Here is a 72089-nt window from a genome sequence, read left to right on the forward strand (position 1 = left end):
TTAGCAAGATGTAGGTGAGAATGAGCTGAACTAAATGATATTATCTTAAGGTATAAACTTTAGAGTAAAAGATATAGGAAAGATGCCCAGGGACCCCTGACAGAGTTGTAGGGATTATTTGCTATCAACTAACCAGTTGTGCATGCCATAAAAGTGGTCCAAGATGACAAAATATATCCGAGATTTAGAGACCTGATGCACTTAGGAGAGCCAATTCATCTAGTTTGTTAAAGAAACTCTTTTCCACTCGTATTGGTAATCCCAGTGGACTGAGCTAGCACAGGCAAATCTGGTTGTGTGTTCAGACTTTCAGCGAGAACTTTTTATTCACTGAGAATATCATCATAGATTAACGGTCAAGAAAGGGCCATCCATTATGTTTTTCAAATAAATGCTTCCTGTTTACAGTTATTAACGTATCAAAATATTACTAGGTTTTCATCACTATCTGTCTACAGCTTTGCAAATTGACTACGCTGCTGTGTCATTTGCCCCATGATGGTATTTGCAAACAGAGCAGCCATTCACTCCTGAAAAATCCAATCTCTACTGCCCACAACCTATATTTCTCCTAAAACATTTTACGATTCTGGAAAACAATTTCTATCATGAGAATTTCATAAAATAGCAGGGAAAATTGAGAGTATAAATCTATATAAATACCTAACTGTAACAACCTCTGGCACTTTAATTCAACATAGTTTAGTTTCCTCCTCATAAAAATGCTTTCATTTCACAAAAGGTACATTTTAACATAAACATTACTATAGTTTGAATAATCTGAATGACATTCCTGATTAATTCTTTTTTCTGATCACTTTTAGTAACAAAAAATGAACAGGAGGGAAGGTCACTGTGACCAACAGTGTTCTCCGAATCCAGCTGGAGACTGCTAGCAGTAGCTATTTACAGTTTTAGTAGACAAATCCACAAGCCCCAAATATTTTTCAAGTGCTAAATCAATTAGTCAATATTTAAAGGCCATATATGATGAAATTCTTCATTCAGTTGCCCCTGCAAACGTTATTGCTGTTATCTCACATGTACAGGGCACAGCAGCAACTTGCAGGATCCACTACCTGGTGCCTCACTCTGAGTCAAAGACACCCAGAACAATGGTCCTTGACCCAAAGGCCTGCAGTTTAAATGGCAAGTCTCCCCAAAAGGATGACATAAATAAGGGGTTATATGAGAGGGCATAATAAAAATAGGTTGTGCATTCTAGTGGATACTATTGCAGTGCATATAGTTCCTTTTCAGAACAGTATCTCTGAATCTTCACCCAACTAATGAGGTGTGCTGTTTTAGTTTGCTTTTATTTCATGTAGGCCATGTACTAATTCATATCATACAGCTTGAAGCCTTCATGCTTGATGGAGTGGCAAGCAGAGGAGGAAAAACAAATGGCAGTCTCCTCAGAGAGCATGCCAGTATTTCTCTCTCCAAAGTCTGCTGCTTCTCCTTTTCCTTCTTCTCCCAAAATGCAGATGTTTGACGTGCATGAAGTCTGGCCATGGTGGCAGAGCACAAACTCCAGCTCATGGGGCCAACACATGCTGGTCGAGGAAGTGAGCTGTCACTCTGAAAGAGAACAACAGATACAAAACCCAAGGTGATGGTTCAAGCATACCAGTTCTGACATGGAGGGATCTGTTGTATGAACACTAGTTTTCATTCACCATGGGGTATGCCCTTAGCATCTACTCACACATAAAAGAGGAAGACATAGGTGTCAGGTAAACTGCTGGCCTGCCATTGATTTCAAAGAGCTTTCAGGCCATTTTCAAATCCTTACATCACTTTATTGAGAGAAAAACATGGTCAAATGCCAGGAACGTGGGCAGTCATTCAAAATGAAGGGTCAGCTAAAACCGGCTAAGGCTTCAAAGCCCGAGGCCAGTGCTCCACAGAAATCAGAGCAGAGCTTCCTAGTAGCCCCCAGGCTATCACCAGAGGGCTGTGCCTGCCAGAAACAGGTGCCGGAGGGTCCTGCCTCATTTTTACATTTTAGCAACACTTGTGTTGGGTTTTGTCCTGCTAATAATATCCAGTTGAATCCAACTGAAATTACAGTCTCTGCCTAGCACATTCACTGCTCAGGACTACTGGGGACAAAAGGGCATACTGGAGTGCGAGGGTGTTTTACTAAGAGATCCAGCAGCGAGTTGCATGGGACCATTTCATTGCTATTTCTCTGGAGTTAAGCAATACCTAAAAAACACATCGCAGAGCTCTATGCAACCCCAGGCGCAGCCTCTCGGCAGTGCGGTACATCCAACTGCAACAACAAATTCCAAAGCGAATGTAAGGACTCCACACATTTACAATAACCTCCTTCCCATCTCACTCCACAGAAAAGATTTATTTAGGCAAAGAGGAGGATGAGGGTATCAGAAAACAGATCTCTGAAAAAGCAGCATCAAAACCAAATGCTGTACATAGTGCCTGACTTTTTTAATGAGGAAGCGATTTGTTAATTCATTTTTCTGTTTTAATAAATACAGCCTATAAAGTAAGGGAACATACTGTATTCACACAAGTCTGTAACCACACCAAAGGAAAGATGTTAGTTAAAAATATCCAAACAGATTACTGATTAGAAATAATTATTTGTCTTTGGTTACATCTTTTAATTTCCTCAGTGGCCAGGAACCACAAGATAACACCCCGCAGGAAGACCACAGTGTAGATTTATGTGACAAACCACTACCTGAAGATGAAATGTAAGTGTTATGGGATGGTAGGTACCAAGTGTATCCTGCACCACAGCATTTGCTTAGCCCTGATCACCTGAATCCCTGAAAGCATCATTCTTAGCCCACATAAAGCAACTGACTGATTTCACTTGTCTGTTTTCAGACTGCTGAGCATGCAAAATGAATACAAATTATTACCTGGCTCTTTTCAAGGTTCAAAACAGAATAGAAAACTCAAACATAGGCTGCAAAGATAACTAACTATTTGCATATTTACAAGAGTAACTTACGTACTTTTAATGTAAGTAGAGATATCATTTGTCTACATTTATTTATAGTTCTATTACACAACATAAACTATATGTAAAAATGATTTTTCTGTAAATTTATGTGGACCAAGGTAGAGGCTCATTTATTGGAACACTCCTGAAAAATCATTCAGATGCATCACATATGGAAATATATTAATCCACATATGGATCAATACTGCTTTGCAGCTATGAGTCTCTGTGCCTCAACTTCAGGAAACCCTCAACAACATTTAGGGCCTTCTGGTCATGATGCTCTGCTAGCAAGTGTAGTTCCCATGGAAGCTCTCTCCCCTCCAGCAAGTCTTCTCATAAACAAGATGTCCCCTAACAGCATGTCCTGCTTGAAACCCTGCTCAAGGGCTTATAATCAGTAGCACTGTAAGCAGCAAGACAAGACCTCTGACATCTCTCTTTTCTGTGGATTCTCTGATGTTTAATAAAGGGTGAGCCTTTCTTTCCATGGATGACTTCTCATCTACGTGAATGTCCATCTTCATGAAATATGCAGGAGCTTAATAGCTCTTCAGTCTCTATCCCATCACATTCAGATTTAGACAAAATTGCCCAATGTTTGATACTTAGAGGCCAGGATACTGACCTCAGGAGACTGACATAAGCAGACACACAAACAGCGAGTGCAACACCATCATTACAGCCAAGAAGGAAATAGACTGCCTTGCTGTTCTGGCTTGTCTGTTGAACAGTGACAACAACGGTGTTATTAACTGTGAATTATCACTTATTGGCAGCCCTATTACAGGTGAGTAAGGTGTTGAAAGAGAGGCTCCCGAGGTGCAAGGAAGGTACATCTGCATACATACAGTAACATCAGAGAAGACCTACTCTTCTTGATTCCTGTACCCTGTGCCATGCGAATGTGTAACCTCACTTCTCACTTGATCTTCAAAATATGATTAATGCAAAGCACTCCAATTGTCATGTTCAGCAACGTGCCAAATACACAGTGAAACTACAGTTTTAATTATTGTCATGAACAAAAGTCTTTAAACCATCCACATACCGTCTCTGCTCAGAAAGTCTTCATGAAACTAGCACTTGAGATGGCTCATTCAGCCGTCCTCCACTGACTGGCCTGGGCACCAGGAATATAATCACTCACTTCAGGATTCTACCAATGTAATACTAGTAGTAATATTATGCAGAAAACCTACAGTGGAGTCATGGCTCATAATAGGGTTTCAGAGCTGTTGTCAGTATTATATCATTAAAAGAGTTTTTCTTTATTTAGCCAAAGGAATTGCTCTAGAAAGTGGCTAGGCTGAAGGGTGGTCCAGCAAATAATTCCTCCTTTAACAGTGAAACATCTAATTTCTTCAGTAATTACATATTTGTCTGCACCTGACAGGTATAGAGACTTGCTGTCTGTGACTCCAGAAATAACACTTTCTGTAATTACTTATGTGCTCAGTCTGACCCACCAGATGACAGCCAAGCAGAATAGTGGACAGTCTTGCAGTTAACACAGTATGGAACCTGGGCCATCATAAACACATCAACAATCCTCTTGATGATTGCAAAAATATTTATCTAGGTGAAGAGATGAAAAAGAAATTATCCGTCCCCAAATGCTGGTTAAGCAGCAGAGCATACAGGCAAGGAGCATTTAGATTTTAAATGAACCTGTCTTCTCATACACAGAATACAAATAGCTGAGATACCACTTAGAGGTTATGACCCAGCCACTCAGCTCATCAAAGTGTGAAGATATGCAAGTGAAGTCGATATTAACCGAAGAATTTATGCCGGATGCAACTCCCTGATGAACAGGTGCCTTGCTTTGACTTAGCGGCAATGAATTTTACTCAAACCCTCACTACAGCACCTAGTATGTGCTTGGTCTATCTGAAGATCATTTTCTGTTGTTTCCAAATAGGGTAATTAATTACATATGAGGAAGTAAGAAGATGAATGCAAAAGCAGGTAAATCTCTAGTCTCCTCTTGTCTTTCCTACACAGCAATTCATTGCACACATGAACCAATAATGTCAACTTTCATGTAATTCTTCCCATAGATTACCCTGGATATGCCAGTGGGAAAATGTTCAGTGGTAAAGTCAACATATGTTTTAAAACGGTTGTATGCTGCTTTGGTTAGGGGAAGCTTTAAAGTCACTCCACTGCTCAATACAGTTAGCATGGCTGAAACAGTTATGGTTCATCAACTGTAAAAGGTACTTTCATTGCTAGAGAGTAATACTGTCTGGAAAAAAAAAAAAAAAAAAAGAGGTAAGCAGCAGCCATTTCCTAAGTCTGCAGCTCTAAAAAAACCTCACATTCAAGTTCTGAAAACATACAGTAACTGCAAATACACTCCTCAGGTTCAAAACTACGTATACAAACCATATATTGGGGGATGTGGAGTGATCTGATGCTTATGGACGAATCACCTAAGGAAGATAAGACACAGCAAGTTATTCTGAGGCTCCACACTTTGTATGTCAGCCACTCTGACACTATTAAGCAGACAGAGATATAATGCCTTAACGGATGACCATAGCACAAGGAATTGAACCTAGGAGCCAGTCACTGCTCAATGACCAACAGCAAGATTAATTAGGATTCAGATTTGGATTCTAGTTTGCGATTGATCACTGTCACCATCCGAAGTTCAAGGCTCTCTTTAGTTTTCCTAGGAGTACTGCTGAAGATGATATCCTCCACTGTTTCTTCAGTCACTTTGAACCACAGACAAGTTTCCCATTACTGCATTTTGTCTTCACCACTCCTTTTGTTTTTAAGGGCAATTTTCTGAAGCAATTTGCCAATTTTTTTGTCTGATTTCTGTCTAGCACTGTTTTCCCTGTTTATCTACTGTTTTATTACATTCTGTCTATACCTTACGCCACCCCTACCATTTCTAATCCTATGCCTTTTCTAGCTCTGATTTACTCAACTTCCATTTCCTGTTTTCCTTTCTTTTTTAATTTGCTCATTTAGAAATCATATTTCATAATCCTTTTTGGCAGCAAGATGCAGGTGTCATGTACTTGCTGGTGTGCAGATGCCTTCCTCATAAGTCGAACATCTTTTTCATCCAGTCACTAAAAGAAGTTGATTCTAAAGTCAGATTTAGTGGTAGGTACATGGTTATGTACTATCTAGTTAAAGCAAAGATATGCTTTACTTAGAGAACTTTAAAATAAATTGAGACTGAAGGTATACTCTCCTGTTTGATTAGTCAATCATCTACTGCATCCGTACTTTTTGAATCTCCAATTCCAGCTAGCTAGTTAGTCTATTTCTTAAACTCCTAGCAGTGGAAGTTTAAAAAAGAGCCATAAATGAAAAGGAATAAAACAATACGAGCCTAACACAGGAATTTCCCCGTGGAACCTTAAAACTGATTAGTGCCACTTTCTGTAAGGTTCAGATCAGATGTGATCATCTGGAAAGTCGGTCTTCCAGAATAAATGTCAAGCAGCATGATTACCAAAATAAAGGCAAATGGTAGAGATGACTTTCAAGCTCTGCAAAGCTCAGTGTGAGAGGTCCATATCCCTCCTATGATTATCCTTTGACAGAAACTGAAGGAGCACAAAATGTGCCAGAGGGAAACACTGATTCCACACAATCAATAATTTTGATTTTCATGCTGTCACAATTCAGTAGTAAATTAGGAATCAGAGGATCTACCAAGAAATGCCAGATGGTTCATTATGAAATACACCAGCTGTCCTTTTTCCTCTAACGTCTCATTTAAACTGGTGGAAAATGAAGTTACTTTAATCCACCCTGTACAGCCCTATAATAAAAACAGGCACCAAAATAAAGGTTGAAATATCCAGCTACTCACTGGATTCACCTAGTCTACTATCACAATGCCATGTAGTGTAATTACTCAGCTACTTCACAAAACAGATCACCTATTTCCACTGCTCACAATACCGTACTGGCCCTTGTCTAACAGAGTTCATAGTGTCAGGGCAGACGAGCAGACAAACAGCTGTAAGCATAAACTGGATCAACCACCTATACAGCTGAGCTACCAAGGACACGAGTTGAATGCATACACTGTACCTCAAGCCTAACAAGGGCAGTTAGCACAATTCTCATTAGATGTCATGTCAAAGGTGCATTAAGTGCCTGGGAATGGAAAGCAAAAGCAGTTGTAGAGGGATATACATGAATGGCTTGAGACAAAACTCCTTAGTTCAACAGATTAGCGATACACCTATTTCCAATACACCCATGTATTTGAACGGAAGGCAAGGGGTAAAGAAGTTACTTAAAAATCATATCTGTGTTTACTATATTTGGGTGCTACCTTTGCAAAACCAATAGCTCAGAACTGTTAATAAATAAATCCTTGGGGTTATAAAAGGATATTTTCTTAGACATACTGGACTAAAGCTCTTCCCTGTTGCATTTTAGTTGTATTACTTAAGGGATTAATTTGGTGCATTTTAAGAATGTAACAGACTAAGTGTATTCTTCAGAGCTTAGTCTCAGTTATTACTGCACAGCCAAACTCTTTCCACTGAGGTTTGCTAGAGATAACAAATCTATCCCACAGCCAAGCATGAAGATGTAAGCAGTGCAAAAAGAAGTGGTCCGGGGGGACATTTTTCACATTGCCTCACAAAAAACCCAATTAATTTTCAAGTTAATTCTTTTCATTTCCCTAGCTAAAAAAGAAGACTTAATTCCTGTTGCTAGGTGAGTGCATTAGCAAAGTCTAAAATACAGCCCAGTGAAAAATGTGTATGATTTGCTCACCTACATAGCTGGTTTAAGTGTTTATAAATGTCAATCCTTCAAAACTTTTGGAAGTTACTGAAATGTATCATTGATAGATCTGCAGCAACAATTTCCCCACACTAGTAATGCAAAGTACATTAGTTGGGGGGCTAAGTGCACATGCTTACTCCTCTGAGAGAAGAAAGCAATAATAATTTCATGGGTTTTACATAAATGTAGTCACACAAGTTCCTTTTTCCCTCCTGGAAACTGCCAGACATCCCTGAGTGTACTGGTTATTCTGGAAAAAAATGTTTTTAGGCACCAAGATTCCCTTTTTACTTTCAGACACTCGGTACCTCATATTTCTATTACTGTGTTTAAGTGTCTAGGATGAACAAGAAACCAGTGAAACAAAACGATCAGCAAAAGTTGAATTAGTTCTAAAATTTGGATATGGCATTGAGATACAGGACTTACAAAACTCAAAAAGAAACAAGCATTTATCTTTATTTCCAAACAAGATATAATTTTAAAATAAAGTTTAAACATTTCCTTCTAGTATTACTAATTCAAATGTTGTTGGAATGTGAAAATAACTCATTTTTCTCCCCTTAAGCTGTTTATAATTTTTAAAAGTTATTTCCACTTCAATAACCTACAGTTTTAACACTTGACAGGATTTCTTGCCATAATATATCTATGTATTAAAATTCTTCTTTCAAGCATTTTTAAAAGATGGTTAAATTGATCCACTTTGCAAGACAATGTTTATACTACCTCTTTTAGCAGTAAACTGAATGTAATCTGTTTTTTAACATAATCCACAGCTGCTTCAGAATGTGCTTTCTGAGGTTCTAGCCCTTTTTCCAAAGGACTTTCATGAAAAATGTCTCTAATACTCATTTCAAGTGCATTTTTTATTTATTTCATAAAAATCTGGTCTGAGTAGATTTCTCATCATTTTAAATAACTAAATACTCAAATCTTAAAAATTATACTGGAGAGCAGTAAGATCATTCATACGCCACTCTTGCAGATTTCCTTTACTACTGCTTTTCAGCCCATTTTCTTCTTTCTTGTCTTGCTATCAAACTTAAAAGACTATGTTACACACTGGAGAAGGTTATATTTGAACTGGAGAAGGTTAAATTTTGCCAGAGCTGAATGTTTTATGTAACACTAGCCTTGCAGAACACTGACAATGACAAATGCTGTGCAGTTAACTCCCTTTTATTGGGTCCTTTCTCTCACAAGGACCTGAATCAGAATACTGAGCCAGGGGAGAAACTGCCTAGGAAATTTGTATTTTCTGCTTTGATTAGCTTTAGTTAGCCACTCACTGGCTTTTCTGTTGTACTTCAGCACATCTGAGCAACCTAAGAAGATGATAAGCAAAAGAAAGTTAATGGCTTCCCAACCTGCCCGTTCTTCCCTCATCTGTGGAGAGCTTCTGCCGAAAATCCAGTGTTCTCTGTCTTGATTTGGACAGCGATGTATTATCTCTACCTATAGATGGAGAAACAGATATAAAGTAAATAACATGAGCTGAAGTCACATAGTGAGCTAACATCAGTTGGTAAAATGTGTCTTTACTCTTCAACAACTCTTTTACATCCACAGTACTGCACTTCTAGAAAGTAGTGACACAAAAAGCTGTATTTCTCTGCACAGGTCTCAAACTAGGACACATGAAATGTGAACACCACCAAGCACTAAGGGTGAAATGAATTTGAATTAAAGCACCTCAAACCTCGGAAACCACCTGTGAACAGAAAGAGATCACTTGTAGGACACAGTCATTTATCAATCACAATGTGATTTTGCTGATCACATTGTTGGAATTAAAGTATCACCTTACTAGGTTTAATCATTTATGATTTTCTTAGCACTTGCCATTTAGATTCACTCTTTGTACAACATTGTTTTTGTAAGGTAATTTCTGTATGTTCACATTGTTGTGCAGTGGAGGTTCAGAAGTTCTGGTGTCCTCCATTTGTGTTGAAACTATCACATCTGAAGTCCAAACACTGACTTTGGCTGTTTTCTGACCATATAGTCTAACTATTTGAGCTTTTTTTATTTCCTAACTCTGGTCCTGAGAAACTGTGTTATTTCAAATATAGAGTTTACGCAAGCTATGGTTATGGAAATAAGCGTATCGCCCCTCAATTTTGGAGAGCTTCTGAAGTGCTGTGGCCGATGGAGGTACTGCTGCTTCACTAAGGTGGATCAAACACCTGAAGAAACTGGCGAGCTGGGCAGTCTGGGGTTTTTTCTGCCTGACTCAGCTCAGGGCGAGTTGAACATTTACCGCGATTTGTCGCTTCGCAAGGTTTGGCAGTTCCACATAAGGCCCCACTACTTTGGGCCGTCCCCAGCCTGCCGCTGCGGCCGCGGCCGCCGGACCCTCCCTCACGCCGCCGCCCTCAACCACCGCCGGCCCTGCGCCTGCGCCGCCCGCGCCGCCATTACCCCCCACGGCGGGCGCCCGCCTTCCCCTACGAGCGGTGCGTTGCGGGGAGGCGGCGCTGGCGAGGCTTACACGAGGCGTCGAGGGGACGGATCGGTGGACGACAGATAGGGCGAGGGGAGAGGGAGGGAGGGAGGGTGGTGCAGGGGGCCTTGGGCGGCCGTTGTGCCCGCGGGAGGTGGTGGGCAGCGTGGCATAGGCGGCGCGGCCCTTGAGGCGGGGAAGGTGTGGGGCTGCTTCCTCCTCCCCTCGCCGTGCTGAGGGGCTGCTCCGGGCTCGGGGCGGTGGTGGTGGACTCGGTGGTGGCCTGGGCTTTCCCTCGGTCAGGCTGTGCTCCCCCGGGGTGACCCCTAGGCGGTAGCCAGGGGGAGGCTGTGTCCGCCGTGGGTGCCGGGCTAGCTGGGGTGCTGTTAAAGGCGCACTGGTGCGTGGGGTTTGTTGCTGTCTCTAAGCTGTTACGATGCCCCAGTTAAGGTCAGGGAAAGTGGTAACTGCAAGAGGGGTGAAGCCACCTGACAGGATGGTGACCAGGCCGAGCTGTTGGGGGGTGGGTGTAGGACGTGAGCCAGGAAAAAAGTTGGTAGTAGAGCAGAATCCTCACCTGGCACCAAACAGAAAACCGGAGCAGCCCTTATCAGCCTGTCTGCAACCTGCCGTGCTCTCCAGTGTTTCCTGTGAGCAATTTGCTTCTCTTGTGACCATGCAGAAGAGGCAAGGTGAGAGTAGCCTGAGACTCCCAGGTAAAAAAAACAAGGGGATACTACACAGGAGGGCTGCCAGAAGCAACAAGTGTGTAGCTCTGCCAGTTTCAGACACTGCTGTGGGTGAAGTTTGGCAGGCAGGGACTGTGGCTGCAGCAATGTGCAGGGAAGAAACTGTAAGGAGAGGGATGGGACAAGGTCAACAGCTATTTTTCTCAGGAGCTACTTTACAAAATAAATTCTCAACAGGGATTGAAAGGAAAGAACATAGCTCAGGAGGACTGAATCTCTCAGGTTTCCCGGAGAGTTCAGGGAGCTCAGGAAGAAAAGGCAAATATTCCTTTATGGAAATAAAATTACAAATCCCATCGTCAGAGGAGGAAATTGAGAGCAGAGAGAGACATGCCATTTCCTATTTGCCAAAACCAGAGGTGCTGCAAGCCAGAGAGGGCATGTGTAGTACTGAAATGAAAAGCACTGATTCCATAATGATACTGAAGATGCAAATCCCAGATCTTAAGAAGAATTTGGGGACTCGGGAATCCTTGTCTGAACCAGAACTTCAGGAAGAGGTAGATACGCCAGAGGAGTTGGATGGATGTTCTTTCATTGGGTCAGGAAAGCCAGGGACACAAGAGAAAGGAAAATGGTGCTTGAGCAAGATAGATGGGACATCTCTGATGAAACCAGATCTCCAAGGTGCCAGAGAGAGGTGTAGATCTGATTTACTGGAACTGAATACACAGCATCCAGAGTCCAAGAAAGGAGCTGTGAGTCTGAGGAAGAGGGATAGAAATGCACTGGTGTCACAGTGCCTGCAGGGTCTAAGTGGCCAAGAACAATCAACAACCAGAGGAAATACACACAAGCGTTGTATGGAAGAAGAGCAGCAGAGCTCAAGCCCTCAGAAAGCAGCAGACAGCCTGGGGGAAAGTAGTAAGTACTTGTGCCCCATTGTAGAAGTACAGATACAGAATTTGGGTTCCCAGAACAAGGGGCTGGTGCTGCAGTAAGACCCTATTAAAAAGTGAAAAAACAGGAGATAAGAGCTAGTGTCAGCTTTACAGTACTGTGAATACCAGACTTAGAAGAAAACAGATTTTTAGAAAGAGGAAAGGGTTTTCTTGAAGGAGAAGCGTGATTCTTTGGCTTAAAGGATAAAAGCAGTTCTTTGGCCGGAAGGAGAAGAGACTTATCTATGCTTCTGGGGGTGGGGGGAGGAAGGGGTATTGGCAGCAACAGACCCCAAGTAAGGAATTTTGTAATATTTTTTTTTCCTTCAAAAGCAGTCGGTTCATTTATGAGTAGAAGATCAGGTGCAAGCAGGAGAGGAGGCAGTAGTTTCAGCAAAGCCAAAATAAAAGGTAGTCAAGCCTTCATTCATCTGTATATTATTTGATTATTTTTTAAGATGTATCATGTCTTGTTTTAGTGCTCGCCCTTATAGGATGCTGGTTTTTGTTTTCAGAACTTTTTGCTTTTTAGTTGCTATTCTCTGCAAAATCCTAAAAGATGTAGAAACAAAGATTGCATTTTGCTGTTTTAAGAGAGCATTGTATCAGACTGGAACAATTTTGAAAGAGGAGTTTTAAAAGCCTTATTTTTTGCAGGACAATTGCCTAAAAGACATTTCACTTTCAAAGTGGGTACATTCAAATTACAAATATTTGCTGTAAGTTACTATTAATAAAGATTTTATCTAGAAACTGAGGTATTAAAATTGTATCTTTGAAAACTAAGATCTACTAAAACCAATATTCTACTCGTACATTCTTGAGTCCATTCTCCAGATGAAATTTTCAGATGTACATTTTTTTATGTAATCTGTACCTGCTTTGAAATAAAAAGTATTACTTTATAAAAATCCAAGTCCTGCAGTTTTCCTGGATCTTCGTGAAGTCTGGTACATTCGGTTGGACTATATATCTGAAACAAATTATATTCTCATGAACAAGCTTTCCTATTACAGAGAATCTACTGTGTAAAAAAAGATACTAAGGCTGAGTGTGCAAACAGCATCTGCATTTCCTTGACAGACTTGCTCTAATTTGGTTTCCACCTATGTTTTAAATACACAACTTCTAATGTCCTTATGCCACCTTAAGGTTCTGTTCATCTTCGCATTTGTTTCTGAAGATAAAACATCATCTGTTACTGTAAATCTGCTAATAGTGGTAAAACTTTAGAGAAATGTTTTAGCCTTATACAGTGTCATGTTCTGTAGTAGCCTTGAATGTTTTCTGTTCTCTTTATAAAATATTCCATTAGGGTAGTCTTTTTTTCCTTGGTGTATTCTTTAATGGCACTTCTTTGTTTTTTAATCAGCAAAGGAAAAATGGAAAGCAATTGAGGAAGACACCGGTACACCAGCAGTGAAGAAGCTTAAGACAAATCGAAACATATCAGAAGATTCCAAGGAAAAGGAACCTTACTACTCTGAATCTCCTACAGTTGCTACTTTAGGTGGGACTCAAAGCAAGAGCTTTCTAGGCCATTCTGTAACAAAAAAGTCTGGTGTGCAGTATAAGAAAAGGAAACCCAGAAAGGACCAAATCAGGTGCTTGCATAGTTTTAGTGTGACTACAGCTGAAAAAGTGAGAAATGTATCTGAAAAATGTGATGCTGAACGTTGCAGAAATGCCCTAACCCATAGTAACGGCTTGCTCTGTGCAGCAGACAAGAATCCATTTGTGAGATTAGAGGCCTGTAGTTACATCAATACATTTGTGAAGTCTTCAGCTAGTGGAGCTACCAACAGTTATAAATTAAGTGGATTCTTCCATGTAGCCCGGGATAAGAGAAAGCATGTTTTTCCTGATGGTACTGTAGAACAGAGTGATATGAATTGCAGCACTAGTGGAATGCAAAATGAGGGATTACCCATGAAAGGTGACTTACTGTTTAATAAAGAAGAAACTCAGAACAGAGAAGGGTGTTTCTCATGCTGTCAGAGTGAAAACAGTAAGTGTTCAAGGGGAAAAAAGTGGAATATTGGTAGAAAACCTGGAAAAAATATTAAAATCACTGAGAAATCAGCAGTGAAGAATATTTTCACAGACGTGGCTAATGAATGCAGTGAGTGTGAGTTACAAACAGAAGCAGCAGTTGCCGTGTCAAGCTCCTTTACAGTTTTAGGGCTAAATCATAAAGGAACTACTCTGTCAGTTTCATGTGACCATACATCAAATCTGCATATAGGAAAAAGTACTCATGAAGCACAAAATATATCAGACCGGAGAAAGAATTGTACCAAATTACTTGCATTTGAAAATGGCTGTAAGAAGACATCTGAGCTCTCTGTAATAGCAAAAGGAGAAAATTCAAACAGCGTGGCACATCATTCTGCTTCCTCAGGTAACCTGAGAGTGCTAGCTCCAGTCCATGACGTTTTTAATTGTCACAAAAGCAAGACAGATAAAAAATTGAACAAAGTTAATAAGAAATTGCAGTGGCTTACCTGTCAAAGAACAGTACCTATGACTGGTAAAAAGGTTTGGCCCGTTGAATCTTGTGCCAGGACTTCTGAATGGTTTGGTAAAAATCATGAGTCCATCTCAGAAGGAAAAAGACTTTTGAGGGCTGTCTTTGAGGAATCCTCTGATAAAAGCAGTGTTAAAGCTGTAGGAAGCAGTGCTGTGATTGGGAATTTGGGACTGTTGGATTTGCATATGCCATCAGCAGAAATTAACAAAGAGTCTACACATAAAATAATGGATCTAAATACTGAATGTCTGACTTCGCTTGCAACACCAGAATCCTCTTCCATGGATATTTATGAGACTTCGAGAATGAGCAGTGGAAATGCAGAATCACCAGTTCATATGGATAGAAATGCTATGGCTTTTAACCAGGATGATGTGCAAGAGGTTAAAGCAACCTTGAATTTTACGACAAAACAAAAAGATAAAAATAAAGGAGCTGTAACAAAAAGAAACCTGTCTGTGACAGCCCAGAATGGTACATCTACAGGTAACACAAACAGGATAAACTTGAGCCATAAAGCATCAGTAGTGAACAAGACATTTTCTGACTTAAAGCTAATGAAAACACTAAACACTGAAAACCTGACAGAATTCAAAATTCCTTTACGCAGAAACAAAGCTGAATCCAGGAAATTGGAATCTGTCCATTCATTTGAAACAAAAACCTGTAGTCCTCTAGAGCTTCTTGACAGCACTAGTGTTTCAAGAAGTCAGACTTCTGTTCAGAAGTCAGAAGAGACTTTTTTGGTAAATTCTGAGCAGCAGCCTCTTCCTGGTACGAGTGATGCTACATCTACAGCTCTCATGAAGAAAAAAGTGAGAGAGAGTAATCAGCATGATGGCTCTGAAAACCTCTCAAATGAGATGTCTGTGCTCCCTGAACATTCTTCTTTATATCCACATCCTTTTCTTGACAGACAACTAGAATCATCAGTGCCTGATTTCTGTGGTACTGAATGTGTACTAAAATCTAATTTTCCTGATCATTCTTGGAATGCTGTTGACCACCCTGTTGCATTAGAAAGAAACGATGATAGCAAATCAAGAGGGATTGCAAATCAATCTGCAAATCAAAATTTTGCAGATACTCTTGAAGCTTATGAAGAAGATGTTCTTATCATTGATGTGATTCAGGATGACCCTGAGCTTTTTGGAACCAATAATGAAGAAGAGCTTGCACTTGCAGACTCTGAAAATTGTCCTGGGAAGGCATCCTGTGCTAGCATCTGCATTAAAGATGAAAAGCAGGTTCTTAAGTCTGAGAGTGCTGTTATCTCAGAAAGTAGAGATTCAGTAGATGATAATTTTAGGTATGCATATTATTCTTTCTATTACAGTAATCCTAAGTACTTTGTTCTCATATCAGTGTACTTTGGTTGTAGTGGTCAGGCTTCTTTTCAGAATTACACCAATTTCTGTGTTGATTTTAAGTGTCAAAATTTGATTGAGGTATGACAGTATTCTGAATGCAAACTAATTATTTTTCATGAGAACTAGGATAAACTCTGAATCAAAGGAAAACATAGTGTAAAGAATTAGTTTAGACCAAGTGAAGTGAAATATGAAAGTATGAAAGCTAATTAAGAGTAGTATTCTTAATAAATAACATTTTAAAATATCAAACTTGATTTGAGATAGCAGATACGCCTTTGAGGGTAGTTTTTTAGTTGTAAAGTGGTATGATACTTAGAAATATTTTCCACTTTCTAGGTGTGGCATATTCTTTTGCTGGATCTGTATGAGTAAATGGTTGTCTCTACAGTAGTATACCATTTTGCCATTCTCCTTCCCTGCTTTTCTCCTGTCCCCCAGAGATGTGAATAGTTTTCAAATCTGTAATTTGGCTAACAATTTATAGATGTTCATGATTGTGCATCTTCATTCAGCAAGTTCCTGGTGTAAATTATTAGGCTTTAAATGTTTTTCTGGGTTCTGAGATGATAATAAAAGTCACTGAAGGGGGAAGAGAAGTTTAAAGTAGAAACAAACTTTTGTAAAAGAGGTAGCAGTCCTTTGTGGGGTAGATGAACTTACCAACTGTCTAGTCTGTTTCCTCTCCAAGCTTTGATACTTGTGTTTTATAAATGAGTTTTGAGATTAAATTTTTCATGTTATGAAGAAAAACATAAAGCTTAGATAGACATAGTGTAAGATTTTTCTTGGAAGATTAGTTTTTTTATTGGGAGGGGTGTTTTAATTTTCTTCCTCTGCTCTTTCTGGGTGGCTTTGTTATCCTTATTTTAAATAATATTTTAATTATTTTCAACTTTGTACCATCTTATAACTGCATTCATTTTTTTTTACTTTTTGCTCTCCTTATCCTTTCCCATCAGTAAACCTGTATGCAGAAGAGGGAAGGAATCTTCTTTGAGCTGCTGAACAGTTTTTTAGGCATGAGAATATAAAACTTTCAGATGTTAATAGAATAAAACTTCTGCCAAATCAAGCCTTTGAAGAACAGGGCAAGTCTTTAGTAGGGGCATCCAACTTCTTAAGAAGCAGCTAGGCTGTATCGTAGTAAATTTATTAGAATGAGTGTTCATTTTGTGTGCAGTGCATATTATATACACTGTATAACAGAATGAGTATTCGCTGTATATTACCCCAGGGTAATAGTGGCTGTTCCAAGATGGTTTCCAACTGACTGTCCAGACAGCTGTTGCACAGAATGAAAGACCAGAAGTTCTGACCCCTTTACACTCATGTATTGGTTATGGTAGTAAAGTTTGCTATCTATATAAATACTAACTGAAAGTTTTACTGGATCTTGCAAGTACTTTGTAGGAAGGACAAATACTCCCTTTAATTAGTAATGACATTGAATTAGAGTAACATTATCACAACCATTAGACGAAAACCAAACTTGTTTGAAGTCATATTTCAACTTTTTTCCTGGTACCTGCTGAATTTGCTTGCCATCAGCCAAGGAAAGTGAAAATGTATGGTTCTTATTTCTTAGAATTTCCCCTTAATTTGCTAAAGAAGCAGGCAAAATTGTCTGGTTTTGCTTTTTACCTTCCATAATTTGATGCAGAGATCATTAGATGGTGACTAATTATAGTTGGTAAGAGTCAGGAACATATTAGTGAACTGAATATGAGAATATTAAAATAAGGCAATAGATCTTACCACAGTTTTATCAGGTAGCTTATGATATCACCAGATAATACCAGATAATGGCCAGTTCATACTGTTGGTTTTTATTTTGTTAGTATTTGCCAGATATAACTGGGACTTCAACTTTGTTTGGCCAACCAAAAAAAGTGATTATGCTGGTAGAATTATGCTCACATCATACTACATATTTTAAACCTAAATACTACTTCTGTTAAAGTCCTTTTTTTTTTTCTTTAGAGATATTCTAGAGTACTGTCTCTGTTTTCCTCAGTTTTGCTTCGTTGCAATATTAGTTTGTAGCGCCACTTCAATCTGTCGACATAGAATAGCGAGTCAGAACTGCGCTATTGTAAACCATCTCTTAACATCTGTGAATACTAGTTTATATGCATGTTTTGTTTAACATTTGGTTAATGTTAGCCATTGCGCCCTAGATGAATGCAATCTAGGTGAGTGTAGGTAGAAGAGCCATGCGGGCACTTAACGGCTGCGCATGGTGGGTGCTGCTGAATGTTTTCTTTCACTGTATCAATACTTAGCTTTTTTTATGATTTCCCTTCAGAATGATAATAGCAGGCAGATGATGATAGAAAGAATCTGGATCTTTGCTAAAACTGTTTCAGTGCATGTATGCGTGGGGATGGACTTCAGTATGTTACTTCTTGTGTACTGGTATTTTAGTCTGGCATTGGTACAGAGCAGCAAGAACTGTATTTCTGCTAGCAGCAAGTTATTCTGAAAGTATAGCTGGGTTGTTAAAAAGCTTTTTAAAATGCACTGAGTGTTACTTATGAGCTTAATAGAATTTAAATTGTAGTTGTAAAAAAAACAATTGGTGCTTTAATTTGTGGTGTTCTTCCAACTACAAAAATCTGAGATCTAGCAGCTTGTCAAAATGACAGTTGCTATAATGAACTAATACTTTTTATTGAAGTTTCATTGTGAAACCAAAGCACTGAAACTGTTTGAAGGATGTACCAGGTTGATTCAGTAACCTGCAAGTGTTCAGTGGCAACTATTAGCCATTGTAGACGTGTAACTATTAGTATGGATCCATTTTATTTGAGTTTTGAATTTAAGCACGAAGATGTGTTTAGCCAGTGACACTTCTGATCTTTGACTGTCTGTGACCTTAAAAGCCGGAGAGGTATTTTTAGTTACGAAAATTCAAGGATAATAATTTTTGGCTTCCGTATTTCAGATGTGTCCTTCAAAAGCAGAACATACTGGTCACAACAGTAATTGAGGTCCAAAATTCAAATAAGGCTCGTTTCTTTTACTAAGCAAATTAACAAAGCACCCACAACCAAAGAGGCACCTAAGGTTGTTGCACATCTCTGGCTTAAAGTTTTCTAACTACTGTAATTGTGCTTGTGCGTGTGCGGAACGGAAGTCTCTGAACAAGTAGTTTTCAGTAGGACAAGCAAGTCCTGTCTCTTAATCCAGGAAGAATCAGAAAAGGCTCTGTGTGATGTCCTGAGTGGTTTGATTCAGTTAGCATGCTCTGACCGTGAGGATAAGTAGGATTGGTTATTCCTCTGGTAGTTGCATTTTAAGAAGAGTGGAGTGAGTGCTGGTCACTCCCAGGCAGTAGTTGCCAGTCATCAGGAAAGGATTCAAGACCTGCAGTCTGAATGGGGAAACTCAGTGAAACTCAGTTTTCTCATATACCTCTGTGCCATTTTCTATTGTTTACCCCTAAGTGACTCCCAACAATCAATCAGCAGAGGTATTTCTTACCTCTTATGTAGGGATTCTAGATATTTCACTCGCAGTGGCATCCAGTATGCCTTTTCATCCCAACAGAATTAGTAAATTCAACGGATACCTTTGGAAGTGCACCAGCAGCCATTCTTAGGAGACTTCTGCATTTTACTGTTTTCCTTTTGAATAAAAAGCCTAAACTTGAATCCATTTTTCATATGCAAAATAGCAAACTCAACACGGTGGTTTGTGTAATTTGTGCTGTAAAGAGAGATTTGTTTAAACTTAGCAGCAGCATGCAAGAGCATCCCACATTCTGACATGGTCTAGTCTGTCTCCATTTCTAGATTGCTAAAATGTGTTGACTACTTCTGGTTTTGTCACTGCTCCTAGATTTGTCAGGCTGGTGAGCAAATGCCAAGTACTTTAAGAAATGTAGTTTTTTCTATGTGTTTTAGCAACCTTCTTTACAAGAACTTATAAAGTGCTTCTTTAACTATTTCACACTACACAATTAGCAGAATCTAGTAAAGATTTGGAAGTGGCTTTTGACCTGCACATGAAGATTTCAGTTTCTTCATGATGTTAAATATTTTCAGTTATAAGCAATGTTTATGAAGATGACAGCTTCCTGGAACTGTCTGCACTGCAATTTTACAAAGAGAAGTCAATTGTTGCGAAATCTCTCAAACCCTGCGTTTCACCTAAAATGTGGGGGAGAGAGGAAATAAGCCTACAGAGAGCCTGCCTCTAATAAAAATCCCTCTCGTCTCTGCAAACTTGCTGTAACTTGTTAAACTCTGCTTCTTAATGTATCTCGTGTATATACATAGATACCTGTGCCTGAATGTATAGTTTCAAGTTATGAATACTGGGGAACTTTTTCATTTCCACTAGGTTGTTGCAAACTTTCATTGTTCCATTTTACTAGGCAACTTGCTGTCACTATACTTGATGTCATTTACCAGGTACGAGCTTCCAAAATCTGTGATGACGGCATTGTTTTATATATTTGATATATAATATTTTAATATGTATTTTTACCTTCTGAGCTTTTCTAAGGAGAAATACTTACTTTTTTCTCAACTTATCTTTAAAATAGGTGAAGTAAGTATCTTTCTATGAACAAATGTTTTTGTTAATCTCTTCGAGATTCTTTGTTATGCAAATTGTCTTGAATATAAAATTACTATAAATCACATTTTGTAGAAACTGATGAATTGGCTCATTAGCACAGTTATTTCCATAATTTGCTATACAGAGATTTCCCTTCACAGTATTTTAGGCAAGGGTGAAATGAGATAATGAGCTTTTACTGACAAATTTTGGGATTTGAAATGTTTGGGGATTAGTTAACGTGTTTAGGTGTATATCTATAGGAATGGACGTAAGAAAACCAAAAGAGAGAGTTAAGAACAGTCTTACAACAGAGTGTTGTGCATAAGGATTCTGTCCATAGCTAAAATTATTACTGAAAACTTTAATTTTACGTAAGTAGATTAATTCTGCTTTTGTGCAAGATGGAAATCTTAAATACACTTTTTGTTCAAAACAGACACGTTACCATACAAGAATCTGAAACGTCCAATGATACTGAAAATTCCTGTGATTGGGTGCTAAAAGGTAAGAGTCTTTGGAGATTTTTTTGAATGTGTAATCAAGAGAAGAAAGTAACCACAAAGATGTTCAGTGGCAAATGCTAGGCTTTCTACTTTCCACATAAAATGAGAACTTGTCAGTTCAGTAATATCTTTTTATTGTAACAGCGGCTTGTTTCCTAATGCATATAAAATGGATGTCTTTTGAAATGGTACAAACCTGAGCCTTGCAGGGAACATCTCTTCTCTGTAGTACTTATCTATTGGTTAGTACTGGGGGGTTTTTTGGGCCTTTGCTTGTGAGTTTTTTTGACACCTCTCTGATCCTTTGGGTAAGGAATTCTGTTAGTTGATGACATGCTAGTAAGACACTTGAGTACTATGGCACTGCTGTGGACTCTGACTCATAATCTCATTTGGTTGTTCTCTTGTGTTCATCAGCAGACAGAATTTTATAATAGTTTTTTTCCCAAGTTGTATTTTGTTTTTTGTGGATGCTATGCCCATGCCTCTGAAACTGTTTTGTTTTTAAGGATGCTTTTTTTTAGAGAAGGATACTTTAGACTTAATGGGTTTTTTTTCCTATTTTAAGCAGAACAGTCCAACTAGGCAGCATCTAAATGTGATTTGTTTTGTTTTCTATAGCTTGCATACAGACCTACTATGCAAGGTATGTCTGATGTGGAAGTTTCTCTTAGATAGGTTGAAGGAACAGGATTTTGCCTTTGAACAGAAGCCCATTACTGACACACTGGAGAAGGCACAGAGTGCTGAGACTGGTTTTGAAGGTTCTTGGTGTTTCCCTTTCTGGTGTCAGTTTGTCAGCTTGCTGTTAATCTGGCACTGCCATTATGTATTGATTTTGCTGCAGGCTTGAAAAGTGTCTGTGACAGTATCTCTTTTGCTGTTTTTTCATATTAATGTGTTATGTTCGTGTAGGAAGAGTGAGTGGTTTGGGCAGATGTACCTTGCTGGAGAAAAAGGAGTGAATAGTGACTATTTGGGCAAGAGAGAGTTTCGGGCTTCAGTGATTAGGAGGCAAAATAAAAGGTAATGAGAGTTTAAGAGCTCAGACACCAAAAAATAGGCACAAGTTCACTGAGGAGGAGTAGAGAGGAGGTACACAGTTAGGCCTCTGGTGATGTAAAGAGCCAGAGGGGCCTGTGCCATGGCATCTGCAGTAGTGAGGTGATTGAACCAAACCTGGGAGCAAGTCCTGTACTATTTAGTGACTTCTGCATTTTCTTAGACTGTTTGTTATTTGACTTCATGTTCTACCAAAGTTTGAGGCTAAAAGTCTTTTTGTGGTGCTTGAAATAAAGAAAAAGGTTTAAGTAGGTCCTTCTTCCAGATCTGAGAAACTTAAGATCACATCACACTCTTAGATTAATATGCATACAGTAACTTATGTTTGATGCATGTCTTCTTAAAAAGACCTGTACAGAACAAAAGAAAGGTTCCTGGTTTTGGTAATTACTGACAATTTGTGTATTTATTGAGAAATATATATTACTGCTTTGGTGTCTTGTGTTAAATAGTGAGGCCATGGCTGCTCCTCTCAGTGGCTTCACAATCTAAAAAGGGCAACACATACTACAGTTAAGGTATTCTGGATGATATCAATGCTCTTCATATTTGAAGTGGAAATCTTACGTACATTGTCTTTAAGCAGATGTGTCTTGTACTGATAATCATACAGAGACCAGTGAATATAAGATAAAAGCCTTTCCAATAATAATCTGACTCTTTCTTCCTGTATCTGAAGCACGCAGTGCAGTTGAAATTCATTCATGTGATCTAATGAAATTGTGACTTTCTTTTCTATGCAGAGCTCTTCTATGGTACATAAACAGCTGCTTCAGAAAACTGCAGTCAGGTGTACTGCTCATTTCTGCAAACAGTGCTGAAATTTCCTGACACCGAATTCTCATTGAGTTTACTGTATTACAGGAATTCTGAGTTTCTCAGAGCTATCTATATTTAGTTCAGGGTTGCATCATGTCATTACGATTAACTTACCCCTTCTCCAGCAAAGATTAAGTCTTTATTTGCTTAGCAAATTACCGTACATATCTTTGGCTGTGTTTTAATAACAAAGCTTAAGTGAATTTATTTCTAGAATATTTAATTCAATATTCTAGAAATAAACCTGTTGTACTGTTCTACAGGGACTGTTACAGAACATACAGCTTGGATAGAATTTTAATTGCAGATTCAGTTTAATATTTATTTGAAATGGTTCGTGCTTTAGAGGTGAAATAATTTTACATATAAATTTCACATTTAGGAAGTCCTAGGAGTTCTTAAATGTCATTAGAATTAAGGCTTTGTAATATTTAGGAAATAAAAGCTTTCTTGTCTTGTAGCATGGGAAATACATAAAGTAATGTGTTTATACATTTTCAGCTAAAGATATTAAAACCCACAACTCCTCCAGAGGAAGCAGTCCTTTGGGAGGTGTTATTGAGGACTCTCTTGAAGATGAGCAACTGAGAGAACTAGATGAACTTTTCAGCAGTTCTGACATGGGTGAAAAGGTACTGAGAAATCATGCTTTCTGTCACTAAGTGGTTTAAGAAGTTATAGTCCATGTAATTGGATAATTTTCATGCTGTTTTATCAACAAAATTTTTAATTTCCTGTAATAAAAAGAATATTAGTGTTTCATAGATTACTGTGCTATTGACAATGTAAGTTTTGCTTGACAGAACTTTATTTACCTTGTCACTAATAATTCATCTTCAAATTTGAAATGAAACAAGATACCGTTATATCAGTTGTTACAGTAATTCTGTATTACCAGTTTTATGAAAATTACTGTTCCAGTGAACACCTAAGAGTACTACTGTGCATATGTAACATCATTACATAACATGCCTAGTTTTAAAAGTTGGCGTTAAATGCTTCTCACCACACAGTCTCAGAAGGATGGGGTGCTGTTGGGAAGCTGGGGAGCTGCACAGCCATCATGCATCTGAGGAGGATTGTTCTGTGGCTCATTACTTGGGCAGAAGGGCTATTACATTAACATACTGGCTTCCTGGCAGTTCAGAGGGAATTAAGCCGTTTTCTTGCTCGCTGACTTTATCTGACCTTTCTATTCTCTCTGTCCTCCTTCCTCTAGATAATAAGTCTAGGTCTTTTAAGACTTGCTGAAGTTTTATACTATTTACTTTGATAATGGATTGGAATTTACATCTTACTGCCACTCAGACATAGCTGCTCATAGCATTTACTGTTTTCCACTACTTCCGGAGTGGATAATGGTTTTAACTGGATAAGTTAAACTGTAAAATTCACATGGCTAAAAACTGGCAAGTAATTGATAAGGTAATCAAACAGTAGGGAATCAGTTTTCCTGGCAAAATCATTATTTAAAAGCAGAATAGAAACACTTCTTCAGCAAATCGAATTGGAGCTGCTAGCATCAGTTTCGGAAAGTGAATGGTGCTGTTTTGTTCCCTGACCTCTTAAAGAAGGTAAAAGGATCTGTCAAATAGTATAGGTTACTGGAGGTGTAGTACTTGTTGCAATATTGCCAGGTTAATCCCAGTTGGGCTAATTCATAGTGTTGTGGCTTTATAAAATCAGTGTCCTAATGTTTGCTTTTCTGTGCTGTGTTGGACAACAGTAAAGATATACAACTGATCTCACCCAAACCTCAAATTTAACTAAACTTAAGCCACAAAATACATGATACAGCACTAAACCTATTCCTGTATGTGGATGGAAAATGAGCTATGCAGACCTGGGGAGGGAGTGGAATGACAGAACACTTGTTACAAACATTCTACTGTTAGGGGCAATTTGGGTTTTGGTTTTTTGATGGCTTTTCCAACTAATAATGCTGTGAGAAGGACAAAAACTAACAATGGAGAAAACCCTAAAAATATTTGGCTAACTGGTAAAGTGGAGTTGAGAAATCCAGTGAGAGCATGTCCATCTCCAATTCTTTAGCTATCATAAATTTGTGATATAACGTGAAGTTCAAGTTACTTGATGAATAATGGACAAAACAAAGCCAGGGTTCCATGACTTTGTTCTGTATCAGTCCTTTCAGATTCTCACCCCTAAATATGTTAGGTGCTGTCTTTTTTCTCCATAACTTTGGGAATTTTTTACTTACACACCATGGTGCACAGCTGAGCAAAATCCTTTGATTTCTCCTCAATACAGCTTTAAATTTTCATTAAACTTGATGGAATGTCTTTTGTGGATTTCTATATATCTGTCAGGCACAGTTAAAATTGGGCAGTGGGCCTAAAAATTGCTGGCATTATCAGTGGGAGCAAAGAGAAGACAAGTCACTTTTTTTCCAATTACAAATCACTGTTTTAAAGATCACGGAGTATAATGGCAGTGTGTCCATTTAAAAAGATGGTGTAAGAGTAACCCTACAGTCCAAATGACAGTTTTTATCGTCAAGACTATATATTACACCTTCCAACGATCACTAAGCGTTTTGAGTCTTAGTAGTTCTTAGCTGTATCTGAAAGTATGTTTTAAATATCTTCACAGTTCAGGTTTGCAGATGGAGTGCCTAATGTTAAACAAGAAAAAAAGGGTGAAGCTGGAAAAAGGTATATATACTGTGTCCTTCATGCAATCTGTGATGTTGCCCAGTTACTGTACAAATGAAAGTGAATTAAAATGCTGATGGTGTTTCAGTAAAATATCAATTTTTCTGTTATTGTGTCTATGTGATGAAGAAAATAAATGTCACTGTACAAAGTACAAGACAAGTATAGTCATAGCCTGACAGGACAACAGAGGTTATTTTGTCCTCTAGCTGGTGACAAAATATATCCACTTCATGCCAGTCTCTCACCATGGCATGAAGTGGATATATTTATGCTTTACTCAGTGTGAGTGTAGCATAAGATATGTTTCAAACCACAATGGCACTTACCAGAATTTAAAAAAAAAAAAAAAAAAAAAAAAAACAAACAACAAAAAAACCCACAGAAATCAGTGAAACTTTCAGCTTTCTTTTCTGCCTCTTGGGATTTTCTAAACTGATGAAAGAATTGAAAGATCTCATTCAAATTCAGGCTGTCAAATATTTGAACAGCAGTAGAAAAAGGCGCTTAAAAACATGGCATGTGGAGTTAAGCACATGCTTTACTGTTCTGCTAGCTTCAAGCTTTGCTTACAGTGTTTATTGTGCATACAACTTGAAGTGTCAGACTGAAAAACTCACATTCAACATCAGCCCAAAAGGGAAGCAGAAAAAGACTTTCTATAAAAAGTACACGTAATTGATGGAATATGTAAGTAATTAGAAGAGAAATAACAGATATTTCAGAGGCATTTTCACAATAATCAAGAAACCTTAGCTGGCACAGAAGAGGGTATTGCTTTTTTCTGGCACCAGTTACATTCCTGTGGCAAACTTGAAGTGTATCAGAAGTCCATTAAATGGAGAGTATTGCGTCTTTTCAGTAATCCACTAGAGCTCCAAGCTCCTCCTCCTGATAAAATACCCATTTAAATTTACTTTAGTAGCATAAATAGTTCTTTATGCTATGGAATAAATAGATTATGCTGGATGGAGTATATTTGTGCAAGTGATACTGCATTACTTCACTTCCTTAGTTGAAATGCAGCACACTTTGCAGTTAGAGAAGAGGCATTTATTCCTTTATTTGGAGTCAAACTATTTTCTCTAGTTTTACTCAAAAATGTTACAATTGCAAAGTTTCATCTGGAAGAAAACAGTTACTGTTCTTATTTAGCAAATCTAGTGATGCTGTTAGTTAAAAAAAAAATTGATTGTAGAGCTGTATAGTTTACAGTTACTGGCAAACCTGTGTGTAATTTCATGTCTAGATTAAAAAGAGAGCTGAGATTGTTATCCTGAAGGTAAACTGCTATGAAAATCCTGTTGTGTCCAATCTGAGGCTGGCATCACGAGGAAGCATAAAAAGAACCTGACATGATAACTTGAAAATTCTGAGTAACCTAGATCTGCAGATTTTATTCCTCTGGAGACCAATACAATACACTGACTAGAATAAAAATAAAGATTGATATTGAAGAATTTGGATTTATTAGGTAGAATTGATTCTTCTCTGCCGTAGCATTTTTATCTCAAACTGTATTAAAAACAGCCTGCAATTTAGGAAAGATTTGAATTATCCTGGTTATGAGTAGCTAGAATGTGCCCCTCGTAGGAGATAGCAAATCTGTTTCTGTCTCCAAACGGCAAGCAGGCTGAAATGTCCTTTATTCTGAACCTAGATTCTTAATTGAAGGGGGGAGGGGAGGAAGATCTCATGAAAGGGATTCTTTTTTCTGTGGCTTTATTTACAAATAAGAAAGAGATGACCAAGTATTTTGCTAGCAATATTTATAGATTATTTTGGAAAACTTCACATTTTAGTAGTTTAATTTTCTGGAACATATATATTTGGGAATGGTTAAAGGCAGAACAGCCTTTAATTGGAGTTCCCTTTGAAATCACCTAAGTCTTCTGAGTAGAGTCAGTTATTAGGAAAGAAAACAGTTGGTTCTTCAAATGTAATTTCAAAAGCTTTGTGGATTACTCCTTCAATAACAGACTACTGAAAAGTAGATGCTTTTTCAGAGGAAACAGAAATCATCTCAGCCTTCCTGTCAGCATAGGGGAAAAAAAACCAGAAGTGTTTCATGGGTGCCTTTTCTAATTATTTATTGAATTTCATAGAGTTACACTTTAGGACAGAATAATCTCAGCTAAAATCATAATCAGATTGGACCAGGCAATGAGAGTAATGAAAATAAAGTTGTTGGGACTGCTACCTATTTAAATTTACAGCAAGTTTTTAAGTGTTGTATAATTTGTTGAAGAAATTCTCATCTTTTATACGCTGAATCCCCCTTTCTAGGTGTTTAGTGTATGGGAGAAGCATCTGTTTAATTTGGTTAAACAAACTTTTGTTTTTTAATAATCAACAGTGACTGTAAATACGAAGATCTTGTGAAGTGTGAATTGCTATCAGGATTGCCATTGCATGCCCCGGAAGTAAATGTCCTCAGTGAAGCTACAGTGATGAAACCCCAGACAAATGGTATCATATGCTGTATTGGTGAACCCTCCAGAATTTATTTTTACGTGTGTTTTATTTACCTATAAAACCTTAAAGAATTTTTTCAATCCCTGAAGGCATAAGCTGGAATTTGGTTTAGTGCATACATAGAATCAAAAATGCAAGCTGTCATATGATAGGTTAGTGAGGTTTGTTGGGTTGGGTTTTTCAGCAGAATCCTATTTGGTAGAGTCAAACAGCAATCGTTCTATCCTGGCATTTATCATTCTCGGATACTTTAATGGTACAGCTGTGCCTGCATTCTTAGAATTTTGACACACTGTGTTTGAGACATGTTATTGGCAAGTAACTTGTTTTTCTTTATTTGTGGTCAGAGGACATGACTGCAGATTTTCTTGGTTGGTTGTTACGTGTTGGCAAAACTTGTCTAAGGGCCATGTTGCCAAAAGTCAGAACTTTGTTGTTTATGCCTGTTCAGATGTTTATGAGGCATTCACTAGACTGGACCAAGGAAGTGATCTCAATTTAATCAGCACTTTTGACCTGGTATATTTCACACCTGGAACAGGTACCTCTTAAGTGTCTCTGCTGCCAGAGAACTCATAATATAATGGAACTGTAGTCAACGTTTCCTTCTCTTTTTCTCTGCACATAACATCTCTGACATTTAGCTTTACATAAATGCATAGTTTTATTTGACATACAAGATGGAGAATAACAGAAATTGATTACTTACGGATAAGTATTGCATTCCGTTTCTTTGCAACAGCTGTTTTGGGAATTAATGTTTTTAGAATTATTGGTTAATACGGATATTTATAAACATGGATTTACTGAATTGAGATCAGTGGCAGAGGTTCTTGCTTAGTTTCAAATTATACTGCCAGTCTGAGCTTGTAGAATAATTTTATCATGTCATTTAACAATATTTTCAGGAAATGCAAGAAACAAAGATGCTGTAAAAAGCAACTGTGAAATATATCTCTGGATTACAGTAGTTTGAAATTGCTCATGTCTTCAGCCTTAGAAGTGTATACGCCTTCTGAAGAGTTATTCTAAATCTTCCTTAAAATCATTTGAAATGGTTGCCAAAGCAAGAGTTACTGTGCCAGAAGAGGGCAAATAAGTTTTTTTTCCCCCAGACCTGTGCAGGCAGGATTGGATATTTCACTTTAGTGCCTGCTACCCTACAAATTTGACAAACAGTCAGCAGGGAGAGTACAGTTGAAAGGACCTGGTCAGAAGCTGTATGCTGTGGGGACAGCAAGAATCTAGAGGAAAGACTTCTGAGTATAAGTTCCCAGTGGCATTTTTCTGCAGCTAGTGGTTGACCATTTCCTCAGTCTTTTTCCTGTCACTAAATTTATCCAATACTGAATTTACCAAATTGCCCACTGTCACTGCACAAAATTATGCTGCTGTGACAGTATGTAACATTTAGATATTTAATTGCTCTACGTTAAATTTCTCCTTCCTATCCTGTAATAGTCCTGTCTGTTTAGAAAGACATGCAAATTAAGAACCATGTACCTAGTGCAAGTCTGCAGTAGAACATGCCTCATTATTGGATGCTCTTTAGTAACTATAGTTTGTCAGAAACAGCTAAGCACCCTGCCTTTTGAATACCCAGCTCTTTCAAGAGGCCAGATGGGAACCCTAGAAAGCAAGGCATTCAGAAGCTCTTATTTCTCTTTAGATATGCAGTTGAAAATTTGAACTTTTATCTTGCATTAACATTATTCATTTTTTGGAGAAAGAAATCTGTTATCAATAATAATTAAAGTTCTAAACCCAAGTTTCATGGTTAAGAAACCAGTAACTTACATTGGGCTTAAGATTGTTAATGCACTGCTTAAAACATGGAGTATGAAAGGTTTTATTTCAATTCTAAAAAAATAGTTTAAATTTATGGCTAGTGTGTGGGAATGCAAAGATTACTGATAAAGTGTGTGGGGGGGTTCCTTTTGAAATTAAAATTTCTGGATATTTTTATTCCATTTCTTATCTCTGTAAGTTAGATTAGAAACCTTGGATAAAGTAATGAAGTTTTTGATTTAAATGTGCTTATTCTTGAAGTTTGTGTGAAGTCTCAGTTTTAGGATAATTGAGAAAACTAACTCAAATTACTGGCTTTAGATTGTATTAAACAAATTTTCATTAATCATTGCTGTGACTTGAAGGAACTATAAATATAAAGGAAAATAAGATAGATGAGAGTGGTTTCAGTATGATTTATTGTATTACACGATCCATTTATTGTCCTCATCCTAATCTTTAGATCACATATTTTCAAGAAAAAGTCCTTTACTGCCATTGCAAAAGTATGGAAATTTTGAGCCATGGAAGATGGGAAAAAATGCAGTTGTGAGTTGATAAATCCTTAATGATTTTTGATCCTTGGGCACTAATTTTGTTACGGATATTCAGACAATTCCATATATCTAGTCAGAAATTATGAATGTTTATGTTTCTACTCCTGAGATGTTATCACTGAGTAAATAGAATTTCTAAGAACAAAATCAATTATGAGGGGACAGCTATTCATAGTGGAACTTTGTTGATTTCTCTTTCCATCTTAAGCAAAATCAAATGCTTTTTACTTCATTGTTTTTGTAGAACTGAAAAGCAGACAATGTTTCACCTGTTTAAGACAGACTGCATTATCCATTATGTTGGGCACTGAAAAAGGGTAAAAGAAATTGATGCCCTAGAATTATCAGACTGTTATTCAGAGCCATGCAGGAGCTTGTCACCTTCAAGAAAGATTTTTGTTGTGTTAGACACTAACACGACGTGACAAGGGAGAGAACTTGGTCTGCTTTGAAATGCTGCAAATACAGTATAGAGATGAGGGTTGTTTCAAAGGTTTAATTGTAGATAATTTTTTTTTTTTGCTTTTGTTTATAATTTGTAGGATTTTGAAATTCTCAAAAAAAAGAGTGTGTTTGCTTTGAAAAAGTACTGTATTTTGGGTTTTTCTGCTTGTTTTAATTTTGTTTTATTTTAGGCTTCTCATTCAGTCCAGCGGATCCTTGAGATGATTGAACTGCCTCGTAAATATTGCAGATTTTATTTCATGACTTTGCGTGGGTGTGGAAGAGCAAAATGTTGGTTTTTGCATGTTCCTGAACAAGGGGATGAAAAGGTAAAGAGACTTATTGAGGAAAGGAACAGACTGCATGAACACCTTTTAAATGCAAAATGACATCTCCTTCATTCATTTATGTATGGAAAGGGAGTAAATTTCAGAGATTGATGGATCAAAAAAATGTTCAGAAATTCTTCTCAAGGTCTTTTACAGTTCTGTTTTTAAAAAATGATAGAATTTGGAACTAGTGGTCTTTTTAAGAGAACAGATGTCAGCAAAAGAGCAAGAATTAGGCTGTACGAATATAGAGTAGTAGAATGGGGAGATTCTGAGACATTTCTATCGCAAGCATTGGAGACCTGTAAGCAAACCCAGGCTTTGTATGTATTCTTAAAGTCAAGAAAGCTATTTATGGTATACTACTTTCTGCAAGTTTTGTGCAACAGGGGCATGTTTGTTAAAAGATGCTGTAATCTGCTTACGTGGAGCAACAGTTCTCATCACTGCTTGCAAGCAATAATACTTTTCCAGTGGTGGGCAAAGTAGATGTGTTTTCAAACCATTTAACAAAGAAATTATGAGTCTGTAATACTTCTAAGAACTGTGCAAGGCAAGCTAATTGTGCTGTCATGTAATAAGATTTTGGAATTGGCTGTATGAAACCAAGAATTAGGTGATTCTGTAAGTCACTTGGAAGCAAACAAAAACATTAATGCAACTAAAGACAAATGCCTAAACTTGTCCTCATTGGGTCTTACAAGATTTATTTCTTATCTACCATTTTTCTGGTATGAATACAATTTTATCTTTGGTGTCAGTAAGTAAGAAATTACAGAATCAAAATGTAAAAAATAACTTGTGGTGAACCTGTTAGACATAAATACTAAAAAAAGGCTAGCATCTAATGGAGCTTATCCATTTCCCTGATACCTTAAATATACTGTGTCAGAATTCTTAAAATACATCAGTGTAATTTGGTTTTATTTTTCTTAATGCTTTTTCTTTTCCTTTTTGTCTCAAAAAATAGCTGTTTTGGGTTTTTTTCTAATTGCTTTGTAACCCCTTTGAAAATTCATGACAGCTTAAAGATACCAAGATCATTTGAGGGTAATTTTGTATGGGACATTTTCCCATTTCCTCAATTGTGAAATATCTTTGGCAGGCTGTAGTGAATATCAGTAATTTTCAACTAGTTTGTATGAATTATAATGGTTTGTAGTGCTTTATTATATACAGACACATTAAAGAATTAAATTACTTGCCTAAAACTATTAAAAACCCCTCCATTTGGTTTTACTTGTGGTGTAGCACTCCAGCACACTTACTGTTCTGCCCACCAAACCTGGCTGAACTTTCTTGGTAGTCTGGAAGTTTACATTGGGTTTTGTTTGTTTGTGTATTTCTTTATTTTTTTAGAACTGTCCATTTAAAAATTATAATAGGCCAAGCACCTCATGGTGGCACCAAAGTACGTAAATGGAAGACAGATAAAGCAGCAACAAAGTCATCTAGTCAAATAGATCTTTAGGAACTGTTATGGAGACTGTTACGGAGACTGGTAGTGCGCTTGCTTAGTACGGTGTTTTCAGTGATGATCGTTGCCAGAATTTTTGAAGAGAACTACCTTTACCCATAATGGATATTCCTTTCTTTTCATTAAGTAACTGGTTGATGCTTTAAGGCATAACTTACGAGGATTTAATACTCTTCACAGTTGTGGTTGATCACACAACTGTGATCAATTTTTAATTGATTTAATTCATAGAAACAACATATGTTTTGAAAATCAGCATATTCTTGAGCTCAGAAAGTTATACAAGTACCAGTTGTTGGGTTTTCTTTTAAAGATACCTTTAATTTCAAACAGTGAAATCTCTTTTATGTTAGGCAAACAAAACTATTAAGACTGTGGTTTAAATACTCCCCAAAGTATCTAAAGGGGGGCATCTTAACAATGTGTAAGTGTATAAGTATCTGATGGGGAGGGAGTAAAGATGAAGCCGGACTCTCCTCAGTGATGCGCAGTGAAAGGACAATAAACAGTGGGCATAAATTGAAATTACAGGCAATTCAGTTTGGCTTGAATGATACTTCAGACTGTAGCATAGATAATAACTGCACAGTTAAATAAGTGGTTTGAAAACGCCTTTATGCAAACTGTATTTCTCTGTCTGATTTTTTTAGCTTTATGCACCTTACTCATTAACTTTTTTGGAGTTGTATCCACTAAAGAAATGTTTACTTTTTGTGATTTCTTACTCTCTTTTTCCCTGATCCTATGAACCGCTAACTGGAAACAAACAGGATAGGAAGATTTCTGTCCTCATTAATGTCATCTTGCAACTTCAGGGCCTTGGGTGTATGCATCTGTTGTGTGGGGTTTTTTTAATCTGGCTTCCCAAAGAAATGAGACTTAAAGTTGCACTGTTCTTTTATTAGTCTCTAACTGCCTTTAAATAATTTTTGAACCTGTTGCTCACTTTCAGCCACATTTAATACAGAGTGTGTGTCCCAAAGATGCCACAGGGTTTATAAACAGAATCTCTTGTAAAAGGGATCCTGGTTTTGATACCACTGAGTGAAGGGTTGCAGCATGGGGTTTTCCCGCTTATTATATGTCAAAGTGGACACTGACTGAGAGATGCTGAAGGATTTCATAAATTCTGGTGCTTGTTCCTCTGATTAAGCACTTCTGTGTTACTGTAGTAGAACTGTGTTTTACTGGACAGTCAGTTGCTTGTATAAGATACACAGCCCTCTGTTATGTTTTTTATTAAATTGTCATGTTAAATGAGTTGTGGAATCAACTGAGAGGTGACAGAAAGATGGGAATTGTCTCCTTCATGTACCTTCATTCGAAATCTGTTACGATTCACTCTAAATTTAGAGATTTTTACATGGTCTGTAGGTTCGGTTACACCTTTTAAAATTGAAACAACTAAATCAACTGAAACCTCCTTGAAGCTGCGAATGAATAACACATTTAGGGGTTTTTTAATGAATGTAATGTAATGTGTCCTATGATTAAATATTCCTACATCTGGATTTTCCAAGCAATTTCACTAATACTTGGAACAATCAGAGCTCCAGATGCAATCTTGGCTTTTTTTGGGAGTCAGTCCAAAGAAGGAGGAAAACAGATTCCAAAAGAAAGCAAACTAATTTACATACTGTGAGCATGTGCTAAAGTTTGTTTTGGAAATGCCCTCAGACACCTGGGATTGTAGATTTGGATTAAATGAGTTCACCCATTGCCAAGTGACACTGCATATATATTAATGATCAACGATTCTACATGATTAGACTTATATCTTAAGACTATAGTTCAACAACATTATGACGCCATTTCAAAAAAAACGCAAGCTTTATTTATATGCAACATATTTACATGTACAGTTTTTGTGTTCTTTGACTTGATGATCTGAACAGGTTAATGGTTTTTAAAAGAAAAAAGATGTCTTGGCCACAAGCCAGTATCTTCTGCTTTGATGGTAATTTATTTGCTGTGTAACAAACTCCATGAGTGGATCCTGTCTAATTTTGAAGTTGCATGTAAAAATAAACCCAACTCAATTCTATAATAACATGACTAATAATTTAGGGCATTTTCCATCTCTTGATTTTTCATTATTTCACAAAATAGTATTAAATATGACCCATTTACATTGTTGTGTAGAAAGACTGTTAAGTGTTTCAGAAGTGACAAAGGGCATCTGAAAGGGTGGGTGGTTTTTTCCCTAACTTGGAATTCTAAAATTTAATCTCAGTAGTCTTTATTTCTTCATCTGCAGAGATGGAACAAAGTGTGTAAGTATCACAAAGTTGACAGCTTAAGATGTTAAGACAAGAATGTTCCAATACCAAATAACATTAAAATATCTAGGTGTGGATTTTTTTTTTTTAATCAAACAGGTCTGGGGTGAAATGGCTCATTAAATCAAGTTCTGAGTTCTTTCTTCTATGTCCTTATGAGTGATTCTTTGTGACGATGAGTGTTACCAACTGCATTTCTAGATGATTTTTCAACTGCTTAGTTGGTACATTCATGTAATTTTTGTTTATCATGATTTCACTTTCACCTTTTTGCTTCCCTTTCTCTGTTTGTTTACAGTCTGCCATATTTACACAAACTCTGAAGTAACTGGGTTTTCACATTCTTTTTTTTGTTTGCTGTGAGTATATACGCATGCATGCAGTTGTGGTCCCAGCAGCTCCTTTCCCAAATGTTTAATCTACATCATTTTTCTATTTGATTTGCCGCCCTTTTGACAATGCCTTTGTCTACAGACCCAGTTACCTTCTTATACCATTTTGTCAGTATGTATGGGTTAAATAGAAGCAATGTAAAGCTCGTTTCGTGATCGAACTCATGTTTGTGGGTAGTTCTTTTGTTTGGAATAAACTGAGGTAACATTTTACTATGGACTTTTTTTCTTCTTTTTCTAGATTTGCATGGCAATACTTAGGACATACATTAGTATCAAAGAATTAGTCCTTCTAAAGCGTTCAGGTATGATACAGTGAATAAGAAGTTCTAATTTCAAAGGAATACATCCAGTCCATGTGTGTTCATGTTCCAATTTCCCACTGAAGCTAGGTATTTAAATACGCAGTTATCTCAGGAGGTTTTTATAAATCTTACTTCCACGGAAAATGAACTTAGCCTGAATGGAACTAGACTTGACAGTAGAAATGAGTAGCTGGGACAGGCAGGATATTTAACAGAACCAAAATTTTGTTAAGGCGCTTTTGAACATCCTGGCCAAACTTCACAAATCCAAAACCTTTAGAATTAAGCTCTTGACATGAAGTGCTGTTACAGCACTCAAACAGCTTTAGTTTAATCCTTTCACATTACCATATACGCAAACAATTATGGTTAACACATTTTAGGGTCTGTAGTTGATTCAGATCCATCTGAGCTTTTGAGTTCAGTCAGAAAGGGCTGAATTTTACTCTGGACAGTTATTCCTGTTGCACCTGTCCTGAGCAGTCTTAAGTTTTTGAAAGCTTATTAGAGTGTAGCACAATGTAAATGTGGAATGCAGTTGCACCCTGTGCAGTAATGTTTCCTGTGCTGAAATACTGATCATTGTAATGCAGATAAGACTGGGTACCAGCAGGCTACAGTATGTGTCTGTCAAGGCTAGCACTGGAACAGATTGTAAGACCATCCACCATGGTAACACTGCACTTCCTGGAGCTTCATATCTGGAAAGGCCTTACTACCTCGATGCACTTACCAAATCTAACCAGGTTTTGTGCAGTTTTCTTGTGCTGCACCAAATCAACTAAGATTTCTTGAAACCTACAGGGCTTATGGTGCTCAGCTCCATGGCATGAGATATTTCAGAATAGTCAGTCTGGGTCTAGTAAGGTTCACACTGTATTCAGACTAGATCCTTTCACACATTTTTTTCCATATCCCTGTCCCATAATATCCTGTATAATTAAGAGTTGTTACACTGCGTTTAAAATTTAAGGAAATAACAGCCTCGGTTACCCCAAAGTGAAATTAATTTAATTGCTTTTTCAGTCCAAATATTTGTGAAATATTACAGAGAGGTTACTCCTGGTGTGGATTTTGCTTCTCAAGTGCTGAATGATCTTCTCATTTCTTTGCTCAAGAACTTCTTGTTGAAGGAAGTATTTCAGATACTGAATGTAACTGTACAAATCAATACACTGGTAGGTGATTGTAATATTTTTTAAATATTGGATCCATAGTTTCTTAGTTTTTTGATTACTATGCCATTTGTAGTAATAAGTTTGTTTTTACTCTGGTACTCAAATCTTGGGTGAAAAGAAAGAGCAATTCAAAAGTTCCTATTACAGAAATTCTAAGCTTCCTAACTGGACAGAGTTGCAAAACTGATTGTGCTTTTTTGTCTAAATTAGCCAGCTGTAGATGTTCTTCTGAAAGTTTTTGAGCATGTGGCTTCTTTGAATATAAGAGACGCTGTGCCTACGTTAATCAGTACCTTTTGTAAGGTATGAGTTTGACTGTAATACTGCTATTTGTTGGAATTTGTGAAATACCTTGCCTGTTTTAAAACTCAAACATACCTCTTTAATATTATTCAGTGCTATTTTTTAAAAGTTATACTGTGATTAGCTGAATTTGTGATACAGGTTTCCATTTATCCCTTACTTTTTGACTGAGATTCACTGTAACGTGTTTTTCCCACTGTTGTTTGTCACTTGCCTCTGGAAATACGTGAATGATGACAATTTTTTGTATGCTTACTTTTCTTCCCCCTGTTTGATACTACAGCTCATTGATGCTGGTATGTCCCTCAAGTTTGAACATTTTGACTATATTATTAAGTTCCTTCACCAATTGCAAGTTTCCCATCAGGAAATAAATACTGTTTTGAACATAAAGTCCAGGTATGTCTTTAAGGAGCTATTTTATAATTATATCTGTCTAGTACCTTCTTTGGGTTCTATTTTTATAAATTGATGTAAAAACTTTAAAAGGCAATTAGGAAATGCAAACTGAATGTTTTGGATGAAAATACTCTCATATCACGTCTAATTGTATTTTAAAGTGCTATCAATCTACTGTGCTTAAAAGATCAAGGATTGTTAAGTCAAAACTTAGATTCTGACCGCAGTAATGATCAGTTTTTCCATATTGATCATCATTGTACGATCTGTTTCCAAGTTTATGTAACTGTAGTCAAATTAGAAACATCACGATTTAATATATAGTTTAGGCCTCCATAAGCAAACAGTACTTCTACAATAAACAACTCTTCTAGGCAATAAGAGGATTAGTTATAATCTGAAATAGTTTTCTACTTTTGTTTACTGTGCAATGGCATAAACACTTGCGCCAACACAACTAGGGAGGAGGGTCATTTTTTTAAGTAATGCTGGATTATACTGGGCAAAATGTGAAATCACAGCCCAAATCTATTCCAAAACTGCGTTGATGTCTCCCCATCACTTGCACAAGGTTGTGATCCTTTTTTTTTTATCATCTGCATCATATACATGCACAAAAGTTGAGAAACTAAATTTGCGATTCATAAAACAACCTTTGATTCTTAGAGGAAACCAAATATGCAGCATCTACTGTGTGAAAACAAGCCATCACTGTTTCAAGTGAAAGCACTGTAGAAATTATGTGCTGCTTTTCATGCTTTTCCCATATTGTACCTTTCAGCCATGGATCTCAGTGTTTTACCAGTGCAACTTACCGCACATGTTGGAGGTAATTTTTATCACTTTTCAGATCAGGAATCTGATTCACAGAGGAATGACCCCTTCCAGGGTGCCTCAGTATGTATGTATTTTCAGCACAAACATTCTGTATCTATGAAGACTAAGCAGCTGTGCTACTTCAACTACATGTATTAGCTCATTCATGTATCTCAACATGATAGCATCGCACTGGGTAGATGTATCCATTGTTTCAGTGGCAGCATCAGAATAAAGTATTATGCTCCAGGATATTTGAAGCTGAATAGCACTTTTTTTCATGTAATTAACTTTTTTTCTTACTTTTGTGTCAGAAACACATGCAACACAGTTCTGCATTTACTTAATGGATTGCAAGTCTTGTTCATACCTTTTTGGTTACACTTGTACTGAGACAAGGGAATATTTTCTGTGAAAATAGCTCTGCTCAATTATTTGCTTGGTACAGGTACTGACTTCCCTTGACATAACTGTAAATGTCTGTTTTCAGTGTTGAGTTTGAATAGTGTGTAGTAAATAGGATCAAAAATCACATCAGCTTTTAGTTCATATATGATAGTTTGTTGTACACTTTCTGCTAGTACATAGTTCAGTTCAATAGGATGTGTTAAAATTAAGTATTAATATTTTTTCTTCTGGAAGATTTCAGGAAAGCCATCTTGAAAAGAACTGGCTTTTTAACTTCAGCTTGGTAGTGGCTGAAATTCAGGTACAGTATGTGCATTTTTCAAGCCTGTTGGAATACTTAACCATGACTACTTTTAAACCTACAAGAAATAGCAATTTCTACATCATTTAAAATTAATGGGCTTTATTATTAAGTATATTGAGATTATGATAAAATATTTTTATGCAGAGCCATGTTTGGGAAAGATGTGCAGGGGAAAACTATCTTTGGCTTTTCTGTGATGTCAGTATTTTAATGTATATACTTGTAGCTTTTATCTTGGTTTTGCATCTAATTCAAAGATTTTAAAACTTCAAGCAATTATTTCCTATGCCTTACATTTGTTGTGCTTGTAATTGGTAGTGGTACATCATTCCTCACCAAAAAAATAATTTAATGTATTATTTAGCAGATAGAATTCAAGGCATAATTGTAAAAGGCTATAATTGGCAACACTAAGAAGGTATTTTAAAGAATAAGAAAATATTATAAAAAATTCTTTAATTGGACATTTGCATCTTTCATATTCAAGGACAGATTACTTATTATGCACAATTATCATATAGTTTATATATTATCACATGCTGCACAGATCCTGAGACCAAAATTTAAGAAGGGAAGAACCAGGACTGAATATTTACTCCTTCAATGCCAAAGTCATCAAGTGATCTGGCAAGCAAAAAACTAATTCATACAGAAAATAACCATCAATTCGGCATGCATCATTAAAAAAAAAAAAAAAAAGGCAAAATACTGGATGAATGCCAGTTATTAAATAGGATGAATAAGTTATGAACTTCCCCAATTGGGGTCATGACATAAATGGAAAAAGACTTTTAATTTCTTGAGGGACAAAAGTGATTACAGCAGTCCATGCAAGTTAGGCAACATGTTACTGTGGCATATTGAACATGGACATTCTTGGCAGTAGTGTTTCATCTGCATCTTTTTTCTGCTTTAAGTCTCTCCCAGGTGTTTCTCAAATTTCAATATATTTTCTGTTTGGTGTTCTGGAAGCAGGTTGGCTTATATTTATCCCTTGCCTTTTTTGCAGCATTGCAAGGAAAAAAGTGATTGGACTAAGCTGGGAGCTTTGTACGTTAATGCAAGAACTGGATGTGAATCTTCTGATCTTCAGAAATTGTCTTTATGTATTGCTGAAATACTAACCAGAGATTCTGAGAACGACAGACCAGAAGTTCCTTTTTGTGATTTTGCTGATGCAGGTAAAATTAAGATGCAAGAAATGCTTTTTGTTCATCCCTGTTCTTTGTAGAGTTTTTAAAAGAGGTAAAAAAACAAATTTGTATACTGTTTTCTGAGTATTAGTTAATTTTATATGTTACAATATTCAGAATTTCTTGAGGTGCAAATACAGTTGGCTAAAATGCTCGATAGAAGCCATTTTCTAGTAGAAGTAAAATCCACAGTGCTTACACTTAAAAGCCAAAGAAACTTCTGAAAGAAGAATATATGAGGTTTGTGAAATCAAGAAAAGAAACCAAAATTGGTGGTCTTTTAATAAGAATGTCCTATTCTCAGGACAAAGGCAAATGTATTTAAATATTGTCATATGAAGTGTCACACTCTTAATAGCATAAATAAACTTCAGAACTGTAAATACAAATATATATGTGTATTTCAAAACACACTGAACATGGTTAAATCATGTATATTATGTTTTTTGGTTGGGTTTTTTTTTAGTAATTTGGATTTTCAGAATTATTTCATTCTCTAAAGAACAAAGAATTTCTGCAAGGGCTGGGTCCATGAAACACCTAGTTTTTTAATAGTTCTGGCAGGTTTTCTTACCCCTTTCCTCCCTATGCCCCTTCATTTACGTATCTCTATCATTCTTCCTAATAAGGTTGCAGAAAACTGAGGCTCAGTGAGGTGTCAGTGGGATAGTAAAACATTTTATAATGGATGACTCAGATCTTTTTCAACCTGTATTAACTACTAAGACATGATGAATATTTATTCTAGATATGTGACATGACCTTTCTGACCACAGATTTTCGTATTATAAAACAGCTATTGCAACTTCTAGTTGTGACACAGAAGATTTTGATGGGGCTTGGAACTTTGTCTTCCCTAGAGCAGTAGTCTCCAAACTGATAGGGGCCTCTATCAGTAAAAAATTTTTGAGCACTCACCTCCTATTTATTTATTTATAAATTATATACATGTACTATTGCACTAATATATTAAGTACATTATAAAACGTACAGAAAAACAGAAATTAAAAAGATGAGATAAAGATGAAATAAACACTAGTTTTTAAAATATTTTGTTTTATTTATTTCTTAATGGTACAAAAAAAAATATTTTCTTCCAAATGGTGAGTTGTGCTGACACCACTTTGGAGACCACTGCTCTAGAATACCAACAGTACTTCCAAAGTGGTTGTATAATATGGTTGGAAAAACTTGTAATTACTCAGTTCTGTAATTGCCAGCAGTTCTTCATGGTGCCAGAAAATGCAAAGCCTACTTTACAAACAATGATGTTACTAAATTATGCCATTATATGACTAAGCATCTTATGGATGAATTAGACTACTATGAAATAGTGTCTGAATAAACTACAGTTATTTACCCTACTTCGGGTGTTAAGACTTGGAAAGTTTCTACTTTTAATGGCAAATATTTCAGAAAGTGTATTTAATACTTTCACAATGACTGTGTTTTTCAAGTGTGTACTGCATTTACATGTAAAATTTAAAAAAAATTTTTTTTTTCTTTCCAGTAATAAAAAATTCACAACATAATGAAGCAGATAGAATTTTCATTGGAAGGACTGGGATAAGTGTAATGTGTTCTTATCACAAAGTACTGAAGTGGATAAAGGTATACTGGACTATAGGAACCTGACTGGAAGAAAAAGAATGAGTCATTTCTTTTCTAGATGTTAAACTGTGTTTCTCTAGTTGAATGGCTGGATGTGCTACCTGCCTCCGCACCATTTTAGTACTTCTTAATTGTCCAGCTGGATCAAAGCATTTTATTGTGCCTTTCTGAGCAGTAATCTGCTATGGAGCTCATCATAACTTTGTCTTGCAACCTAGAAACTTGATTTGTTCAGGTTCAGCTTTTGACTTTTCTGAGCTAAGGATGAATATGGATTAGGAGACAGTTCTTCCTGAGATATTGGGGCAAGGGGCTGGTGGGATTGTTTCCCAGAATGTCACTTTCTTCTGTCTGGCAATACTGCTGTATTTTGAGACCTCCCAACTCAAGCAATATTTAGAGAAGTTTGAGTGGGCCCTTTCCTGCACTGATGCTTCTGAACCTGACCTCAAATGGAATGGATAAGGTCAGGAAGACAGGAGAGAAGTATAGCAAGGCTGCTACTGCACTTGGTGAACTGCTTATTCCCCAGAACGTCACTAGAAGTGCTTTTCTTCCATTGAATCTAGGGTTGTAAGATCTGCGAATCTTGCAAAAGCTCGGACCTCACAAAGAAGGGACCTTTACAATCCTTTCTTTGCTGTCAGATATTACAGAGGGCCAGAGTTAAGAGACTAGACCTTTGACTGGATGTTTTACATTCTTTAGGCCTCATACGGTATTGATCATAAGTTCACTACAGCAAGATCCGTTTTAACGTTAAATTCATCTTTTTTTTTTCCTGGAAGAAAGCAGTGTATACCAAGCTGGATCTCCTATACAATGCAACATGACCAGTGACAGCATAAGAAATAATATAAACCACCAATGATTTTGGAGTGTGTTTTGGTCAGTGATCATATTCTGAACTTAACTTTGTATCAGTTGCCCTGATCTTTACAACTAGTGATTATGCTGTATGGGGATTTTCCTCATCCCATACAAGGTGATTTATAGCATGTATTTTTGTGAACAAAAGCAAATGCTCTCCTTGTCCCCTTTTGTCTCTTGGGTTTTTTTGTGAATTATCGTTGAGGAACCCTTTCTAGTTTGCATCGCTATTGTCTCTAGGTGATGACCCTCAGGAATTTTGTTATGCAAAACCTGTGCACTGCTCAGTCTGCTTCCAGGGTCAACCCAAGTCCCAGGAGATATTTGATAAGAGGTGCTTAGTCTAGAGGCAATACATTCATTTTAAGGAATCATTAATTTTGCAGCATCAGCTTGCTGAGTTGAATGATCTTTAGCAGGTCCCTATCAAGCTGCAGCACAGTGTGGTACTGTTGAGGAGTAAAGGGAAGGAGAGATGGTCTTTGCATTAGCATTTTTGTAGTACTGCACTAGAACTTTTTTAAACATTTTTGTTCCACAAAACTCAGCCGTTAGAACAGTGAAGATATTCCTGGCCATAGAATAGGTAGTCTAAATTTGTGGCATTGAGCAGTGGTCAGTGCTCACATACACATCAGAGAGCTTAGTTTGGCTTGGATTTTGATTGTCTTCTTCAGCAGAGACAGCATGTATTCAGTGTTTGTAGGGAAATGCCTTCAGACATTGTAGCAGTTTTGCAGATCCATCTTAAGGGAGATCCTGATATTTGGGTTGCAGGACCTCTGATATTCCAAGGAGGTTCATCTTCATGTCCTGATTTCAGAGGTGCAAGGTGTCAAAAGCATGTGTAGTGTTTCTCTTGTATAACAGGAATTACTGCAAGTAGACAGTTCTTACGATGCTATGATTTTTTTTCATGTCTAGAGCAAAAGATCATTGCTTCTTTGAGAAATGTTGTGTTGGGTGTCAAACCACTTCTCAACAGACTGCTCACCAAGATCCTCACCCATAGCCTTGTACACAACCTGTGTTGACCATATGGGAGGGTGAATGAGGCTGTGCTCTGAATGATTTTTATCAGAACTGGCAGATGCCAAATTGATCTCTGCTTCAGGGATGAACTAGAACTGTCATTCCTACCTCTCTCCAACCAGTTTCACTCCATTATATGTATTGGATAAGTCCCTAATACTGTGGTTGTGGGCTAGTATCTGCTTGATCCTGTGTCTTGTTTCTTCCAAAAAGTGGTCCAGAAAATAAGGCAGTGATGGATTTGTTCTTCCTGCTGTGCCCAAAGTAATTTTGGCTTTAGGACGTGCCTTATGCCGTTTTATGAATATGTTGGACTGCCTAAAGCTCTAGATGTGCTTTTCAGATCACTTTCCCTTCATGACCTCTTTATCACATGGTTTTCATGCTTGGTGGCTCTCAGGGGTAAAGTATGTATGCTCCTTGGTCCTGAAGAGAATATTCTTTGCAAGAGCTAAGGAAAGTTCATAAAACAGATGTACTTTTCAAATGCAAATCTGATACATGTGAATAGGTCTTCTATGGAGGCAGCTCTTCAACTAGGTCTTCCATGGAGACAGCTCTTCAAGCAACACTAGACTACTTTCTCGATATTTACTTGCAGAGAATCCTGCAACATTAATGCTCCTTTGGCAATTATTTAATCCACTTCCTATTTTAACTATTTTGTATCTTGAAAGACTTTGCTGTGGCTTGTTTTTACCCAGCTACTTATTACTTCAGAAGATTGGACAGAGGTTCTTGTCCAATTAAGGATCTCATTCCACAACTGCATTTTACTTGGGTGCCCTTCCTTTATAGATCATTTGTGCTTAAAGCTGCATGCTTTCCAGAAAGACCTACTTCTTAGTGACCCTTCCTTCTGCTAGAAGGATGGAATAGATGCAGATCTTCCTTAATTTTGTATGTTGTCTCTGGTTTGCACTTAAATTTCAAGTTTCTATTGTCAGAATTTCACCTGAGTCTTTCTGGTACGTGTTTTTTCCCTTCAACCACATAAACCTGAATGGGTTCTTTACACCTTAAATGTTAACTGCAATGACATAGTTAGTATTCTTTTATCTGTTGTGCTGAGATAAACCATTGTAGATACCTGTAGGCCTTCAAAAGTCTCCAGTTTTGAGCATATGCCAGTCCACGGTATGTATGTGCATATGCATAAAATATTTTCAAAAAATTAGCTTCTTAATTAGTAAGTTTCATTTTCTGTCAACTTCTCTGTTCTCCTAAACCTCCCTTTCCTTCTACCTCTGCAACTCTTGTTCTGCCACCACAACGCGTGCACACACACGACCACGATTTTTAACTTAGTATTCATTAGAAATTTTACTATACTTTCTTTTTTTTTCCTGATTCAGTTTGGATAACTAAACTGACGCCTATAAATCTGTATCACCAAAGTAAATCCACTGTATTTTGTGTAAATATACTCTGTGTTCACTGATATCATTGCTTTCTCTGACCCTCCCCCTTTCCCTTTTATGCTAGGGAAGGAAGGTTTTGGATAAATTGCATCAGCTACAGATACATTTTACAGTCTTGAAAGGATTTACAGGTGCAGAGAGGTTAGCATCAAGATGTCAAATTGTTAATAAAGCTGCAGAAATTTTTCTTAAAACTGGAAGATTGGATGGAGCGACACGGGTATTGAGAGGTAAGCTTGTCTTACAAAAAACTGAGTTTTGACTTAAATTTGAACAGTCCCCTTCTATAACAGATTTCAGATAAAAGGTACAAGCTGGTCTGTGTTATTAAATAAAGTTAATACTGGAACAAAAAAAGTGTGATACATCTTACTGGTTAGTATTCTTCTTGATATGTATTAAGAAATATTATGACTAATACCAAATTTTTTTCAGAAAAGTTTTCACAGTAGTCTGCCATCAGCACCGTTCTACTCAAAAGCCTACCATAACAAGGAAAGGGTGCAACTTGGAAAGTGACTCTGCCCCATGTATATTTCCTTTGAGCCAGGTGACATTCAGTGTCAAAAAATTTTCAGGCTTGGGTCAATGTAGTGTTTCTTTACCCCTCACAGTATCCACATTTAGTAAAATACGTTTAGAAGAGCACCGTATTTCTGCAATTAAATAACACATAATTACTGGCTTTCTGAAATTCTGATCTGCTGAAAAGAGAAACTCAAAAGTGTAAACAAGAATAGAAGGTGTTCTGTAAAGTAATACTGAGGATCTAAAATTTGCTATTCAATTTTATATATGTACATAGATACATACATATTTATGTACATACTTATATATGTGACAGTCCATTTTACTACTGTGATATTTAATAAAAGTGGTTCTTTACAACTGAGAAGTACTGGTGACAAGGAACAAATTAATAACAACTAGAACTGCATTTTCTGAGAAATTCTGAAATTTGTTTTCTGCTGCAGTTTACAGTATATTTCTAATGGCCAAAAGTCTCAGTGTCAAGCAGTTTCAGTTCATAGAAGTAACACTGCACTGTTGTTTGCCACAGAGTCAGAGTGGACCACAAATGCACCATTGTGGCCCTGTGATAAAATGGACATCCTCAATCGACATAATCTGTTATGTAAACTAGTGCACAAATACTTGAGGAAGAGTTTATACAGGCAGGCATTTGAAGTTCTGCAGAACTTACCAGGTTTTCAAAATCATTCTGGTAAGTAAAGAAAAAGGTAGTGTGTTAAGAGCTAAAAATTTAATGGATGATTCTGTACTGTTCTGTTTGTTTCCCAGCTAAAATTTGTTGAAGAAGTAAGATCATTTTAGACAAGCCCATTTTTTTTCCAAAGAGCGTAGTGTCAGTTAAAATATGTCTTGTAATGTCAGTTAAAATATGTATTGTGCTCTGAAGCTCTTGCTGCACATGCACGCACACACATGCATGTACACTCACACACACATACACGGAGTTTATACACCTGTCCTCTTTTTCCAGTTGGCTCAGTTACATAGGGCAACAGGAAAGACCCACTACATTTTTAAGGATCATACACAGTCTGTACCATAGGCTAAAATAGGGACATCACTGGGGTGATTAATTTTATCTTAACCTCAGATGAATGCATTGTTTTTTTTCTGTAAGTGAGCCAGCTAACCTAGCTTCTTTTACATACCATGATAAAAACCAAGTGCTCTTTTGGGCTCAATTTCATTGGCAAATTTTTGATGGGTACTTGATGCGTAGTTACTTAGGCTGCACTGAGGAAAACCTCTGCTGACTGCTGTGTGTAGGTCTCAGTCCTGTTGCCAGTGTGTACTTTTAGGTAGGTTAGGAGGGCTGAGTTGGAAGACTCTCTACTTAGAGAATCCTAAAAGGATCTAGTCCTTTGAGGCATGAGGTGGATACAAGGCTACTCAGTCCTGCCAAGAAGGGGACAGTTGAGAGGAAGTGGACAGTTCAGAGTAAGAGTAGAAGCAGAACTTGAAGTACCAAGGTGATTTTATTCATGCACATTTTAAGTCTGAGAGATCAGGTGAAGATTGCATTTATAGGCTTCGGCAGGTGAATGTGTGTTTATCTGATCCTGATGTTTTTGGCAGCAAATTACTGCTTGGACCTTAACACTTCTCTTTCACAACGTAAATGAACTAACATTATGAAAAGACTTTTGGTGAATAAAGCATTATCACAAGTTATCTCAACTTTGTTCCATTTTGCTGATAGAATCAAGAGTCCTGATTTAGGTACTGATTGAGAAGCAATTCTTCAATTAGATTTGTATTTGACTTAATTCAGTAGTTAATATTCTTAATTTCATTTCAGATACTGTAGCTGTTTCTCAGTACAGCTGCCTTTTTAACAAGCTGTTAAATGCCTGTTTTGAGAGCAAGAACCTTGGAGTCTCATCTTCTGCAGTAGACTTCATGCTTTCAAAAAACATAGCTATTGATTTTTTTTTACTTAGAGGATTAATCACAGCTTTGGGAAGAAGTTCCTTGTGGTCTAAAGCTAGGACCTATTACAAAAGTAAGTTGCTTCTTAAACAATATCTTTCCCTTATGTTCTTTGGATAACATGCTTATAACAGCTCAGTATGTTGGGGAGAAATGGGTAAGAGTACTTTGTAAGATGAAAACAGTGCTTTCTGTGTCACACTCGGGAATTTATTTGTAACCAAATGTTTCTTGGGAAATAGTGACAGTTGAAAATACAAATGAGTGTGTACTACCTGGCATGAAATGAATGTAATTCTGATGAAATTAATTTTTTATGTTCAGTTTCAGATTTTCAAAAATGTGAACCCTGAAATGGTTTAAAAGTGCATCATCTTCACTTTCTCATCTAGGCAAATTAGATTTCTTTATACTTCTGTTTAGAGCTGTGGTGGTAAAATTATTAATATTTAAGATTTCAGAGGTCTAGCTAAGAAGTTTATCCTAACTAAAAGAAAATTCCTTTCAACTAAAAGCTAACAGTCTGTGAGTGTTTTCAGCTCCCCACTTTTGAGCTAAGATAACACTGGGTGTGTCGCCCTGATAGGGTCTACCAAGAGCCATCTCTCCATATTGTCACATTATTTACTGTGTGATCCGTCTTGGAATTGTGGCGGTTAGCAAGCTTACGGAGTCCATCCCTCCCATCCTGGAAATTATTTGTTTTCCTGACCTCTTTTTTTTTTTTTTTTTTTTAATGAAATGCTGTATAGGTTGGGTCTCTGAGATCACTTGGCAAAAGACAGAGGAGCAAAGGTGGAGATGCTTTTCAAATGTCCTCTCACTGTGGTCAGTTAATAGAGCTGCTGGTCTGACCTGTCCTAAATTGTACTTGCATTATTACGCACTTGGAGTCCCTGGACTTCTGACAGGTTTTTAATCATTGCTGATAATATTCATTGATAAAAATAACATTTTACAACAGTGAATATTATGAGTGAGTACTGTCTGTTGTTTTCAAATCAGGCCATCTCACAGGTGAAATAGTAAAATCCATTAAGAGTTTGGGGTTGTTTTCTTTCCACATTCTTAGCCACGTACTGAAGAAAACAGATCTGTGTTCAGTATTTGTAATCCTAATTCCTTACGTTTCTGCATTTACTCTCAGGTGCTTTATCATGGGGTTGCTACCCACCAGTGCAGGGAAATTTATATCAGAAACTTTTGACGATTCCATCTTATCTGTCTGAGGTTGAGATGCTGTTGGCCATTGAAATATTTCTTGTTTCAAATGCCTGTGATATTCAAAGTCCAATCGCTACTCATCAGACTCTTCAAATAATACTGAAAAGGTTTGTTGTCAGATATGTACCATTTTGATTGTACTTATCTGTGTGATCATGTAATTAATGAGAGATCTTACTTTCCATTGGCTGGGAAAGAGAATGTTTGGTTTAAACTTGTTTTTAATCTGGTTATAGAACAGTAAATGTTTGGGCATTTTTTGCTATTATTTTTACATGTATAGCAGAAAAGTAATTGTTCCAGAGTGACATTGGTCTATGTTCCATAATTGAATGTGCCTACTGCACTAAGAGTGTACTGTATTTTCAAAACCAGGATAGCTTGATATTTTGGTGTGTAGATTCTTGTGTTGGGGTTAAGCAGTGGAGCAGAAGGGCAGAGTCAAAACGTTACTCCTTTCAAAAAGCAACTCTAACATTTCTTGGCTGTTTTTTAAAAAGTACATAAAGGTATTTTACTTGATTCTCTTTATAGGGGATATCTCAATATTAAATTTGTTATGGGTTTTTTCCTTTTTCTCTGAGTCTTAATACCTTCAGATAAAAATGTGTTTTCTTGCTTTTTCCTTTTGTCCATAAGCTACCAACCACTGTCACTAGGTTATCCCTATAATTTATTTTTCAAGACCCCATTTTCTCTGAGATTGACTGGCTCAGCATCAAAATGTGGAACTTCATAGAAAAGCTACATTAACAAGCTGTTAAGAAGGATGAACAGGGGCATCTCAAACTTGAGTACTCTGTCTTCCTTCCCAAGGAATACATCTCTTAATTTTGTTCTTTTGATAAATGAGAAGGTTTTTATCTCATTTTCATGTGTATGCTATTGTACCTTTGCTTGTTTGCTTAAAGAGTAAGTTCTGCACTTGCAAAAATGTAGGCATGTCACTTAGGCACATCCTTTTCCCAAAAGTGATTACATGCCAAAAATGAGTAATCGTTTTGGATTCAAGCATGTACCTGAATTCTTGCTACATCCAATTCATAAAATGGTTTACATTACTGAATTTTCCAGCCCAGAGTTAAACATTTCTTCATGAAACGTGCTGTGACTATTGCAGACCTACTTTGCAGTGGCATTAAATTCTATTACTTTTCATTACCATAAAATATGTCTAAAATGTACTTTTTCTAAGTTCTTAATTGTTCAGAACAGTTGCCTAAATTTGTCTAGAAATTAATCTGTTATAAGTGATGCAAACACAGCGCATTATTTTAACGTTTCTGTAATCTTGTTGCTACTATAAAGCATCAAACAAGTGACACAGGGCCTGTATGGTACCTAATTTTGTATTTGTGGAAACTCACTTACAGATGTGAAGATCAGACAGTTCAGAATAACAGTGACTATCAAGCGGCAGTGGAGAGACTGATCCTGGCTGCTCGTGTATCTGATCCAAAGCTTTTTCTTAAGCATATGACAATGAATATTAATATGGAAGAAGTTTACAGCTTGGAGCATACATCTGCTCTAAAATGGCTTCAGGAGAATATGAAATGGGCTGGGAAGGTCTGGCTGTTTCAGTAATCATTAAATAGTAAAGATTTTTGGTTTTTAATGGTTAAAGCAGTCATTGTTGAAAATAATACAGATTAATAAAGGCAGTTCCCACTGTGTTCAGACTGTGCCTTACTGATTTACAGCAAGGCTTCAAACTAAAGTTGTGTTTCTAAAATACTTACATTGATGATAATGCAGATAGTAGCACAGAAACAGTAATTTTTTCCCTAACTGTATAGATTGTCACACTGACTTACATAAATGTTTTGTAATGGCATCATTAGATGAGGAGGAAGCTGCAGCCTCAGAACCTACATTCTCCTTTTTTATGGAGAATCTAGCACTAACTGTTACTCTTTTCCCAGCAGGTGATCGTATATAAGTGCATTGATTGAGTTTAAGTGCTGTTCTTGAGTGAGACTTTTTTCACATTACTTCCTAGTCTGTAGAAGTAATACATGTTTCCTTTTGTCTTCCTCACAGTATCTTGTGAGGATATTGTCCCATCTGTGTGCCCCTTAGATCTTAATTTTCTTACTCCAAAAACTGAGTAAAAAGCACTGGGAATAACTTAACTTCAAAATCACTTGAGACATGCCAGACTTAGGATACCTTCCTTTGCATAACTGAGAGAGTCTACACAAGTTGCTCACAGCTGAAGGTTTAGTTGTGCCTTGATAATAACTTGTATATGGCTTCACATTTGTATATATGCATACTTCCACTGATAAGGAAAACTTAGTTTCTCCCTTGATTGTGTTCTTAGAAGGAAGGTTTTGCCCATTTTTTAGTTTCTGCCAACTGCATGATGAGATGGAGGCTTGTAGCAAGCTGGTTCTAGCATTCCTGGTTCTTCAGGAATTCTTTTTTCCACCTGCAAATCCTGAATCAGATTCGGAGCGTGAATTATGTAAGCCACACTTCATATACTGATCTGCAGCCTGAGTAAGAAGAACCAGACATTTTTTATTGGAAAACTCTTGTGACAAATCAGTGGGACCTCTGTCAAAGTTGATACTTGCCTGAGCTCCCCACTTCTGTAGTGTTAGTTTAGATCTCCAGTACAAACCTTCACAAACATGCCACTAATACATCTCTCTTGGTCCTGCTGTCCATCCCCTTTAGAGGTTTTTTGTGATGAAAATCTCTGCTCTCTTGGGTATAGAAGTTCATGGGTTTTTAAGGCTGTTCTGTCATAAGTGAGATCAAGATGGTGGCATAAGCCCTCAATGTTTGAAAAATCTTTCCCTCCTTTGGGGCAGCATGAGTCTCTTCCCAGTTCCAGCAGCGTTACTGCAGGTGTCCCTTGCGCCTCTGAATCATGAAAGCCATCAGGATCTTAGCACTGGATGGTTGTGAAGGGTTTTGGAGGGATGTCCATGTTTTTTTGTTTGGGGGCGTAGACACTCTAGTCTTGAGGTTCATGCCATTAATCTGATATTAATCTGATTGACAGTTGTTAGATTCCTGATCCTCTTCAGGGTCGGGTCCTGACCCTTTTTGATACCACTTTTCATCCAGTCTGTCTGGGAGTTGCTGCTGGAAGAGAAAGGATTGAATATGATGACCGCCAAGATCACTGCCTTCCTCCTGTGCCACCTGTACAGAAAAATGAAAGAATAGAGGCTCTTGTGTTTTCATAGGGTATCGTTCTTCAGTAGGTATCTCATGTGCTTTCCTTTTAAAAAATGGTAGATTCAGTACTAACAATCAGATGGCATTTCTTTAAAAGCCCCTTACCTCAGAATTCTTGAAGAACAGTTGGCACTAGTTCAAACAAACTTTGGGTTCCACCACTTGGTATTCACCAGGATGGCTCTGCTGTTTGTAAGGCTGTTCACCTGGTCAAATCCAGTAGCATTCTGCTGCTTCGTTTCCCATTAGCTGAAAGACTGGATAAGAAGTGATCAGGTTTCAGATGAGGGATCTAAACTGTTGTTCTTCCAGCCACCCCAGCATTAGTGGGCAAGAGCAATTTTGGAAGGTTTCAACAAAGTAAAACTGGCAGTGAGAAAGTAAGTCATTTTTGCTAATTACTTTTTGTAAGATCCTTTGTAGCTTAATCTCCCTTGGAATTAGACAGAGGCTATCTGAACCTTAGCTAAATCCCACATTTCTGTAAGCAGTACCAGATGTGGCTAATACTGTTTGAGAGATGCGGAAGGACAGAATTCTCTTAGTAATCTGTATGACTTCAAAGCTTGGGGTGTTCTAGAGACAGCATTGTTTTTTCCATTATAAGCAACCTTGAATTTTCACTTGGATCATCCCCAGAAAAAAATTCCAAATGTAGCTTTGTTTTTCAGACAGAGGTTAATCATTGACCTTCTAGCTTAAGTTGGAACTGTGTAAAATTTGTGCAATGTTTTGGCTCCATCTCCTGAGTATCATCCTCGGCTGACAGGATGCAATCTCAGTCATGTTTTATATTAACAAGCAAAGCAAGCTCCCCATATCATTGCTCAGAAGTTTTGCTACAACTGGTGCATCTGGTGTTCTGTCAATACAGTGTTTCTCCCTATCACCATAGGGGTAGGCAATTTAAACAACCGTTTAGTTGTTAAGTCTGGTATTTCACATTTTTGTACTGTCTGGGTCCACTTGAAACACCGTACAAATCTGGTCATTTTCATGTGTATCAAAATACCAGGAAGGTTTCTTGAGCAACATTCTCAGTACTATTTTGGTGACAGAAATTCCATGTGCTAGACAAGACAAAACTCCAGTGTGGGATGGAAACAAGCCTGGAAAGATGAAAAAATGTTCCAAACAATAAAGTTAAGTACAACAGAGGCAATGCAGTTCTGCAGTGCCAGAGACTCGGTAGACAATATCTGTATTTTTGCTTTTCCCCAGGTATAAGTTACTGTTTCTTAGTAGCTGAAAGAAATTCTGTGTTTGAGATTAAGCCACTTGTTTGATATATTTAATTTTTCATATAGGAAATAAAATCTATGTTTACCTGTTTTCAGAGAGACAGAAAAATGTGCAAAAAAACTGCGCTCAGTAGCTAGGTCTAGACAATGTTTTGCTCCTTCAGTATGTTGTTAGATGCATGAGAAATTCTCTCTGTGAAAATCTTTCTTCTTCACTGATTACAAGGTATGTTTTTGGAAAGATTATTTTTGTTAGGTATGGATAGTTGCTTGTAACTGAAACAGAATAATGTTGTTTGGAAGACTTACCACAATTTTATTTCAAAGCATTGATAGTTTTGAGAGTTTCTTAACACACATTGGGGACGGAGTTGAGAAGTTGGCAATAGAAGCTTGATAATTTTACAATGTTTTATAAAGAGCAGTTGGGGGGATCATTTTGGAGTTGTTAAGATTTTAATAAATGTTTTTTATTCTTTATATGGAGTTTTGAAAATACCTGTGAGTCAGTATTGTCATTAAATCATCTAATTCTGTTCAGATCCCTGTAATTAATATTCTTAGGTATGCAGGAAGATAGGCAAATGTAGATGTGGAGAGTTTAGTATCTCATAACTACTACAAGAATCTAGAGCATGAGGAGGTTAAGAATGTGTGAAATCAGTCAGACTATGCAGTTTTTCACCACATCATAGCACATAATGTAGCAAATGCTCATGAATAAATTGGGCTGAAGCTCCCAGCTGTGGACATGGCCAGCTTCCAGTTTTCACTACAGACTCGAGTGGAGGCTACAGCTAGGCCTGTGGGCTGTGCTCAGTCCGCTGAAGAATTCTAATGGATGTTAGTGGGAGTTTCACATGAGGAGAAATAGTAAAATTAAATGTCCCTGGTGTAGTAATCAAACTTCTAATTACCAAAATCTTAATGCCATACTCCTCAGTGTAGTAAAATATGGCCACATTGAAAGCAGTTACTAGTTCACATTTTTGTCCTTTCACATTCTCCAGATACATCTTGCATCTTTTTTTTTTTTCTGCAAATCCCAGGTCTGCATTTTTCAGTCATAACTATTTCTGCATAACTCTTTTCTAAAATGACTAGTGTGATGAGTAGTATCAAAAAATTAATGCTGACATTATTGGCCTCGGAGCTTCTGTGCTATTGTGTGTGATGGGACTGGAGAAACTGATGGGACTTTGACTATCTGCAGACCAAGCACCAGAACAGAAACAAAGGAGCAAGGAGAAAATGGTTCAGTTGCTGTTTGTAGCAACTTTATTGGGATGCTTAAAATTCCCCTTGTTAGGGGACAGGAGGTAGTCAAAATAGCAATTTTTTTAGATGTTAATTTTATCTGGTATAAAACAAGCTTTCCATTCAGGAATGTCTCTGTGACTCTTGCTGAGCCAGTGGGATGTTTCCTGGGAACTGATAGGGAGTAACGAGACCAGATAAAGCCACAATACTACTCCCATGGAATATTGTGGTGGTATTCATAAGCAGTAAGTTTTGAGATCTTTAGCTAAAAAGTAGAAATTCATTCCTGTGTGAGGGGGGGAAGTGGTGCTCTGGCTCCATTTCAAAGTACTTACCCTATGCAATAGAGCTGGTATCTGGCAGCGTCACCTGCTGATTACCTCTCCCAATTTATTTTATTCCTCACCGAGTTCAAAGAAATCCCAGGTGAAATGAACAACACGCTTTTCTGTTGAACCAATTAAATTTATTTTTTCATCTGCATAATTATGCAACCAATTTGCTTACATAACTGATGGCTTCTGTCGGGAAGCAAAAAACATGCTGCACATTATGGAAATTATGCAAATCCCCCAAGGGTTGTGAGAGTGTTAACTTGATTTAAAGCTTCACTGAACTACAGATAGTGCCTAAACCTTGTCAGTCCTCTTTTTAACCTTTTCTGCCTGGAACGGCAATAGATGTTGTGCAAGTAACTCCAGTCCCCAACAGTTAATCTCCCTTTGTTCTGAAACTCATCAGCAATAAACGTTTTTGCTCTGTTATATGTCTCTGCATCAGCTGCTTCTTGACACCAACTACCTTGGAAGAAAAATAGGTGTATAAATGTAGGTATCCATCGAGCATTAGTAACTGCAGGAAAACAGCTCTTGCTTTTCCCCTTGGGACTGCACAGCCCACGGCTGGTTCTTTGCCCATTTGGTGGTTTCTTTCTGGAGAACAAAGGAATTGTGAAGCAGGTGCAAGTATTCAGATAAACCCCTTCCATCCCCTGTGCAAAAGAGCAGCGATGCCTTGGTTCAGGGATTTCCCTTCTACGTCCCTGAGTAACAACTGTGGACCCACTCTACTATTAGAAGCAGGAGACACTGAAATAAAAAGGGACCGGCTTCTCTGCATCCTGTGCTTCAGGCCTCTGAGAACACAGCTGCGAGACCATCAATTCAGCTTTACCAGATAGGGTTAACTGTGCAACCAAGGGCGGCAGCAACACCTGAAGCACGAAATGAATAGCTGTTACGTGCTTCTCTCTCCGGTACCCGACGCGTAACATTCACGAAAGAGGCCGCACGGCTGCGGGCCCCCAGCGCGGCCCAAGGCGCCATTTCCAGGGGGTCCGGCGAGCCCCGGCGGCCCTGAGGAGCGGCCTGCGCGCGGCGGACAACGGCCCGCTGCGCCTGCGCAGGGGAGGGCGCGCGGCCGCCACGTGAGCGCCGGGGGCGGGGCGGCCGCTCGCGGAGGAGCCGCCGGGGCTGGCGGCGCAGGCGCGCGCTGTCCCCGCCGCCCCGGCCCCGCCCCCGGCGGGAATCCCCTCGCCAGCCGCGGCTGCCCCGCCCCCTCCCGCCGCCTCCCCGGGGCCGTCGGCGGGGGCGACTGCGCCAGGCGATGGGGGCCGAGCGCCGGTGGGCGCCGTCCGTCCGTGGCGGTAAGCGGGCGCCGGGCCGAGGGGGAACACGGGAGAGGGGTGTGGGGAAAGGCAGCGCGACCCCACCGTCCTCCTGCGCGGGCGGCTGGCCGGGCGGCTCGGCCGTCGCGAGGCCGAGCCCGGGCGGGGGCGGGGGGGGCTGCGCTGAAACCGGGCCGTGCCGTTCCCCGCCGCGGGGGGGGAAACGGGGCCGAAACGGGGCTGCCTCGCTGGGCTCCTCTGGTGGCGGAGCAGGGGTGGCAGCACCCCCCTACGGGACTGCGCGTCGCCGCCGACCGGCTGCCGTCGTTCGCCGGTGGCCGAGTCCCGAGGCACCTGCCCGGGCGCCGCGCACGGCCGCCAGCATCGGCGGGCCCCAGAGCGGCGGGGGGCCGGCTCCTTATTCCCGTGCCTGTTAGAGGGGCGGCGGGAGCGGCCCGTGACACTCCTCGCTAAGCTGGGCCGTTAACCGGCTGTAGGAAAGACCTGCCCTTACCTTAAAGTGAATTCTGTCAGGGGTCTGTTTTAAATAGTTAAAACTGTTAGCGGTTGGATCGCTACATAGCTTATTTTCTCTCAGGCAGCGAGTGAGTCGATTGCACCCGAGCTTGTTTTCTGAACACTGTCGTCTTGTTTATTTTCATACCGTTCTCTTCATACTACCTTAAGGGTCAAGCGCAGGTAAACACCTGAAAGAGATAATCTCGGTTTGGGCAGTGAGGTGGTGCCACGCAGTGTCATGTTTCCAAAGGCTTTTGCAAAATGACTGCAACATAATTAATGTTTTGCTTTGTGTTAGCAAACTTATCTTTGAGGTGGGTGCAGGTGAAACTTGCTCAAACCAGGAGATTTTATTTTTTAACTAAGCAACGTAACTACTTCTAAGCAGTTAATAGAGCATTTAAAACAAGAAACAATGATGCTTTTGTCTGGTTATATAAAGTGTCACCACAGATTAGTGAGACTGTTGTTTTTTTCCATCCTCTGTCCAAATCCCTGAAGCTAAAATTACAGAGAGAGAAAACTGTTTTATTACCAGAGAGCTTGTTAATGTATTTAAGTTAGTTTATGATTAGGACTGTTCTTAGGGACACTAAAAACGAAATTATTGCCCACCTAGTTGAAAATAAGACAAAAATTATAAAGTATTTTAGGGATATTTTAGCTCAGCATATTTTTTTTCTCACCCTATTTGCCTCTAGTGAAATACTTGGTAAAGAATCTATGTTTTCAGTGAAGTATATTTGTATTAGCAAGATGCACTTCTAAAACTTACAGTGTTTTGCAAAATAGTCATAGGAACTATCATGCTGTATAGGAACAAGGATGATATTTCTCTGATAACTGTTCATCCCACGTGCTTCAAAATGGCATATTTAGTGAGAACACGTTATTCTGAAAAGTGCAAAGAAAAGTGTATTTTAAAAAAATGCATGAAAACATATGAGCAAACATTGCCAGTAGGGAGCTTCTCTCATAATAATTATAATTAGGTGTATGTTTGCACTCTGACATGCTAAGTGGTTTACTTCCTGTTGGAAAACTCTCAATTACAGTTGCATAGTGCAGAAGTTACTGGTAAAAATTGTTAGTTCATTTTTATGAATGACAGCAAACTTTTGATAACAGATTTCCAAGCATTGTTGTATGACAGTCTCTTTCCCTTTGGTTATATATTGTGCCCCCCTAAAAGAGTTGGCATAAAAATTTTTAAGTATTATCATTTGTTTGAAAGTTTTGGACTTAGCAGAGTAAAAATTTACATCGAATTCCATGAGCTGGTATGCGTTAGTGTTTAAAGAAAGCTTCTATATTTTTTTTTTTGTTTCTATACTTCAAGACAAAAACTGAACATCAGGAAGAGCAGGAAACATTTTCAGTAAATAAATTTTTAGGTTTATTTCCTAACTGGAACATCTTTTGATATTCATCTTCAAATCAAAATACAGTAACAACTTTTAATATTTGTAAGACTCACTGTTAGTGGAGGAAACCAAAAACATTCTTATGCAAAGTTTTAGGTTTTATGTGTGATTTCTCAATTTTATGTTACTATTGTGGCTTTAAAAGTTATCACCTAGGATTTAGAGAATCATTAAGTAACGTGGAGAAATACTCATTTCCATTACTAAACAGGATTTTTTTTTTCTTCTTTTAAGTGAGTTAGTGGATGGATGAAAGTTGGCTTGACCATTGCATTGCTGAAATGTTTTGCTGCTTGAGAGCCGTGAGAAGGTAAGGCATGTTGCTGACCTAATTTACCTTTAGCATATGTTTAAGTGTTTGCTTATGACTTGCATGTATGTAAAAGTGGTTTGGTATTTTTGTTTAATGCTTATTTCTTTGGCTTTCTCATCTTTACAGCTTGAAGCTTTCAGCAGAGCATCCACAGTTGAAAATCCCCAAAAGCCATATGCCTGCCTGTCCTCAAGTCAGACATTAAAAAGGCTCTCAACAAAACAAGGGTTTTAAAATAGCTTAATTATGAGAAAGTTACAGTCTAAATCTGAATATGATATCCTATATACTACTGCATTATTGAGTTATTAAAGCTTAGTGCTTCAGAATGAGTGAATATATGTGTAATAATGAGCTTAATTTAACAAAGCTTTTCAGTGCCAAAGCTGTATGCCAAAAAGTTAAACTTCAGAGAGATGTGAAGAAGTAGTAAAAAGAAAGCTGAAGGGAATTATTTAATCAATAAATTAAATCAGTCCTAGAGTATGATTACATAATGTGTTCTAGTGGAGATTGTGTTTCATATCTTTCACGAAGTGAAGTCGGCTGTCCTCGAAGTGGTTATGACCTTGATTTTAACACGAAGCCTTTCTCTGCTCTTCATATCTGAATGAAGCTCTTGGAACAATCCTTGCTCCTTGTGAGTGAAGCCATAAGCATCTTTCTTACATTTTCTCTCTCTAAATTCATTTTAATTCACTTATTTTGTCACTTCACTTGAAGGATGCCTCAGAGTTCTGTCTTTCACCTTCAGTGAATGAATTCTTCCTTCTGTCATGCAGACTAATTTTGGCCTTTGAGCGTTTCTCTTTTAAGCAAGTTCAAAATAGACTTTTGGCTGGAATCCTGAACCTTCCTACTAGCATGACAGTGTTGTTTGGATACAAAACAAGGGAACTGAAGTTAACCATACTTGGCCATTTTTCTTGTAGAATACCAGATGGAAGTTTATGATTAATAAACTGGGAAGTATGATTAATAGTTTCCAGGTATGCTGGAGCTTTCTTTCCTAACTAATGGAGACAGTATGCTATGTAGCTTGAGAGTGGATGTGGGAAATGGCGCGAATAAAGTGAAGAGAGAACTGACCTCCTTGCTTCCTCCTAGGAGGATGTGGGTTTCTTGTAGGGCTGTTAATCAAAACTGCTGTCAGGTAGCTGGTTAATTTACCCTTTTTTTTTTTCTTTGTTGGAAAGAATTTTTCCTTTTTACCTATTTGTGTCCACTTGCTACAAAAAAATTTAAAAAAAAGAAAATTCCTGCTATTTTTTTTTCTTCAGCAAGACAATTATTTTGGTGTTTCCAGATCCAAAATGGTGAAGCATATGACCAAGTGGACTTTTATCCAGTGTGCTTTGTTTCCTTTCTTGCCAGGTCAGGTAGAGGGGTTTTTCCTGCATCACTGAGCACCTCTGGCATTTTCATGTCATTGAGAAGTTTTGCTCACTATAAAAACATGATATTACTGTGGTATTTCACCATCTCCTGCTGTTTTGAGTAGAATCATGGGCTAGTCTTAGACTCTTTTTTTTCTGAGATGCAGCCAGCAAGGAGGTAGAAGTGTTTGACAGTAATACATTTTATCTTTTTTTAATCTTCCACTTAATCTATACACATGAAAATTGTTTTTAGTCGTAACAGTTTGAAATTTCATCAGTCATCTTGCGTTACAGGTTTTCCATCCCACTTTTCTATGAAAACTTACCCTGTTTTCAGCAAGCTGACTTTTAAGACCTACTAATTAAATATTTGCCCACCTCTTAGGCAGAAAACATTAGCTTTAACTGCTTTCATGTTTCTAATTGAAGAGCTGGAAAGGTTGACAGAAAAAAGGTAAAGTAAGGGTCATTGCATCTGCCTGACAGCTCAGCTGTTGTTATTTACCATTTGTCAAAATGAAAAATACTGCTTATTGTCTGAGCACAGATTTGGGGGTTTGGTTGTTTGGGTTTTTTTAGTTAATTAAAGCAGTAGGGAAATAATCTTACATGTTTCTGTGTCCAGGACAATTATGTGGTCTAATATGCTGAAGAAATAGCTCTTTGTAAAATAGTCTTGCTTACTATTATCAATAAAGTTACTAGTTTTATGTGAATTGGAAGCAGCTTTGCCTCCTATTTGGGGCTTTCCTCTTTGGGGCTTGCAGTTAGAATGATACTGTGAGGAGTGAAACAGCATTGTATTGCGTAACAGAGCAGAATCCCTACCCTTCTGAGTTGCAAACTAAAATGAACGCTAATCACAGAGAAAATGGTTGGCCTGTTGAATTTCTTAGACTCTGAAATCAGCTGAAGGAGAAATCTATTACTAAATACTTACCAATTCACATTTTCTTGCTGCTTTTAAATATACTGTATCTTGGTAATTAGTTTGCTAACCTGAATATCAGCTTTGAGCTATGGCAGGAAATTTTGGTGGTCTTTAATTCAGAACTTGTTTTTCCTTCCATTTCAGTCTTCTGTTATACAAGTGTGCTCATTGGAGAACTATTAATTTAAGCATAATTGGAGGTATTCAATCTTTTGTACTTTCTGAACTTCCTAGAACTTCATCATCTTCTGCTTCTGATCTTAGGTGAAACAATCTTCCTACCACTGAAATTTCTTGTAGTCCTTGTTCTATTTCAGTGAAGATCAAGGGGCAGAAAGTACTCTTTTTACCGGATCTCTTCTATGAAAGAGTATGTTAGGGAAAGTAGATTTTATTTTTTTTTAATGGACACAAGTATGTGGACATCAGAACCTAATGCAGAACTTATTTTGATTGAATTGTGATTATTTTATTCCTGGGTAAAATTTAATATTCTTTTGGCACTGCTTGAAAAATACTGGGTTTGGCTTTTTAACTTGGAGGTTCGTAAGTATGTAAAGGTTGGCTTTTAAGAGCAACTTCAGCAACAGCTACAAAAAATACCACTAAAGCTGGTCTTCATCATTTGAACTACTTGAGTGGGGAATTTTTATTCGAGCGTGCTTTGAGAAAGTAGAGAGAAAAGTTATTGTACATATTTACATGTCTTTAATCAGCCATTAGCATCCACCATCTCTCAAACCTGTTGGATTTGCTCTGTATAAATAGTTTTGTGAGTCCCAAGGGGAAAAATCCAGAACTCAAACTTCTAATACCAGTTTTAAATGATTGTACTTGCAACTGTGAATGTTTACTCCATTCTGTCACATTCTAATGTAATTTATCAGTTTGTCACTTGATTGATTGCTTCCTACATAAACATTTTATTACTTTAACAGATTATGTCTGGAGAAGGTATTCCTACAGTGTGTTCTTCAGTCAAGAGCTTTGTCAGGAGCTGATGCCATCAATGCTCTCAGACCTTTCTATTTTGCTGTGCATCCAGATTTCTTTGGCCAGCATCCCAAAGAGAGGGTAAAAATCTTTTAGTATGCTTTCTTTGTAAATGTGTCATGTATTAAGGATGGAAATTTTCTAGTTTTCCTGCTGTCAGAGGAAAAAAAAAAAGTAGTATTAGAATTGAATATAGTTCTTACCAGAGAATAAAAAGATGTACTTTCTTTATTTTTAACAAGGATAGGTCCCTTAAGCATCCATTATTTATTAGTCATATTTTCTGTTTAATTGTTACAAAAAAAATACTGAATCCTTCCAGACTAATTTATAATATGTATTACTTGCTTTATCACTTTGAAGTGCTGTGCATTGTATTTGAATCAATTGATTTCTTTAAGCTTGAAAGCCTTAGAAGTTGTTTTCTGGAATGTACGAGAACGTACAAGTATGTACGTCATGCAGTTTATTAATGCAAGATAATTACTGTGCCGAGAATGTGAACTATATCACTACTTGTTAAGAGCAGCTGGCAATTTGTAAAAACTAATTCTGCGTGTGAGATTAAAAAGGTTTAGATGAAAAATGGCCAAATTCATGATCTGTAATGTTTTGGGTTTTGGTTTTTTTTTTAACAGGAAGTAAATGAAAACTCTCTGAAGAGGTTAAATGGCTACTTGGAGAATCTACAGAAACCAGGATTTCGGTCTTTTAAGCCAACACAGCTTACTTTTTATGTAAGAGAAAGAGAACCAAACTCTTCCAATGTTCAAGAATCCTTCAGTTCTTCAGGTGCTTTTATATCGTGCAGAACGTATCTTCCTGTATTAAATTCTTTCAGACCATTACTTAGCCCTGTGCAGTCATAACGACTTTTCAACTGAATAAAATCCTGTCAAACCATGAAAATGCATATTAGATCAGAGAGCTAGGACCATCCCTAGTAATTAAACATCTTAATCTTTAAAAAGCATTGAAAGAATGAGAAATAACAAAGTTGAGGTCAAGTTTCAGTATGAGGAAGTAAAAAACATAGCTTGATGTAGATGATAATTTTTCTGCTTTTAATACTGTTGTCACGTTTAACTGGAACAACAGTTGGGTATTGCTGATAATGTGTAGTACACAATGTCCTACAATGCTTGTACAATCAGTAGGAATTTACTCTGTAAGCAGAAGTTGTATAATATCTGAAGCTTCACTTTACCACATTGTTTCTTAGCTGTGAGACTACAGAAAATATTGCCGAGTTTGGAATATTGGTTTTGATTAACTTTAATCTACGTATTCGTTTCTGATGTACTCCTGTGCCTTACCTAACAGATAAGTTTTATACTCTTTATGCTGCTAGTCAAAACACTTGAGCAAATTGTGAGGGACCCTAGTACTACAAAACAAAATCGTACTGTTTTTTAAGAAAATAGTAGTGTTATGTCCGATCTACCTAAAATAACAGTTGAACTGGCAGCTGTGTTCTGCTCTTGAGTCTAATCCTTGCTTGCTTTCTAATGGGGCAGTTAGGCCTGATAGCTAAGTGATGGGACGTAGTTTTACCCAGTGTGCAAGTGTAACGTTTTTTTCCGAAGCTTGTGTTCATCGCCTGTGAAGAGCTGTTGTAGTACTGTATTTCTACAGTGAATTATATCCAAAGTGATGATCAGTAATAACGTGAATTGCGTAGAGCTCTTGGACAAAACTGCCACCCACTGCTAAAGTGAAGGCATCTTTTCTGGGGTTATGCTGCATCTGTAGCTAGGTTTCCAGTTTGTCCAATGATTTGGGTAGTTAAAACAGTTGTATTTATATTTTTGAACACATAAGTTTTAAAGGTTAAACTGCATGTGAATTTTGCAGTGAGTATCGAAATAACAGTATCATAATAATTTCCAACTATGTATGCCTTCTTTGGGTTCTTGTAAGATGAGAGAAATGTGAATGCATTTTAAATAAGTAGTTAAATAATACTAATTTTGTGGGACTTGTATTTTATAGGGTTTCGAGCAGTCAGTTTTACATTACATACTAGGGATCTCCTGAGCACAGTATTAGATATTCTCAACTCCTGCAGTTTATCTACGGAGCATATTCAGAGTTTGAATGTGAACTCTCAGCCCCACAAGGAAGCAAAAAGCACAGTGAACAGACCTATCAAATGGGATAAGACATATTATTCATTTACTGGATTCAAGGATCCTGAGGAGGAACTAGAACAAGCCCAGAGAGTGGAAACAACTTTAATGTATGTAAGGCTTTTATATAACTGATATTTTTGTAACCTAAATTGGTCATATTCTAATGCTGAGTTTTTTAAAGGCAATCTAAACATTCAGAACAATACAAAACTTTATTGTCCAACATGTAATTCTGTCACACTTTTTATAATTAAGGAGAGTTCAGATGAGCTGCTGGGATAACTGTAGTGCCAGCTAAGCTGAGGCATTCTTGTCTCTTTGCCCAGTGTTCATGTTTGGTCAATCTAGTTTTGGTTGATCTAGTTTTTCAGTTGTGTGGAATATTGGTCAGTCCATTCAGAAGGAGGCAGAGGTTCCACTTGCTCCAAATAGCTCCTTGCCTCTTGCAGGACTTCTGTAACACAACTTTATTGTTAGTATTTCATTATCACATTCTGTTGGGGGTGGAGTGGGAGATAATACATGAAAACTAAGGTTAAAATGTTTTAATTTGCCAGATATCTTAGTGTTGTGCTTCTATTTGCTGTTCAGCATACCAACCTTAATATTTAAATTGAGGCAATTTCAGATACTGAATTTGCATTAAATGCAGCATATTGTGTGTTAGAAGTTGGTTGCTTATAAAATCTGCATGTGCTCATTTTGGGGAAGGGTGAACAATACTGCCTTGAAAAACTTGTAACAATGGGAGTTAGGGACATTTGAAATAAATGCAGAACTGTGGTAGTAGTATCTTCAGAGCAAAGAATACCCCTCATCCTGCCTAGCACCTTGCAAATAAAACTACTACTATAATATATGCTACTGTAAAACACTTAACTGGGATTTAACATACTAGAGAATATTTTTACTTATTTTTACACATTTACAAGAAATGCTATGAACAGTTACATATTAACAGTCTGGTTTTAATACGTAGCCATTTGGCACTGGGCCTCTCTTTTTGCTTTCAAGTTTGATTTTTTTGCTTAGAATACAGTATGAGAACAGAAGTATTCGTTTGTAAAAATAAGAGTATGAAAATAAGTATGCTATGAACAAAGGCTAAATCTCTTAAAGAGTAGGTTTTTCCTAGAAATATAATGATCTGTTTATTGAAAGTTTTAGATGTACTCTGAGTCATGTTTGCCTGGTTGTGATTATTGACAAAAGAACTTTAAAACTTTGACCTGCTTAATCTATGTTCATCCCAGCTCTGTAAGAGTTACCTAACTTAGCCCTCTAGTACCACCTCCCTTATTTGATAGTCTACTATGATCACTTTGGTTGTTTGGGTTTTTTTTTTTTTAAAGGTAGATGTGTGGGAACTAAAGCACTAACTTCTGAAGCTGCCCCCCCTAAATCCCACTAATCTGCTGCTCTATGCCTTTGAGTCTTACGGTTGTAACACTGTCAGTGTCTTTTGGTTCGATTTGATTCCCTAGTCCCCCCCAAAGACATTAAGTGCCAGGTTTTCCTTTGTAGATATCTTAAAGTGAATCATTTAGCAATTTCAGTTTCTGTCCTCTACTTCTAAAAAATCCCTTTACCTGGTAACTTGAAATAAAACATTAATGTTAACAGTAAGAATTCAGTGAGTTGTACAGTTTGCATGAAAGATAATACAGAATGCCTCCACTGTTGGGGGTTTTTTCCTCCTCTTCTTTCAGATCCTGGCTAGATGATAATGAAGCAAGTGCAGTAAAAAAGCTGAAAAAGAGTTTGCCACTTAGAAAAGAACTAGAACGTTTAAAATTTGAACTCTCTCATCAACTCCAGCTCTCAGATATCAGGTAATAAATTAGATCAGTTGGACTTGCACTAAGACAGTCAAAGCGAGGAAGTGTTGTGTAATACTACACCATGAGATTTAAAGGCTTATTCCAGCAAAACAGCTATATTTCGTATGTGTAAAAGCGTTACTGCACTGAATAATATTTTTCTAGAAGAATTTGATTGGGACCAAAGTCTCCTGTTACAATCTGCTTTGTAACTAATAACATAGGCTCCAGTTGAGGCAAACACGTAAGTGCTTGAAATAGGACCTGTGTGTATGCATTAATTGGGGTGTTTTGCTGGATAAAATTGCTCTTCCAGAATTCAAGTGAATATCTACAAAGGTAACTAGATTGGCAATGAAATGCAACTTTCCACATGGTATGTATTGACATCCTGTGAAGGCTTAATAAAAACGTTGTTCTTTCTAATGTCTTGTTTCCCCCACTCCAGAGGAGGAGGATATTTGTTTTGTTGAAAGGCCTGAATACAGTTGGTGATCTTGATTCTTCAGAATATTTTTCCAGAAAATAATTTATGATCCTTTTTTAACTTTTGTGCCTTCAGATGAGGATGTTCTGAAGTGGAATGTTCAGGATGGGAAAAGGCAGGGTATTCAATAATGAAAGAATAAACTTCGGGGGATTATTTCAAGGGCTAGTCTGTTAAGTTCTTCTTTTAACCAGGAAAGAGGGAGTTGGAGCTTCAGAAATTGTACTTTTGTTCCTTTCACCCTGTAAAAGACCCTGGCTTCCTTTAAGCTGAAGCCAGTTTTTTTGAACACAATTTCTAATCCTCTGCAACTGTGCTGTGGTGAGTGTTTTTAAGTTTCTGAAACAGTCTTCAGTATTATATCCGTAGGTTTGGTCTTATTCATGGCTTATATTTAGTTTTCTTAACAGTTTGTGCTTTTAAAATACACTAAAACTATTGTGTTCCATGAAGAGTTATTAACCTTCCAAGAATTATATTGTCTTAATTCAGAAAGGATTGTGAATGTCAGAAATCTGACAAGCAAGTATCTTAATAAGAAACTACTACTTGTGATCCTTCAGTCTAATGCTAGCGTTCACAGAGGTTTGAAAAAATAATGGGGTCGTTGGCTTTATTCCATGGATAAGTTTAGGACAGCTGAAGAGAAGGTAGGATCTATAAGCCACCTTTTTACATTCCTGTCTGGTGCTACTGAAAGCAAAGTGATATTGCTAGGTAATAGTAAATAGTTATTCGAATGAGTTGCATTATAATAGGTTGAATTGCCTCATAAGTGCTGTGGCATAGTGCCATCCTCTGCACCCCAAAGTGGTTTTTTGCCAGTTAGGTTTTCCTAAACAAAATTATGTGGGTTGACCCCAGCCAGCACCCCCAGCACCCACACAGCCTCCCACTCATACACCCCCAGCAGGGTGGGAGGACGTGAATAGGAAGAGCAAAAGCAAGAAAGCTTGTGGATCAAGGTAGAAATTTAATAGGTGAAGTGAAGCAAAGTTGTGTGTGCAAGCAAAGCAAAAGGAGTAATTCATTCACTACTCCCCATCGGCAGGCAGGTATTTTAGCCCCTTCTGGAAAGCAGAGCTTCAGCATGTCTAATGCTTGCTTGGGAAGACAAACGCCATAACCACGAGGGTCCCCTTGCTGAGCGTGACATCATGTGGTCTGGAATGTCCCTTTGGTCAGCTGGAATCACCTGTCCTGGCTGCATCCCCTCCCAGCTTCTTGCCCACCCTAGCCTACTCACTGATGGAGGGGGGCAGAGTGGGAAGAAAAAGCAAAAACCTGGACACTGCCAGCACTGCAGAATAGCTAAAACAATGGTGTGTTATCAACGCTGTTTTAGTTAAAAATACAAAACACAGGGGTGCTGTGAAGAAAATTCACTCCATCCCAGACAGACCCAATACAATAAGGGAATGGTAATTTCCCATTTTGAGTCAGTTTTATATTGGATAGAAGTTTGTAAAAGGATGCAATTTTTCAATACACTGGGACAACCTTAAATTTAAATGCTTTTTGAAATTTAGTTAGGAGTTTGTCTGATCTGTCTGTGATGGACAAGAGGTGAAAACTTTATGTATTAAAGTCACCAGTGTAACACCTGCCTCCCATATGGTTTAACAAAAATTATTCCACTGTAAAATAAGAAAAAATATATATTTAAAACAACTTACCACTGGAATCCTAGTAGTGTTTTGGTCTAGGAACTCAAAGGAAAAAAAGAACAATGTCCTTATATACAGTATTTGCTCCTCTAGACAAACGTTACACAGTGTACAGACACTGCATGAAACATGACCGAACCAAATACTGGATGCCATTTCCTTACCACCTTCTCATTGGGACAGAGATTTGCAAGTTCTGCTCTGTCTACCAGGTTTTATATTTGTTTTTCCTATGTCTGGTTTTATTCTTTTTTTTTTTTTTTTTGGCACTCACTAAGAAAAACTGTGAAATTTTATTTAGGCATTTTATCTGTTCAAATAGCATATGACATGGACAGCTTTTCAGTAGGCCTTTGCTTTTATTACTCTTGGAGTGCTATTTTGTTTGACTTGTTTGTGTTACAAGGCTTTCAGCTGCATCTCAACTTCTGTGATTTTGTTTATTTTTTAAATAATGTTGAGAATGAAATGCTCTCAATTATATTTTTATTTAGGTGGCAGAGAAGCTGGGGTGTTGCTCACCGCTGTAGCCAACTACACAGTCTAGGTCGCTTAGTCCAACAGAGACCTGAAGTATTAAAGAATGTTAAAGGTATTTCTGTTGCTTGTTTCACAGATCCTAATATAGTATTGATGCAAAGATGAGCATGAGTCTTCTGTGACAAGGGAGCTCTAGTTGTTTTCACAAATGCTTTTGATAACTGCAAAAACAAACCTGTCAAGCTTACTGAAAAGCTGGCGAGAACTTACATTTTAAGCTACTGGGTTGTTTAAGTGACCTTTCCTATCTGCTACACTCAGCTTCTATTTTACTTCTTAATAAATGCAAACTGAATGAGTTGAGGGCACTAGACTTAGTACTAATAATGAAAGTAAAAAATCCAGCCTGAACCTCTGAAAGGGTGGAGGTAGCAATAGATTGTTACCCATGGTAGATTAAAGACAGAAATGTGAGTAGTTCTCCAAAGAGTCAATATAAGGAGGACCTACTAGAATACCTTTAAAATCATATTGTTTTCTCTTACCATGCATGTTCCATAAAATACCTATGTTATAGTCTGTATTTTCTCAGGAAAAACTAAAATACTCTGTAAACCTGACCTACTATTCTTCTCATACAGCTGTTTGACCTGTGGCAGTAGCTGTTTCCTCTAATTGCAACTGCCACATTTTATGCCTGTCTGCAGATGCTCAGTTTTGAGTGGCTTTCATTTGAGGGTTCACTTAATCCTTTGTCAAAAGACGGAGTAGGTAGGACAGTAAGTAGTAGTTTTAAATTGTATCAGGTTTCAAGTTAGTTTCTTCACCTAAGCATGCTAAGGATTTAAAGTGTTAGAGAAGTCTGTCTTGTGAACCTGTTGTAGTCTCCATCTTTGAAGATCTTTAATAATATACTGGACAAATACTTGTCAGTAATTATACAGGTACAGTTGCCTTAGGGTACAAGGATGGACCAGATGCCTTAGAGTCAGTGTTGCTTGCTCTTAAGGATTTTGGAAAACTGATTTCTGAGAGTGAGAGCTTCTATTTAAGCCTTGTCTTGTAGATTAATACATCACACTGAAGACCTTTGTGGAAGCTTATTTTGATAAATAGTTGCCTATGCTTTTACCCTAAAGAATTCTTGAGGATCTTTGTGCTTCACTTAAACAAACAGACTCAAAACTGATTTGTCCCCCCAAAAGTAAACATAGTATTATCCTTTCATGTTGTCTCTATTCTTTCTTTTAAAAGAAAAAGAGCAAGAACCTTGCATGTTGCAGAGGTTTCTGTGGAAGTAGTGTTGAATGGCTGTGCTAATAGTTCTTTGACCAACCTTTACCTTACTTTAGGCATACAGCATATATTCCTGCTGTATACATGATTTGTACAGATTCTTTGAATATGCTGTCTGCTGTGACTTTCTCTTATTTTAAAAGTATTTTTTGTAAGAAAAAATTCCGGTTAACTAAAAATCTATCAAGTTTAAACAGGGAGGAGGCAAATGCTAGGTAAGGTTTGTATGAAAAAAAATTCTTGAACTAGAGTTTTCAAGAATCAGTCTTTCAAATTTTGAGAATAACAAAAGCACCTGCTTGTGTGTGTTTGTGTTGCAGAAATGTGTTGCTTGTGACATGTCAGTAGCGTAGTTAAGCCTTAAATAATTGTGGGAATAATTGCAATAACCCAAATTAGAAGAGCGCTTTGTTCAATCTTTAGGACGCACAGTGGTATTTACAGACCGTTCAGGTATGAGTGCAGCAGGCCACATAATGCTGGGGACCATGGATGTTCACCACCACTGGACCAAAGTAAGAAGATTTCAAAGTAAACAATAATGCTTCTTGTTACGACTTTTTTTAAACCATAACCAAAATATTAATTGGTGCAGATTGACTGAAGAGTAGTTTAAAGCAAACACATAGCTACTATGTTTAGCATAACTGTGAACATTGCATTCTGAATTTAATCCTGTGATACACTTACTAACAACAATTTTTGTCAGATCTTTACTGCTGTTTTCACTAACAAATCAGTCCTACTCCTAATTAGATACAAAGAAAAATAATTTATTATGCAGTGTTCCAGTCTATGCAACAAGCGCTGGCAGAATATTTCATTATCCATAAAGAGCTCATTCCCATGAAGAATTTAGGAATTCTCTTCAGATTTTTTGTAAAAATGGGACTTAAAGGGAGTTGTGAAGTGGTCATTTCAGTCAGTGGCTGCTAAACAACCCTGTCACACCACTTCGTTTTTAGGCAGATAATGTGGATGTTGCAGAAATATATATTTAGTAAATTCTGCTGCTGCTTCTGTAAAGTTTAGAATTGACAAGCTTTCTGGCATCCTAAATGATAAAGTATTAAATACAAAGAACCACAAACTATGTAGCAATATCAGCATGTCACTTAAGGAAATTTTCTTGAATCTTGGTTACTGAAATGTTATTGATAGTTATATATCAAAATAATCAGTGGAATTTCATAGTTGAGAATATAGCTGGAACATCAGAATATTCTATATTCCAATCAATGAATAATATGAAAATTTGACACTCAATCCAAATCTTCCTCTGGTGGTTGTTTGAATTTTCACCTATATGTTTCACTGAGGGAAACCACAGTATGTTAACGTGAATGGTTTACAAAGAGCTTAAACTGAGAAACTAGAATTTAATGCAAAACTTTCTGCTCTGAGATTTGCAAGTGTTGATAGTCATTGGAATAAAAGTGTTCTTTTGATAAATGCTGAAAACCCCACTCTTTTCCTTGAAAAGAGAAATGCTTCCTTTTTCTAACTTTTGCCGAGGGGTTTTCTGAAGGGGTCATATGTGCACAAAGTATTGTGCAGATGGGACAATGTGTAGAGTTGGTTGTGGTGGTAGTATTTGCTTTGGAAGACAGAGGAGAAGTATGTATTTGAATCTGAAATCAAGGGCTTTTTGTTTTAAAATGCACTGAAGATCATGTTAGGTGATACACAGAAAAAAGTCAGTGAAAATCTTCATGAGATTGGTTAGCCGCTTATTTTAGAGAACAGGATTTTTTGTCCAAATCTAAGCCATTTTAGAAAGCAGTCATAAGTGCTAGAACTTTTGTTAATAATTATTAGAAAGAGGAAACAGTAGAATAGTGTCCAGTCTGTAGAATGCTTGATCAGAGGCACAGTATTTAGAGGATTTCTGCAGTTTTTCTTCTAACCAATGGAAATGCTGAACCAGTGGATTTTATTGTGCCAAAAGCTCTCTGATTCTACTACTGTCTTGGATTTCTGAAGAGATTATTCTGAAATCACTTGACTTGTTCCAGCAGCAGTATTTTTTTGTGTGGAAAACTGTGTTCTAGTAATAACAGGGTAGATGGTAAGTAGCGACAATTACTACAGACTTTCCTCTTTCACTTGTTGCCTTGTTCCAGCCTTCTCCCTATCACACCTTCTATGTCTCAACTCACAAGTCTGATCACTTCTTAAACTTTTCCGGTATAGGTTTTGTAAATTAGAGCTCTGCTACCTTCCTCCTTTCTCCTCTCCCTTCAGACTCAAGACGAGCTACGTTATCATCCAAACCTTTGGAAAGAACTAGTTCCAGCAACAGAGACTTCTCTTTTTTGAGAATTGGTATAAATTAGGCTGGCAAAACCCCTTTTAACCGTATGTGGAATAGTTCTGCCACTATAACTGTGGTGATAAATATTTTATGTAAACCTCAGATTATATTTTTTTTCCTCTGGGATTATTAATTTCTGTATATATAGAGAGAAAGAGGACATCCATCAGTCTTGCTACAGTCTTTTGGTGCCTTTATAGTATAAATACTGAAAATACTTATGAGCTTATTCCATTATATCTTGCCCCAAAATGTATATACTTGATATTTCTGATTTTTGGTACTCTCTGATTATTTTTTTTCCATTTGGTTCCATGTTTACATTGTTACATGTCTCCTCTTTTATAGTTTCTTGTTATTTTTTTCATTTCTTAAAATTAAGTTTTATGCTTCGTAACATAGGA

General features: G+C 37.5%; 2 protein-coding genes across 2 annotated transcripts in view; both read left to right on the forward strand.

Annotated features, from left to right (window-relative positions):
- The first annotated feature begins 10638 nt into the window (after positions 1-10638).
- TOPAZ1 (testis and ovary specific TOPAZ 1) lies at positions 10639-50304 on the forward strand. Its single transcript, XM_074891723.1, has 20 exons — positions 10639-11815; positions 13205-15671; positions 20738-20805; positions 23187-23317; positions 25299-25360; positions 27717-27829; positions 30087-30172; positions 30816-30953; positions 35343-35406; positions 36433-36584; positions 36795-36887; positions 37171-37286; positions 38745-38811; positions 39824-39995; positions 41518-41618; positions 45006-45171; positions 46002-46166; positions 47274-47477; positions 48552-48735; positions 50002-50304. Exons 1-20 carry the CDS (start codon positions 10639-10641, stop codon positions 50213-50215), a joined length of 5940 nt encoding a protein of 1979 aa, XP_074747824.1. The 3' UTR covers positions 50216-50304.
- Positions 50305-55834: 5530 nt separating this feature from the next.
- Positions 55835-72089, forward strand: part of TCAIM (T cell activation inhibitor, mitochondrial) — a 20777-nt gene continuing 4522 nt past the window's right edge. Inside the window, exons 1-8 of the mRNA XM_074860624.1 lie at positions 55835-55969; positions 58108-58183; positions 61435-61570; positions 62128-62281; positions 63482-63728; positions 65331-65453; positions 68090-68187; positions 69795-69886. Coding sequence (XP_074716725.1) covers positions 58119-58183; positions 61435-61570; positions 62128-62281; positions 63482-63728; positions 65331-65453; positions 68090-68187; positions 69795-69886 — 915 coding nt within the window. The 5' untranslated portion in view covers positions 55835-55969; positions 58108-58118. The remainder of the gene's footprint in view (positions 55970-58107; positions 58184-61434; positions 61571-62127; positions 62282-63481; positions 63729-65330; positions 65454-68089; positions 68188-69794; positions 69887-72089) is intronic.

Source organism: Strix uralensis, chromosome 1 (genome assembly GCF_047716275.1).
Source record: "Strix uralensis isolate ZFMK-TIS-50842 chromosome 1, bStrUra1, whole genome shotgun sequence".
In the NCBI taxonomy this organism is placed as follows: domain Eukaryota; kingdom Metazoa; phylum Chordata; class Aves; order Strigiformes; family Strigidae; genus Strix; species Strix uralensis.

Coding starts and splice junctions, on each gene's coding strand:
- TOPAZ1 (XM_074891723.1), top strand. CDS start 10,639: ATGCCCCAGTTAAGGTCAGGGAAAGTGGTAACTGCAAGAGGGGTGAAG. Junction 25,361..27,716: donor AAGGGTGAAGCTGGAAAAAG/GTATATATACTG, acceptor AATAATCAACAG/TGACTGTAAATACGAAGATC. Junction 36,888..37,170: donor TAATCAGTACCTTTTGTAAG/GTATGAGTTTGA, acceptor TTGATACTACAG/CTCATTGATGCTGGTATGTC.